We start from the raw sequence: 71,027 nt of genomic DNA, 5'->3' as shown, positions 1-71,027 counted from the left end.
ACAGATGATTGACGGGGGGGACAGAAGATGGACGGGGGACAGAGGAGAATGGGGGCAGCGGAGACAAGATGGACGGGGGACAGAGGAGAATGGGGGCAGCGGGGACAGAAGATGGACGGGGGACAGAGGATGGGGGCAGTGGACAGATGATTGACGGGGGGACAGAAGATGGACGGGGGACAGGAGAATGGGGGCAGCGGAGACAGAAGATGGACAGGGGACAGAGGAGAATGGGGGCAGCGGGGACAGAAGATGGACGGGGGACAGAGGATGGGGGCAGTGGACAGATGATTGACAGGGGGGGACAGAAGATGGATGGGGGACAGGAGAATGGGGGCAGCGGAGACGGAAGATGGACAGAGGACAGAGGAGAATGGGGGCAGCGGAGACAGAAGATGGACGGGGACAGAGGATGGGGGGTGGTGGACAGATGATTGACGGGGGGGACAGAAGGTGGACGGGGGACAGAGGAGAATGGGGGCAGCGGAGACAGAAGACGGATGAAGGACACGGGGGGGGTGTGGTGGACAGAAGATTGACGAGGGGGGACAGAAGATGGATGGGGGACAGAGGAGAATGGGGGCAGCGGGGACAGAAGATGGACGGGGGACAGAGGATGGGGGGTGGTGGACAGATGATTGACGGGGGGGACAGAAGGTGGACGGGGGACAGAGGAGAATGGGGGCAGCGGGGACAGAAGTTGGTCAGGGGACAGAGGATGGGGGGCGGTGGACAGATGATTGACGGGGGGACAGAAGATGGACGGGGGACAGGAGAATGGGGGCAGCGGAGACAAGATGGACGGGGGACAGAGGAGAATGGGGGCAGCGGGGACAGAAGATGGACGGGGGACAGAGGATGGGGGCGGTGGACAGATGATTGACAGGGGGGGACAGAAGATGGACGGGGGGCAGGAGAATGGGGGCAGCGGAGACAGAAGATGGACAGGGGACAGAGGAGAATGGGGGCAGCAGGGACAGAAGATGGACGGGGGACAGAGGATGGGGGGCGGTGGACAGATGATTGACGGGGGGACAGAAGATGGACGGGGGACAGAGGATGGGGGCGGTGGACAGATGATTGACGGGGGGACAGAAGATGGACGGGGGACAGAGGATGGGGGCGGTGGACAGATGATTGACAGGGGGGGACAGAAGATGGACGGGGGGCAGGAGAATGGGGGCAGCGGAGACAGAAGATGGACAGGGGACAGAGGATGGGGGGCAGTGGACAGAAAATTGATGGGGGGGACAGAAGGTGGATGGGGGACAGAAGATGGGGGGGGGCGGTGGACAGAAGATTGACCGGGGGGACAGAAGATGGGTGGCGGTGGACAGAAGATTGATGGGGGGACAGGAAATGGACAGAGAATGGGGGGCGGTGGACAGAAGACTGACGGGGCGGGACAGAAGATGGACAGGGGACAGCGGAGGACGAAGGTCGGGGGACAGAGAAGGGTCAGAGGAGATGGAGGCGGTCGGGGGGAACAGAGGGTCCTGAGGGGACAGGGCGCCCAGAGGTCGGAGGGAAGGGAGCGACGGGAGGGACGGGAGGGACGGGAGGGACGGAGCTGAGGACGAAGGAGAGGAGCAGCGCGGTCCCGAGGTCGGAAGATGGTGCACAGAGGGGACAGGGGGCCCGCCTGGCTGCGCTCGGCCCCGCCGCGGCGCCGGAGCCGCTTGGCCGGGGAGCAGGGGACGGGGACCCGGTGACGGGGCCCAGGTGACCGGCCCGGGAGGCGGGACGGGAACGAGGACGCCGGTCTGGTGACCGGGACGGGGCCTGAGTGACGACTGACGAGGACCGGGGGCCGGGGGGCACGGCGATGGGACTGCCGGCCCGAGCGCCGGGACCGGGCGACCCGGACGGGGACCGACCCGGGCACCGGGGCGCGGGGACCGGGGGATGGGACGCGGGCCGGGGACAGGAGGAGCGGCTCCCTCGGCCGGCCGCGGGCGCACTGAGCCGCTCGGCCCGCACCTCCCAGCGCCGACTCCTCCGGCGCGCGGCAGCCCGCGCCTTATATACCCTGCTAAAAATAGCCTGCGAGGACGCCTCCCAATCAGAGCCGCCTGAAGTTCGAATTGAGCCAATGGCGAGGGCTGTGATGGAGAGGCTCGGTCACGCCAGGCGGGGCCGCTGTGAGTCACCGCCTGCCATTGGCCGCAGCTGACATCACCGGCGCGCAGCCCCCGGGCCGGGCGCAGCGTGATTGGGCGGTGCACGGGGCGGGCGCGGGCGAGTCACGTGGGGGGGAGGGAGTGGGGGGAGCCAGGCGGGGAAGAGGGGGAGGCTGGCAGGGAGCTTTGAATAGGGAAGTTTTGCAGGGGTTACGTTTGCAGTCAGTCCGGTGTTTGCAAATATTGTGTGGGCTCGCGAGCGCGTCTCTGGGCTCCGGCAGGATCCGAACCCGCGGCGCCTAATTGCTGTGCACTGAGTTTGCATGAAACTTTCCCCGGCGCTGCAGGCACGGCTGCTGCGCTCTCGACTCCAGACCGCACACCTCCCTGTTTTCACAACAGCAGTGACTGTCTTTTCCAACCCGACATGGATGTACTCCCAATGTGCAGCATCTTCCAGGAACTCCAGATTGTGCACGAGACTGGTTACTTCTCGGCGCTGCCCTCCCTGGAGGAATATTGGCAACAGGTAAATTGGAATTTTCGTGTGCCAGGTGCCCGGTGCACCGAGGAGGGAGTGCATGCACGCACGGCCAGGATGGTGTGTGGTTGGAGGTGCATTTATTTTTCCTCTTCTTCTTCTTCTTTTTTTTTTTTTTCTTGCTCAATGGTTTGGGTACATTAAAAACAAAAATTTGAAATAATTAGTCCTAAAACGTACTTCTGCTGCCTGCGTGCGGAAGGCACTTAAAAGGGGCCTTTCACGGCGTGGAGCGGAGTTGTCATATGAGTGGGGCGCAGCGGCGCGTCGCCTCTCGGACTGTTTTCGCCCGTTTCTGGGGCTCCTGGACTGCATCCTCCGGAGGGCAGTCCCAGCCCCGCGGCCTGATCCCGGCCCGAGCCCTTGGCGGAAGTTTGGTGTTTGTACCAGCTCCAGACTCCACAGCTGGATCTTGTCATATGAACTTGCATGGACTGCCAAGGGTATTTTTTTTTTAATGGGGAATTTGTTTTTGTTTTTGGATTTGCTTTTTGTTTTTGTTTTTTGGGTTTTTTTTTTTTTTTTTTTTTTTGGTGTCTGTACATAGACTCTCTTTTTTTTTTTTTTTTTAATTAAAAATGTCACCAGGGACACATCCACCGGCTCCTTTTCTCTACTGGGCCATTTCCAGTGTCTTTTTCCTCTTTGGAATCCTTAAGATGTGTTTGGATCTGTCTTGTTTTTCTTACCTGCTTCTTTTGTTGACCAGGAAAAAAAAAAAAAAAAAAGAGCCAACAATGTTTGCACAACCAGTGACTTATCAGTCATATGACAATGAGCCCGTCCAAATTGCTTCAAGTCTGAGTTTGAGAAGAAGAGTCCCAGTTTCCGGCATATTTTTTTTTTTTTTTTTTTTTTTTTTTTTTTAGTGGAACTGGAATTTTTGACATTGGACATTTAAGAAAGTTATTACCCGCCCCCCCCTCCCCAATTGTTAGGATTGCCTGAAGGGAGAGAGGAGGCTCTGACACTCGTCCCATTGTCTTTAAAAAGATAGAAGGAGGGGTCAGGGCTGTCTCTGCCCCTGCTAGGCTGTTCGCTTTTTGTCACTAAGTGAATTAGCAGATCAAATATATTCTGTGGGTTTCAAAGCCTAGAAAGCTTTTAAAGGGGATGAAATGCAAAGTGTTGCAACCTTCACATGCCTGCTTAATCGTTCCCAGCCCTGTCCTGCCTTCCTCTCCCCTCCCCCCTTTTCCTCCTAAAGTAGCTGCTCCCCAGGACGTGATTGAAATTGATCTAAGTAGTTTCCTTCGGGCATTTGGGATTTGGGCCCCAAGCCAGGCTGAGCTCCCGGTGGCCTTCAGAGGCTTTTAAACTCTCGGAGAGCTGCGTTTCGGTCCCTGGGGCTGATCGGCATAATGGAGATTTTTAAATTAGCCAGATTATGAAAGTTTAGCACGACCTCAGTAAATGTGCTTTCCTTTTTCTCTGGAACATCAGTTGGAGCCCTTGGTGTCTGTCCTTAGAGCACCTAGTATGCCCTGTAACTCAGACGTCTGATTTTAGGGGTAAAGAGAAAACAATGATGTTTTTTTTTTTCCCCTTTGCTTGCTCATGCTGGCTATGTGACGAATCCGTGGGGAGGGGGAAGGGTATGTGCTATATTCTAGCAGGCACATTTGCTCAGTAAGCAAGCACGAGCCCTTTGGGTAGGCTTTGCGGGTCCTGAACGTGATTTGCAGAGTTTGCTGTAGAAACTGAAATCTGTAGAAATGCAGTTGTATGGACAGCCTTATATGGGCACCCAGGCAGTTGATCCTAGTAGAGATAAGGGCGGACACAATGTAATCCTAAAATGTTTCCTACCGTTTTTCTTTTCCAGTGGCTAGGAAGTTTGAGATGGTGGGGAGAGGGGATGCTGCTCTCTCGGCAGTTGTAGCTTCTTGAAAGGTTGGTTGTGGGGCTGGGGAGGGGCACTGTCCGTGACACCTGCATGTATGTTTGAACCGGGTCCTTTTCTGGCCGCTGATCAGAATTTCAAAAGGAAGTCTCCTTTGGCATTGCGTGAAAGAAACAGAGTGATGACTCATACAGTTGTACTCTTGGCCAGTAGATAAAGTTCTTGTCCATTGTGGGACTCCCAGCAGGGCTGGGGAGGAATTTCCCCTCCTGCATTCTTTACAATAGCAGATGGCCATTCTGGAACTACTTCTCCACTCCTGTTGTCGAAGCTCTTGTTTTTCTCGGACCACTGTGGAAGTCATTAAAGTTGTGGGTGAGCACGGCCCCTGCACTTGGGAATGGCATTCTTTGAGAGCCTCCTGGGTCGGGGCTGTGCAGGAAATGGGGTGGTTTGTCTGCAGCTCCACTGATGCCCCCGAACACAGACCGTCAGCGGGCTGCGCCTGCTGGCTGAGCGTGGCCCTGTGCTCTCAGCTGTGTCTCTAAAGACAGACACACGCAATGTCAGAACACATTGCCTTGCGGGCTGGGCAGCCTTTCTGTCTTGTGCGTGAGAAGGGAGGGCGGCCGGGGCATTCCTTCATGCACATGGTGCTCCACACTGTCAGATAATCTGGTTAAACCTGTCGGGCGGGGAGGGGGGACTGTCTCAGGCCGGTTTTCTTTGTGTGGCTCACGGAAACTCATTAGTAACGTCAACACCGGTAACTGTAACCAAAATGGCTTCGTGACCATCAGTCCTTGTGGCCACAGGTCCGACCTGGGAAGGCCAGGAGAGGCTCCACCTCTGGTCTTTCTTCCGAGTGCATATCCATTCCTAGAAACAGCCTCCCCCTCGCTCTCCTAGAGACGAGATTCGTACAGCGCCACGGCCACGGCCACGGCCACGGTCTACCTGCCCTTGATTCCTGCATGTTTTTTGGCAACTTGCTTTCGGTTCCATTTTCAGCCGTCACAATCACGTGCCTTCTTGTGGTTCCTTTCGCACAGACCTGCCTGGAGCTGGAGCGTTACCTCCAGAGCGAGCCCTGCTATGTGTCGGCCTCCGAAATCAAGTTCGACAGCCAGGAAGATCTGTGGACCAAAATCATCCTGGCTCGGGAGAAAAAGGAGGATCTGGACCCGAAGCTTTCCTCCACTCCCCCCGAGGATGCTCTGAACAGCCCCGGCTGTGCTTACAACGTGGAGACCCACAGCCTCAACTCGGACGTGAGCAGCGAGTCTTCCGACAGCTCCGAGGAACTGTCCCCCACCACCAAGTTTTCCTCCGACCCCATCGGCGAAGTCTTGGTCGGCTCGGGGACCCTGAGCTCCTCCGTCACCTCCACACCCCCTTCTTCTCCAGAACTGAGCAGGGAGGCTTCTCACCTGTGGGGCTGCGTGCCAGGCGAGCCGCACCCTCCCGGGAAGGTGCGCAGTGGGACTGCGGGGAAGCCGGGTGACAAGGGCAGCGGGGACGCATCCCCAGATGGCCGCAGGAGGGTGCATCGGTGCCACTTTAACGGCTGCAGGAAAGTTTACACCAAAAGCTCGCACTTGAAAGCTCATCAGCGCACTCACACAGGTCAGTCCCTCCTGCCACGCGGGAGGTGGGCCGCTGGTGGGCGCCGCTGAATCGCACCAGCCCTGGGAGGGGGCCGGGGCCCCGGCGAGCGGACGCGCCCTCACCTCATGCCTCCCCCAAAAGAGTTGGGTCTCTGGGGAGGACAGAGTAGGAGCGGAAGGACTGGACATGTGTGCCCGATGAACGGTTGACACTTTGAGATTACCCGGATGAGGTAAATCCCATTCTCTGCCTACACCCCACACCCCTCACTCGCTCCAACCTCCCCGCCCATCCAGGCCCGCGGTGCCGGGTCTGCGGCATCCGTGCAGACCGTCACGTGGAGCGGCCCGTGATTTTCTCCTGGGGTGGGGACAAAGGGTGGCCGGGCAGCGGGGAGCACGCCGGTGTCAGCCGTGCTGCGAGACGGGAGCTTGGCCAGTGCGCAACGTGGGAGGCAGTACTGATGTGTGGGTACTTCCTGAGAATTTCTCTGTGTATCACGTGGCCTTTGTTTTCTGAAACCAGTTGGGGAAAAAAAAAAAAAGACTTTGTCACAGAAGACCACAACTTAGATGACAGTCGCATGTGAAATTACCGTGATAGTCTGGGGTGACCGGGGGCAGAATCACACAGGCTCCAGAGGCGGGAGGGATGTTGTGGATGGAGTCGCGTAAACCGGCCCACCCTGTGACGAGGCAGGGACCTTGGAGCCCCCAAGTCAGGGTCCCCGAGTCCCCGTCTGTCCTGACCGGCGTCACACTTGAGGACAGGCCATGGCAGAACCTTCACTACCCTCAGGTAGTGCTCGTAGTGAATTCGTGTTTACTGTCCGACCAACGGGTGAAGACAGCTTGGCCGTCCGGATGGCCATTTAGAAAGTGCTTTGAAGGCCTGAGGATGGGGTTTCCCAGAAACTCATGACCTCAGTTTTGGAGAAATGTCGCTTCCCGGAGGAAACTACAAAGCCTCATTCCACCGGGAAGTGAGTAAGGAACAAAATAAGCACTTGAGAGAAACCGTTTCCATGGAGAGAGCTATAAAAGCCTGCCCCCGCCAGGGCTGTGGGTCCAGCGGGCTGACACGTCAGCTCAGAACTATTTCGCCAGTCTGAGTAATTGTCATTCTTACACGTTAGCCCTGATTACGGTCACATGGCCCAAGGCTAGGTCAGGAGGGGGCTCCTGGGTGTCCCCTGGAGTGCGGGCTCCGGGCTCCGTCCCTAAGTCCTTAATTGAAGGGGGACTGAATTCCCGAGGAGGCCGGCCCCTGGGCTTGCCCCGGAGCTGACTTTCCTCCAGCCCCTTCCTTGTGCACGGTCACAGCACACCTCCTCCTGCTCAGTGAAATCACGGTGTGCCTGTCGTGTGCTCTCTTCCCAGGAGAAAAGCCTTACAGATGCTCATGGGAAGGGTGTGAGTGGCGTTTTGCAAGAAGCGATGAGTTAACCAGACACTTCAGAAAGCACACTGGTGCCAAGCCTTTTAAATGTTCTCACTGTGACAGGTATGTGTTCCCAAAGTGCAGGGGCGCGGAGTGCCAGCGAGGAACAGGCGTGCGGTGCAGAAGGCAGGCATTTTCCTGTCCCGAGATGGCATTTGTCATTTCAGCCTGGGACTTTTTTAAAGCGTCTGTAAGATGCCAGTTGCCCAAATTAGGAAGAACTGTGTTCTGTGCGCGTGAGACTAGAGTGATTTCATTCATACTTTGTGACCCTTGGAACTTGAAGGCTCGGTAGTGAGGTCGGGTGAAGTGCTCCCCAGAGCTGGGTGGAGGCCCTCATTCACGTCCCGGGAATGAGTCTCCCTGACTCCGTGGATCCCCACTTCCCTTCGGGAGTGGTGGGGGGGCGGGGCAGGCCCGGAGGGGGGCGGGGCGGGGCCAGGCCCGGAGGGGGCGGGGCCAGGCCCGGAGGGGCGGGGCGGAGGCCAGACTCGGAGGGGGGCGAGGCCAGGCCAGGCCCGGAGGGGGCGGGGCCAGGCCCGGAGGGGCGGGGCGAAGGCCAGGCCGCAGGTCTGTAGCCTCAGCGCAGGCGGACCCCTAACGTGTTGGATGCCGATTTGCTCTGCAGGTGTTTCTCCAGGTCCGACCACCTGGCCCTGCACATGAAGAGGCACCTGTGAGGGGGCAGAGCGGCGAATCCTGCGGGCTAAAAGGCTTCCAGGCTGAGAGACAGCCGTGGAAGGAGGGTGCGTGTTCCAGCCAAAGCATGCCATTTTGCACCCCACCCAGCTGCCTCCAGGACCTCTACTGGGAAGGTCTCTCGAGGGCGAACCACGTCACGTCAGAGGCGGCAGGGCACCCGCGGTGTGTGGTGTTTGGGTGGCCCCGACTCACCACCGGTACCTGCCTTCCGAGTGGTCCCCAAGCCCTTGCCGTGAGCATGTGCACTGAGAATGTTACTGGTTGGGTTGCCTGTCTGTGGAGGATCTATTTCTGACTGTGTGATGAGGCCGAGGCTTCTCCCTCGCGGTGGCAAGGCCGCGAGAGGCAGCAAACGCGTAGTTTGAATGTTTTGTGTGTGCGGAGTATATACCACGAGAGGAGATGACCACCAAACTTTTCCTAGGGGGTGGGGTCTGCGCCTTAGAATAAAAACTAAAAAAAAAAAAAAAAAAAAAAAAAGAAGGGAACATATGGAGGGCGGGAGTGGGTGGTCTTGACCCCCGAGTGGCGAGTGGGTGTGGGGAGGGGAGCCCCTTCCCGTGTGAGAGAACGTTCGGTGTCTGGTGCAGCTATGAAACGTGCAATGTGTCAAGTAGCTTGTTTACCGGCTACAGGAGCTCATTTGTTACCCGTCGTATAAGCTGTGTATTTACAAATATAACACATCGATAACTTTTCCTTATAAGACAAAAAGTAATGCATGGTCTGGGGAACTATCTGCTTTCCATTCTTCAATCAGGACTGCAACGTCGATCCCAGTTACTGAGCAGCTAACGTGTGGTTGGTCAACTTCAGCGATCCCTAGCCGTCTGGGCCTGGCAATACACAATCCTCCCCCCCCCCTCCCCCTTGGATTTTGTAACACTCCCTTTCAGAAAGGCAGTTGTGCAGCATAGGATTATTTTTTAAATGATTCTGAATTTGAATTCCCTTTTTGGAGACTTTCGTGATGCCCTGTGAAGGCATTGGGCCTGCGTTGGGTATCGAGTGCTAGGGCTGGGAATTGCCAGTCTAATGTTCCATGAGACTCAGAACCTAAAGTTTTTCTCAGTTGGGTGGATAAAACCACTAAAGCTTCGAAACTGTTTTCTCATGCAGCTAAGTTTCTCTTATTTATGCCTTGAGGACTAATTTCTGGTTTTCTAGCTGTTAATGCACTGTAGATCTTAATAATGGTGCCTTATGCAAGTGGCCCTTCTGCGGGGGGGTCTCATACAGGGGTATGGGTGATGCATGCTTTATTAAGGCTCTTTTTTTCACCTGGCATTGTACTGTATCAATATATAATACAGAAAATCGAATCTCGTACAAAAGTCCTCCTTCACCAAGACAAACGGAGAGATAAAACTCCCCAAACAAGTCAGTATTTACGCGATATGTTTTGACGACTTGACTGTCAGTGTTAAAGTGAAAACAGGATCATTGGAAAATCAGACCATTTCTGCCACCATGAGACTTTCATATAGACTTTGCACAACCATTGTGTATAGATCACACACCGGCTGTATTTAATATGTAACGTTGTCACGCATATTAAAGACACAGAAGTATAAAAAAACCATGTTAATGTATTTGCTTAAAAGGCACAAGTTCCACACATGTATCTGTTGGTAATACAGAAAGTATATTACTTTTTTTAAAAAGTGGGCGGAATTCTTGTGTATGTATATTTGTGTGTAACGTATGTGTATGTGTGTGTGTGTGTGTGTATGTGTGTGCGTGTGTGTGTGTGTATATATATATATACATACATATATATAGATAATATATAAATATTTTTTTAAGGAGAACTGAGAATGTTTAGCTAGAAAATTCCACAGCCTGTGAAGAGATATTTCAGAATGGCCATAAAGGAGGTAAAAATGAAAACTATAACTTTTATAAAGGCTTTATCTGTAATGTAATGATTTGCTACAGATTCTTGGCATCAGATCTCTCCCAGACTGCTGACTTCGCTCGTCATTATTGGCAGGTCCAGAATAGGAGACCTTCGGCCATTCAAAAGTGGCTCGGAGGGGAATGCTAGCCCACTAATTGGTCTCAGACACACCAAGGTTTTGATTTTGAATTTCAGCCTTATTAGAACATCTAACCTAAGAGTAAAGCTAGTCACAGGGATTCTTTTTTAGAATACTTTTTATGCAGATGAAGCTATTTTTTCCAGCAAATAGATTCTTCCAGTTTTTCCAACGAGTCATTTCCCCGAATTGGCATACCACAGCATGGCTGATATTTCATCCAGCTGCTGGCTTGTGGGTGTGGATCTTGTCTTTATATATATGTATATATATATGTATACATATGAGTCTGGCTGGCCTGGTATTTTGTTTGATCTTCCTGGAAATGAGCAGTGATGAAAGCTCACATAACTGGTTTTTTGTTTCGTTCTGTTTTGTTTTGAAATCTGGGCTGATGAATACACATACCTGAAGAACTCATTTCATTTTGCTGAGGGGAAAAATGCACTTTTCTTTTGCCAATTCCAAATCCAGGCGCTTGATTTGCTGGGTTTTGGGAAACTCCTCTTTTGGCCCTGCTCTGTTGCTTAGCCATAACAATTCCATTAAGCAAGAAGGTTAACGAAAGACAAAAAAGGCAAGAAGAAGAAGGAAAAAAAAAAAAACAACAAAAAAACGCAACGGCTTGCGCTGGCTTGTCTCGCTTACGAAACACCATGGAGTTGTTTGATTGGGTGGGGCTCAATGCCATATGTGTTGATGCCTGTCATTTTCATAATAAGCAAGTACGGAAAGGATTACATTCTGTTCAGGTGATAACTGAGCCTCAATCAAGCAGAAACTTTTTGCTTGACGTTAAAAAAATTTCTATTAGTGAAATTTCTTTCTTTTTTTTTTTTTTTGAAGCACCCTGTTATCTAAAGAATCTTTGTAAGATTTTTGTAAAATTTTGTTTTACAAGATTTTATTTGAAATTGTTTTTTGCAAGATTGTTATATTTCTGTATGAATGTATTTTTTATTGGAATAACATAAAAGAATTCTTATCAGCATCTCGCGTCTGGTGGTTTTTTTGGGGGGGGGCGGGGCGGGGCTGTGAGGGTGTCGAAACAGATTCCTGTTCTATTAATCACCCTGACCCTCCTTGGGAAATCTCCCTTGTGCAACCTTGAAGGCCACCCCCGCCCCCCGCTGACTTGTGGCTTCTTCCTGTCCTGGGAGCTGAGAGGCATCTGATACAGAAATGGTAGGAGGAGGAAGGTAGAAATGACAGGAGAGGCAGCTGGCCCAAGAGTCACACCCTCGCCTTCAACTCACTCTTTTATATAAAACGTATATTTACCGGGGCACCTGGGGGCACAGTCGGTTAAGCACCCGACTTCGACTCGGGTCATGATCTTGCAGTTCTGGTTTCGAGCCCCGCGTCGGGCTCTGTGCCGACAGCTCAAGAGCCTGGATCCTGCTTCAGATTCTGTGTCTTCCTCTCTCTGCCCCTCCCCCGCTCATGCTCTCTCTCTCTCTCTCTCTCTCTTTCTCTAAGAATAAATAAACATTTTTTAAAAATTAAAAAATACATATAATATTCACTGATTAGCCCAGTAAAACGGGGCAAAAAGTAAGATTGTTTACATGATCGTCACCTGATTTTATGTGTTTGTTTTTTAGGGCCAGCAGGATGTCCTAAACGTAGCTTGTGCGAAAATACAACAGCTTTTAGTTTTCAGAAGTGTTTTGTGTGAGTACCTTCAGATCTCAGTCTCAGTCTTACTGAGATTCGTAGCAACTGGTCCACGTGCAAGCCCATTTTCCAGATCGTATTAAGAGTCAGTAGAGACGGGGTGAGATCAACGTGCTGTCCAGAGAACTAGGGGCTCTGGGATTATGGAAATTTCCGGAGGAATGAGCTCCTTAACGTCCTTCCTAGTTTAAGGAAGTTCTTGGTTTCCAGTTGCTCGCTGAGGATCTTCATAGCGGATCTTCATCTTGCTAGACGTACGGGGTTTACACTAGTTGGCTTTTAATTTTATAATTAAGGAGGGAAGTTTAAATGCCTCCCCAGATGAGGCATGTTAAGTAACTTTCTAGAACTGCAGTAAAAATACCAGCGATTTGCAGAGAGTTGCAGTGTGGGAGGCGGCAGGAAGCAGATGGGATCCCTGCCAGGACTCATGGGTGTGCGGCCCTCCGGAGCACATGTCAGGATGACTAATACTTGGGTTGCCCTGACTGTACGGCTAAATAAAGGCTTGATCGTACATTCTCGGCTCCGAGTGAGACTCGACCACTCTGTCATGCGGAGACTATGCCGAACAGCTCAGTTATGTTCAAATAAGGCTGTTCGGAGGACTGTCATGTAAGGAATCAGCTGTAAACCAAGGGTATTTATAGAAGGAAAGAAAATTTCACTGCGCTTAACGAATTTGCCGAAACCCAGCTAAAAAGAAAGGATATGCTTGCTCCTGTTTGAACCGGCTGTGTGCTTTGGGACGATTTGCTGTGTGGCACCAGACCTCCATCTTCTTATTGCTGAAATATTTGGGGGCAGGTCACATGTGTCCGGCATTTTATACAGCACTACAATTCTGTGGTCTGTGAGTATAGGGTGGATTTCAAATTACACGCTCACCATTTTCAGAATGCTCGGCTCAGATCTAGAAAACGTCCTCTTGTGCTACAGTAGAAACTATTGTTGAGAAAATTGCCCTGCCTTAGAATGGAAAACGGAACGTTCTCAAATTGCCCTTTGCCCCTTTAATTATAGTTAAGTTATTCAGGCATTTGGTGCTTTATGGCATACCATTTATTTATTAAAAAAAAAAAAAAAAAAAAAAAACAACCTCTTTGAAAAGCGCCATTGTAACCATGGCCGACCCAATGTGTCAACTCCTCCCAAGGCACCAATCCTGTTCTGGGCATCCCAGCTGACCTGGGCGCTCGAGGGGCAGTGGGAGTGATTGGAGTCAAGTTGTTTATCTTCATATTTTAATTGCCGTGGAGAAAGATCATCGCTTTTCTGTGTAGCTCCTTTCTTAGGATTTAACTTCATGCTCCTCTGAGCTATTTTTTTTTTTTTCCACCACAGTCCTTCTCAAACTGAATTACTCCCCTGCCCAAGTCGGATGATGACAAAGATGATTACTACTTGTCACCCTTTACGGGGGAGTCGGGTAGGAAGTATGTTCCCTCTCTGTGTCTGTCTCTCTGTGCGTGTGTATCTCTTATATTTCCCAGAGCTCGCCACACAATGGTGTCATCCCCGTTTCACAGCTGGAGATACTGAGGCTACGCGAGGTTAAAGGTCCTTTCCCAAGAGGCTCCACCAGAACACAGCAGGCCAAGCATTCAGTCACGTCCTCTCAAATGCCAAAGACCAAGGTTTCCATCACCCCCCAGCCCTGCTTTCTATCTGGTCCAAGCTCTCACGAGAGCTTTCTGCTTGTTCTATAGGATGCACTTTAAGATGAAGTTACATTTATGAGACGGAGACAGAACTTTCTTACAATTCAGAGGCACTAAAGCTATAAACTGTGCTGTAATCCTGAGCAAACAAAAGTAACCATTTTGAATTGCTTTCAAGATATGAGACAGATGGCATGTATTTATTTTTAATGTTTAAGAAGATAGAGAAAGCAATTGGGGATGTGACATCCTGCATTAATTGGCAAGCATCACCTAATGTACATAGTTAAAGACACAAAGAGAGGAAAATTAGGTCCATGCATCACACAAATGAGGCAATACAACAAAGTGTATTTAACTAGGTTTATTTTATAACATGGTCTCTCTGTTTCACTCTAAGTAATTTTAATGAGGATTCTCTAAACGTCTGTGACTAAAATGAGTCTAAGAGGAAGAGTCTGGGTACCACATGTCCTTATGGGAGCCATGCTGGGCTGAGCGGTCACCGCAGAATTTTCAATAAAAGCAGATTTAACAAGAATGTCCACTGTCGCTGTCAGTTCCTCCAAACTTCGGTTTTCAGGCCTTGCACTGACTTCCCTTTACATAATCCGTACCAAAAAAAAAAAAAAAAAAAACCACACACACACACACACACACACACACACAACCCCAAAGATATCATATGATCTGGAAGAGTTCCTTAAATTAAGAGCCCCCAATTCAAAGCTGCCATAAACAATTATTAACTTTCTAAAAGGCTCAGCGACTTAGATAATGGGTAAGTGTTCCCCATGCTGCAGATCAGCACTTTCTGGAGCTCTGTGCAGGGCTGGACGCCCCAGCACGTTTAGGGGTAATTTCCCTGTACCGACTAAGCATAGTTCTGTGCTCATCCATTTCTTGAGTTTCACATTACCACACTTCGTTTGGGTTGGGCGAGATTTCCTTCCAGACGTGCAATCTACGGGATGGCGTGTGCTGGCTTTTCCAGTGAACTCTCTGTGGAAGCAGGCAGCGTTGTTGGGGGTGGCTTTTCCGCTTGTGCGGGTGAGGAGATGGAAAGTGAAACAGCCCTGAAGGGATTGCTTCCTTTCTCCGCTTTGAGATGGGAATGTAAAACGCTCTTTACTATCGCCCCCGTCCTGACTCGTACCGTTCACCATCCTCCCCCAAACAGCTCATTTCTGCACAGCTCCAAAGCTGGAGCGAGCCGGCTCTCCATGAGACATATTCTATGTGCCTATATGTTAACTATACAAATGCAACTCCTTATGGTAAAACTGTTTTGGGGGGGGAATTCTGGTCTATACATCGTTTAGTTAAGGTAATTGAAAGAGAACGTTCCCGTTCACTCCAGATTTAAAATACCCTGAACCACGCATGGCCTTCCTGTGTTAATAACCTATCTGGCATCATGCTCCAGGTGGGGACGGGCAGCTGGAGGTACCGCAGGACTGCTGGGCAACAGGCCACTGAACATCCAGCTTTTCCGGAGTTGCTCCTGCAACATCCTCGAGCCCCAGATGATCTACATAAGGGAGCAGTGAGAGTGGTGAGGGGCTCTTCACCGAGTGGAACAGCAGCAGGCTGTGCTTGTGCTTCTCTCATCATGGGCTGCAGCAGTCAGACCTTGAGTATGTCAGGAGCGGTTGGCGGGGGGGGGACAGGAACCACTTCCAGGCCCACTGTGACCAGGAAAGTTTAGGGGGTTTGAGAGAGGAAGGCAACCAGCAGCTTCTGGTTCCCCGGGAATCAATCACACCCCTCCCACGGACTTTCCTGTGCTTAGATAATCAGTAGTCTTGCCTTTTAAGGACCTATGTATTCCAGTGACAGCTGGAGGGCACCTGCCAGTCAGGCACCTGCACAGGAATGTGGGAAAGCTGTTGTCCAAATGCCCCAGAGCCCTTTCTTCAAGCTGTGAGTTTCCTTGGAAGCTTTTAACAGTGACCCAAGCTAGGAGTCACTGTTTTTTAAGGGAATTCCAGCAGTTGTGTTTACTCTCCTATGTTCTGGGGACTCCGTGGTGAGCCTTCCAACACAGAACTTTACAAATAACAAGATTCATTAGTTCCCAGCTTTTTGTGATGCTTTCTTAAACCCTTTAAACTTTGTTTTTCTCATCCCCAAAATGGGAATCATGGAAATCCTCTTGGGATTGTTGACGGACGTTGACGGATGTTGGGGAACCCAGCGCGTGGTCTGGGACATGGCATTATCATTGTGTGGTGGGTATTTATTTCTCAATCAGAAGAATAACTCTTGTTTTCCCCGCTGAATTTCTTTAAAAAGAGATTTTTGTAGGTCAGTATTAGGCAAATTCCACTCATGTTTATTTTCCACAGCGTTTTCCAGGGACTCCAGTGAAGGACAGGCTTGGGCTTTATGGGTTGTTTTTATGATCGATAACATAGCTTCCTCTTGGAAGGCTCGCCGTGCTACTGAAATCTTCAAGTCAAACACTTTCCTGGTAGAAGCCGTGAACGTGCTGACCCACGGCAGAATGGAAGTGACCAACAGCTTCAGTGAGCTGTTCAGTGAGCTGTTCACAGTGTTTTGAACAAACGACCAGGAACCAAGAAGTCCCAAACGTTACCGCCGTTTACAGGAGCGGCTATAAATCCCAAGTCTCGTCCGGTTGTTCTGAATCAGATGGGCTGTGCTGCAGTTACCATTACACGGATGTCTCATCAAAGTCCAGTGGAATCATTGCGTTATTCAACTTATTACCTTTGTCCTTGATTCCATGGATTGGGTGCGTGGAAAACCTCATCCGTCACCAGGTATCAGCCTCCATGCTAGAACCTTCTTTAATCTGGCACATGCTCTATCCAATTAAAATTCCTATGCTTACATTCAGACACACATGCTGGTTTGTTTTCTTCCTTTTTTGGTTTCAGTTAAACTGATGTTTGCTCGTTTGCTTGTTTTTTATCTTCACCCCCGGTTTCTACGACTCCATTAGTTTTAGTGAAAATAAAATACCATATGTTTGCAGAGGTTTAGGGGTTTTTTCTCATTGTTTCTTGTTTTTGTTTGTTTGTTTTGTTTGGATGTTGTTGTTGCTGTTGTTATTTGGTGGTGGTGGTGTTGTTTGTAAAATAGTCTCACTGGCCATTATCTTTTGACAAATGAGATCCCGGTGGATTCTGATGCAGGCGACCCCTCTGCGTAACAAAATTGACCAGCAAGAATGTGAGAATGGCTCTCCTCTGCTCCTCAAACCAAACCCCCTCCCCGTGGGGAGCCGCGGCTGTGAGCGTTCTCATTTTGCAGACTGGACCTGAGGCGCAGTCAGTTGACCAACACGACTCGGCCCGGGGGAGGCGGAGCCAGAGACACAGGCCAGCCCATCTCGTCCTACTGTCATGATAGGTCCTGTTTCGCTGTCTTATTAATGTCAGGGATTAGACTCCATAGAAAGTAGCAGGTGCTCCTGTGTGAAGTGTGTGGGCTCCTGATCAGACCCATGTTTACCTTCTCAGCCTACATATAGCTGAAGTCCACATGAGCCAGTGACAGAGCATCTGAGGGCAAAGCCCATATTTCATTCATTCATTCATTCATTCATTCATTCATTCTCTCAACAGTCAGTGAGTGGCAGTGAGGTGATGGTCACAGCCCCCCTCCCCCCAGGCGCCCAGACGTTACAGAGAATCATAAGACTGAGTCCAGACCCTTTCCTACAAGACTTAGGGTAGAAGCTGACCCCTTCTGCCAGCATCCCAGGCCACGCCGGTCCACAGGTGTCTCCTTCTCTGAGTTTCTGTACTTTGCTTTTTATTTGCCTTATTTGATACTCAGTGCGAGACACCTTTGTGCGCATTTGTCCTTTGTAATTCGTGGCCAGAAAGGTAGGGCTTTCAAAGCAGCCCTTGTGTATTTGTGGTCCCCTCCCACCCCCCAAATCACATTACTGCCTGTCAAGTCGGCGCTCAATAAACACTTGCTAGCCTGGCAGGGACGACGAATGTGCATGTGCCTACGTGTGCCCACGACTCCTTCACCAGCTCCCTCAAAGCCCCTGTAACTCATGTTGGATCAGATCTGAAAACAAGTTGCCACGACCACTGCTCCTGGCCACACAGCATCCCCTGCTGTCAGGAATTACACCCACGGGGAGAACTGGCACGCGCACGCCCTCGTTTTTGGGCCTGTGCGGCACATACTACCACCAGACACCGAGGACGGACCCGAACAAACGCATAAGTGGCATTTGTCTTCATTTCTACCATGAGGCGGTTGAATCGTAGTAAGAGAATGTCTTGCCCGTCCTTCCCAAGGTGTGATGGCACTTCGGGAATCGCGTCCTGGGAGAGTCACCTCAGAAGTCCCTCCCGGGGCGTGTTGTCTGCTCTCCCGAACCCCTGTCACCTGCCTCTTCTCTGGGCTTCTTCACTTTCTCTCTCACTCCCCACAGTAGGACGCCCTGTGGGCCGTGAGCGGTGTGCTCCCTCTGACGGCCCGGCCCCTGGCGTGGGGGCGCTCGCTGCACCTGCCTGCCCAGTGGATGGGTGACCACACGAATGAAGGAATGTATGAATGCTGTGTCACTGCTTTGCTCCTTTTGTCAGCAGGATGCATGCCTGAATTCAATCTTTTTTTAATATTTTTAATGTTTATGTTTGAGAGAGAGACAGAGACAGAGCGTGAGCGGGGGGGGGGGGCAGAAAGAGAGGGAGACACAGAATCGGAAGCAGGTTCCAGGCTCTGAGCTGTCAGCACAGAGCCCGACGCGGGGCTGGAACCCACGAACTGTTGAGATCATGCATGGCCTGAGCCGAAGGTGGAAGCTCAACCGACTGAGCCACCCAGGTGCCCTCATACCTTAATTCTAAATAAAACCCAAACGCTCATTTGATCCAAAATGTTAGATGCCTCTGGTAAGCCTCCTGCCCAGTTTGTGCTCATTCTTCCCCCCCATCACCGTAGCTACAAAAGCGATTGCAGGGGCTCCCGGGTGGTTCAGACCATTGAACGTCCAACTCTTGATGTCAGCTCAGGTCATGATCTCACGGTTCGTGGGCTCGAGCCCTGCATCAGGCTCTGTGCTGACAGCTGAGAGCCTAGAGCCTGCTTTGGATTCTGTGTCTCCCTCTCTCTCTGCCCCTCTCCCACTCTATCTCTCTCAAAAATGAATAAACATAAAAAAAAAAAAGCTTTTTCAGAAGATGACACTGTTGAAGATCAGAGGAAAATAATTGGGGAAATACACAAACCCACCGAAACTCAGTTCCCAATAACACAGCAGGGGCAACATCACCTACCCACCTGAGTTCCCTTTTTTCACCTTTACATGAATTAAAAGGACTTGCCCCTCCTACAAAGGCACTGAATGCTCCAGAAAGAGCCACAAGCCTCTGAGTAGAGCTGCTGGGGGGAAATGAAAGTGAAACTTTTTGAGAGTGAGTTCTGTGCTTGCCAGTCAAATTTAAATAAATAATCACGTGTTTTGACATATCACTTCTTTTTTAAAAAGTTTTTTAATGTTTATTTATTTTTGAGAGAGAGACACAGAGCATGAGTGGAGGAGGGGCAGAGAGAGAGGGAGACACAGAATCGGAAACAGGCTCCAGGCTCTGAGCTGTCAGCACAGAGCCCGACCTGGGGCTCGAACTCATGAACCGTGAGATCACGACCTGCGTCGAAGTCAGATGCTCAACCGACTGAGCCACCCAGGCGCCCCTGGACGTAGCACTTCTAAATTAAACGCAACACCTTTTAAACTCCGGAATGAGCTGGGTGCTCCCAGGTGGCTAGTTTACACGTCTACAAACCCCAAACCTCCTTTCGCACAGCCTGCTGCCTTTCCCCGCTTCCTATCTGCAAGCCGTCTGATGTTGATTTTCCTCCACGCCGTCAGAGTGCCCTCTTTTTCTTCAAGGTCAGTAGATGATTGAGCTGCCCCTGCGAATCACGCACTCGGTCCAGGCTGGCCCCCGCAGAGTGCACGCTGCCTCTTTCCAGGCGTAGGTGACAGGACTCAGTGACCGAGGCGGGAACGATGAGTTCGAATCCCTCCCTCGAGCATCTGCCTAGCCGTGGGCCGGGCCGCAGCTGTGAGTCTGCTCGGTCTCAGGTGCGCCTGCAAGTATTGAGCGCGAGGCTTGTGCCCGCGTCCCCTGTGCAGTCCCCGGCGCTAAGAGGCGGCAGGAAGTGAAACCCCAATCCGGTTTTCTCCAAATGGCTCACTCCGGGGCACGCTGCTTTTGTCCCAAGTCCTTGGATGGAACCTTTCCGAGCCATCGTTCCGTTTCAGGATTCTTCTTCATGCCATCGATCTCTGTGAACAGTCCCTGGGAAACATCCTTTCAGGACATCTCAGGAGCATAGAAAACACACCAGAGCCTGAAAGCCTGGCGCTCTTCTGGCATCCGCCACCGGCTGGGTGGCCTCGGCCAAGACGCCGCACTCCTCTGCAGTGACAACACCTGTCCCCCAGAGCCCTAACGCAGGTGTGCGGCACTCGGGGGCTAACGCGCGGACAGACACCCTGGGCGCGTGGGACTGTGCCCCTGCCCCACGCTGCTGCGGCCTCTCCACCTCCCTGCAGCTTCGGCTCGTACCGGTGGGGCCCATAAGGGCCAAGGTGGGGACTCGTGGGGACCACAAAGCACGTCTGCCTCCCGCCTCACCGCGGGCGCACACCGCCAAGATAAGGCTCATCTGTGCTTAACGGTCAGTCAAGTTTTTACCATCTGGGAGCTCTTTTCTCATGAAGACGACAGGTGTCCCGGGCGGACTGACACCACTAAGATGATGACGTTACTAGGCACTGGGGGAACTCACCGGCGGCCGCCTTGTTAGGACACGGCAGCTCGGGAGCACGGAGTTCAGTGTCCGCACGCAGCACCGTCATCCCGAAGGCTCGCGCTCACGGCGGTCCCGGGATGGGGAGAACGTCAGTGCAAAGCAGCCTCAGAACAGCGGCCACAGGACACACGCAGCGATAATTGTCAGCGTGCCCCCATCACCAACAGTGCTTGTCTCTACAAAAGGAACAGGAGGGCACGGCTCAGGTCATGACCTCACGGTTCGTAGGTTCGAGGCCCGCGTCGGGCTCTGTGCTGACAACTCAGCCTGGAGCCTGCTTCGGGTTCTGCGTCTCCCTCTCTCTCTGTCCCTCCCTTGCTCGTGCTCTGTCTCTCCGTCTCTCTGTCTCTCTCTCAAAAATGAGTAAACATTAGGGGCGCCTGGGTGGCGCAGTCGGTTAAGCGTCCGACTTCAGCCAGGTCACGATCTCGCGGTCCGTGAGTTCGAGCCCCGCGTCGGGCTCTGGGCTGATGGCTCGGAGCCTGGAGCCTGTTTCCGATTCTGTGTCTCCTTCTCTCTCTGCCCCTCCCCCGTTCATGCTCTGTCTCTCTCTGTCCCAAAAATAAATAAAAACGTTGGAAAAAAAATTTTTTTAAAAAATGAGTAAACATTAAAAAAATGAACAGGAGGGTCATTACCTTGGTGAAATGTCCCTTTTGCATTCTAGATGCGTCCCTTCCCGGCTCAGTGGCCCACACTGGCTGCCCATCCTTCCATCCCATTCCTACAAGTGCAATAAAAGGAGTGACAGGACGAGGCCAGCGCCCTTGGGGACAAGTCTCTGAACAGGCCGTAGGTTACAAGAAGGAATCCATCAGAGCTGGAGTCGATCACCAGCTCTGGGAGTTGTGAAGTCACTTAAACCCTGGGAGCCTCCACCTGTGATGTCTAAACTGGGGACATGGGACGTGCGCCTCTCGGAACCCGGGAGCCCAGAATGGCTCCCAGACAGACATGGGAGGGGACAAGTTCACTTCCCGGCCGGCACTCAACACCCAGCGAGCATTTTCTGCTTCAGTTCCTGGCTCGGTCCTGAGTGGTAATATCGTGTACATAGGGACCAGAACAACTTGGGTGTTTGTGAGGCTCGGGGGGAGCAGGTGGGTGGATGTCCCTTCATCAAGAGGCAGCAACCTCTGCAGGACAGCGGAGGAAGCGACGGTGATTCAGTTTTCCCGGGCTTGCACCCCACGGACCGCCCGTGACTCAGAACTTGGGCACCTGGGGTGAGGCAGTCGAGCGAAAGTCTGCACTTTCCCGCCCATCCTTACCGTGCTGGGAAAATCCGTCAAGCCTGACACACTTCACCGGACTTAATCTCCTAGGCATGTGCACACAGAGGAGCTGCACCCTTAGCCTGACAGACAGAGGCCCGGGCGAGACTCCCCGAAGAAATGTGAGGTGTGCCTTTGAAAAACTGGCTCGTCGGCCATGACTTATCCCGTGGGAGGCTGCGTGGAGTCATAGCGTGCGGTGGGGTTGGGCACCGAGTCTGAGTCCTGCCTGGCACATCTGCTCTGGCCGGCTGTGGCCAAGTCACCCGACGTCTCTGAGCCTTTGGGACAATAGCTGTGTAAAAAGGACTGTGTCTTCTTCTCAAACCTTCATGGGGACAACAAAACAAAACAACAAAAAACCTAACGGGGATTGTATAAAATATGTATTTGGCAAATACTGATTCCATTCTGTCCAAATGTAGGGAATTTACTTTTCTGGGGGTACAGAAAGGGATGGCCAGGGGACCACCATGGGGGACAGCGTCCGTCAGGTGCCGCACTGTCCTAGATTCGGTACTGTGAGGCGCAGAAGTGACAGGGACTGTGCTTTCGCCTTGCTGAGGACTATTGGCCAGAATAATTTATTCTCAGAATAATTATTTTGGGGGTAATTTTATATTAGCTTAAGTAGTATTCTCTAATGTTATTTTATCCCGCAGAGTTAATCCAATAAAGAAACTACGATCCTCATTTTCAAGACAGTTTATGACGTGCCTACGAATTCTCAGGCTTCAATCTAACCGGCTGCCACACACACAAGCCTTGGCTAAGTCCTGAGTGACAGGTAGCTTGCTTCAAGTACTCCCCATTAAAAACAATAAAATCCACAAACAAATGTAAAGGAGTATTGCGTAAGCTCTCCCAGGCTTAATAAGTAACGAATGCTTCTTAAAATATGTTGACATGGTAACATTGTACACAGCACCGTTCACAACATAAAAGCCTGGGTTTGCAAATTTCTCCTCATTTGAAATCTACCTACTGGTCGTGACCTCAATGGAAAGAAAAACAAACCTGTCAGCCCCAACTGGCAGGTCGCTGGGAAGGTTACGTACAAGTCCAGGGATGAGCTCTCCAAATGTTTTCCAAGAACCAGTGCTGGAGCATGGTGTTACCTCGTAAGGAATTTGAGCTTAATTATTAGCATTAAAGAGAATTCTGAAGGCTGGTAACAATGGTCCGTTCCCTTTTTTTCCCCAAAGTGCGAAAAACCATACACATCGGGCCTTCTAATGTTTTGGGGGGAGGGGTACGGATCAAAAGCTAGACTCCCAAGGAGGTGCAAAAAGTTGTGTGTGTGTGGGTGTGTGTGTACGTCCTGTTTTCTAACTTTGGGGAATTCGGCAAATCAAAAGCAAAAATCCAAGGGGTGAAAGGCGTGCACAGCTGGAGCAAAAACCTTGCGCAGATCACCTTGGCTTGCAATCTTTTGTGCAGCCCATTTGGTCTTTAGCAAATTAAATAACATTTAATGCATATGTATAACTTATTTTCTGCCTAGCCTTCCTTTCCGCAGTTGATGACGGGTTTATCTCAATTTACTTTGTTAGAAAGCCCCGAATGTGTAGTCCAGAAAGAAAACCAAAGGTCAGGGTCACAGGACTTTCTCTGCTTTCCCAAACATCCAGGAGAGAAGGTCAAGCTGAGCACAGGTGGGTCGGGTCTGGCGGAGCATCCCAGAGCAGGAGAAATGCCTTTCCAGGGCTTCACGTGCAGAGCAGGGAAATGCGGTGTTTTTACGATTTTGTTTTATCGTTTTCCAAGTCGAATCTAAATCAGGAGACAGAAACCAAGATGACTCGCGAGCTCTTGAAAAAAGGCAAGAATCGCCATGTTTCCGTGCAGCTTGTGCGGGGGGGGGGTGGGGGTGGGGGGGGGGGAATGTGAGGAAGGATCCGTAATTTTTATTTGCAGACTTTCGGTTCTGCTCTAACTTGGTGGAAAACATCGGTTCCCTCTTTCATTTCCTGTGTCGAGGGCCCCACGAGAGAACAGCCTCTCGCATCTCTGCGTGCCCACCTCTGCCCTCCGTCCGGATGGAGGATTCTAATCTGTTCTGAGGAGCCCTCTCCAAGGTAGAGGCGAGCTTCGCACAGTGTAGCCCTTGCAAAGAGCGCCATGATCATCCATCCCCACGCCCGCGCACGTAGCCCAGAACTTGGCACCAAATGCAGAAGTCATGGACGGGGGAAGATGCCATTTCAACTGTGCATGGAACTGTGGTTTTGAACCAGTGTAAAAATCACAAGAATCAGGGGGAACTTGAAAGTCACCCAAGGCCTTTGGCTCAGAGATTAAAACTTGAGGCCAGAGCAATCATCGCCAGCCTTCAGTGTTCTCCTTAATGCTAATAATAATCTAGCCCCAATTCCTTAGTTAAGCGTGAAAGTGTTTTGGAAGAAAGGTGTCCTGGGCACAGAGGTGGCAGGTAGGAGTCTTGCCGGCCTCCCCTGCCCGAGCTGGACACACTCCCTCGAGCCCTCGTCATGACTAGCCACGTCCCCTGGCCGTGCACATGTCAAAAGTGTGAGAGGACATTTGTGGCCACTCAGGGGCGTTCTGAGAATTATCTAGAACATACTCGTCTCGATTATGGATAAGGACCAGGAGAAAAAAATCATGAAATGTTAGCTCTGTCATCTGGCCACAGAGCCTTGCCCTGCTTGATATTTGCATCTCAAAACCATGTTGAGGCTGCAGGGTGCATCCTGGGTCTGATGCCTGGGGAACGAGCCAGGGGAGGGCATGGGCCCCGGCACCCAGGAGACTGCGCAGCAACCCAGCGCCCGGACCTTCCCCACCTCGGATGGGTGGGGGTGCGATGCACGCAGCATCTCAGCCCCAGAAAGAGTAGGGGCCCAGGGGCGGGGGCCGAAGGAGGAACAGGCTTGCATGGATTGTACCCGCTTCCTTCCAAGTCTCACCGGGAGGTTCTTGATGTCTTTGAGGCAATGTCCATGTCTGTGCTGCTCCGAGCCTGGAAGCTGGCTGTGTCGGGACCTGGGCTTGGGTCCTGGCCCTGGGCAAGGCATTTTGACCTCGCTTTTCATCCGGAAATAGTTGTACTTCTCTCGTAAATGAACCTCAGTTGCGATAATATAAATACGTCATGGAGGCCCCAGTGAGCACGGTTTGCTGTTTTAAGCACACCACGCGGGCTGCAGGAGGCCTGACCTGGTGCCAGGCCCGGGTGGGGACAGGGAAGGCCTCCTGGAATGGGACACCATTTTGTTGCCTAACTTCTGAGAAGAGATTCTCGGGATGAGTTATTACTGTGCTTTTTAGAGTCTCCACTTACTGCTAAGGATGAGAAACCACAAGCTTCAGAAGTGACTGTGAGGTTTTCCCCTCATTCCAAAATCAAACACAAGATTCAGGGGTGCAGGGACCCACCGTGCTCTCCTGTGGAACCCCTCGAGGACCTCAAACCATCGTTAATTAAGATTGTGTCAGTAAGGCCTTAAAATTTTCTCTCTGTCCCTCCCAGTGGCTGTAAAAAACACCACAGACCGGGCAGCTTATCAACCACAGACATTCATTCCCCGCAGTTCTGGAGGCCGGACGTCCAAGTTCAAGGCACTTGTACATTTGGTGTGTGGTGAGACCCCACTTCCGGGTCCCCAGATGTCTTCTCGCTGTGTCTTCACCTGCGGGAGGGGCGAGGGGCCTCCCCGGGGTCTCTTTCATAAGGACGCTGATCCCATCATGGGGGCCACCCCCTCAGGACCGAATGACCTCCCACAGAGCCCACCTGCTGACACCGTCGCCTCGGGGGTCAGGCTTTCAACACAAAGGGGACACAACCTCCCGTCCTCACGCGGCTGCCCGGCCTGGCCGTGCAGGGTGCCGCTAGGATCCGTTTGCTCTCGGGGACCCTTCCTCCCACCTCCCCGCACAAAAGCAGCTGCTTAGCCGGAGGAGCGTGCGTGGATGTGTGTAACACAGGTGTGGTGTGCAAGACTTGGCCGCGGCCCCACAGCAGTCCTGAGCGCCCAGAAAGAGCCCGTGCAGGGAGGGGTTTACCTGCGAGGTGGAAGGACGCAGCGGAGACCGGTCCTGAGAGGACGCCTGGCCGTTCCTGTGCCTGAAGGCCAGCGGCTTCTCTCTCCCACCTCAGCGTTCTTACCCGTCACGCTTTCCAGATGATTCCGTTTGCTCAAAGGTTCAGAGACCATGTGGGACAGCCCTGTTGGCTGAAATAAAGAAAACAAATAGCTTCAGTAAAGGCCGGGCACCAGTGTTTCTTTTCCGTCCTCCCGGGGTGCTGGCTCAAAACCTGGCCTCCCCTCTGCATTTCTTGACTCCGCTTCCCCCGGTGGGAGCTGATCTGCAGGGATAGAGAAGGAGTGAGGGGGTCGGGGGCCAGCGCTTCTGGTCAGACCCAGAGACGGAGCGGGCTGCCGGGCCAGGCCTGCCCCTGTGACGGCAGAAAAACGCAGGGATGTATCCCTTTCCTGCGTGCAATGGGGCTGCCTCCGAGCGGACACGGGGACACAGGGCTCCAGGGCCCCAGAGCGAGGACGCCTCGGATTTAGGTCCCTTTCAGCAAAACGATGTCCACCGGCCATGGGACAGACCCAGGCCCCCGTTAACACTGGAAGACATTCCCTGTTTTCAGAGTGTATGTGACATTCTTTAATTCTCCACTCTTTGCTGGCGATGTCTGCTCGGCTGTAAGCAGGAACCTATGCAAGATGCTCCCTTACAAAACCTTGAGGTCGTAGCCGTCCTTCGTTATCTGCTTTTGAGTAAGCGGGACACTTTCTTCTCACACGTCCCTACTTCCCCAAACAGCACCAGCACTTTATTATTATTGTTTTAAGTTTATTTATGTATTTTAAGACAGAGAGAGAGAGGGAAAGAGAGAGAGCACAGGCAGAGGAGGAACAGAGAGAGGGGGAGAAAAAGAATGCCAAACAGGTTCCACACTGTCAGCAGAGCCCGACGTGGGGCTCAAACCCACAAACCACGAGATTGTGACCTGAGCTGAAATCAAGAGTGGGATGCTTAACCGACCGAGCCACCCAGGTGCCTCAGTACTTTATTGTTTTTTTAATGTTTATTTATTTGGGGGTGCCTGGGTGGCTCGGGCTGTTAAGTGTCCGACTTCGGCTCAGGTCATGATCTCGAGGTTCATGGATTCTAGTCCCACATCAGGCTCTGTGCTGACAGCTCAGAGCCTGGAGCCTGCTTCTGATTCTGTGTCTTCCTCTCTCTCTGTTTCTTCCCCGCTTTCACTCTGTCTGTCTGTCTCCCTCTCAAAAATAAATAAACATTAAAATAAATAAATAAATAAATAAATAAATAAATAAACGTTTATTCATCATTGAGAGAGAAAGAGAGAGAGAGGAAGTGCGCACAAACCGGGGAAGGGCAGAGAAAGAGAGGGAGACACAGAATCGGAAGCAGGCTCCAGGCTCTGAGCTGTCAGCCCAGAGCCCAATGCGGGACTCGAACCCACGAACCATGAGATCATGACCTGAGCTGAAGTCAAGAGTCGGATGTTCCACTGACTGACCAGTCAGGTGCCTCCAGCATCATATGTTAAATCCAAAATGCCAGAAGCCTGAAGGACTGTTGTTACAGAAGGAAATGGTGGTTGTCCGGGAACTGCGGATCCCCTGAGTTGTTGGCAACGGCCATGGGTGAAGGCCCTGCGGCTGCAGCCTAGACCAGGGTTCCATCCGTCCGTTTGTCCTTGTGTCTGTCTGTCTGTCTAAAGAGCAGGACTTAGACATCATCCAGGTAAACAGAACCCAGGGAGCTTCCATCACTAGGCTTTCCGAGGATCTTCGGGAGCTCAGCTATACCGTTTGATCCGTGACCCTTCAGGAAAGATCTGTGTCCTTTCTGTTAAATTAGTGACCTCATCACACGGCTGTTGGTTTGGGGGCAACCCCAGTGGGCAGCTGTCCAAGGTCCTAGGGAAAATAAAACTTCACCCCACCCCTGAGTGTTTCCACAGTGATGACTGCAGATGAGCGACCCCATTGTGTGTATAGTGGGGATGTCCCCTTTCCACGCACCAGACGGGGACCACCCCCCCCACCCCCCCCCCCCCGCATGTGAGAATTCAGACAGTGATGGTTGCCAACGGCCTGACTGAATCACCCAGCAGCCCAGGTGTCTGAGCTCACACAATGCTGTTGGGCAAATCTCAGTTGAGTCAGCCTCAGTGGGTCCTTCTCCAGACAGAAGGTGATGGGAAGGCTGGTGGTTCCTTTTCACCTGCAGGCAGGAAGGTAACATCTGACTCAACCGGCCAGGACGATTGGTTAGCTTCTGGGAGTGTCCTTGCATGAATCACAGACAAGAAGGCTTGGCGAGGCCATTTTTAAATTTCGAATTCTACGAGAAAGTAAGACTGTTCATACAAGCGAGTGCCCTGGCCTCAGAAACACTCACGAAGGCACTTAGGTTTCATGGCGAACGTGGGTTAGTGGTTGTTGGCTGGCTCACAGGCCGTCCTTCCTGAAGATCTCAGTCTGCTCGATGTGAAGTGGGTTCTTCCCCAAGATGAAGGATAATTTTCAGACCCTCCCCTGCCCCTCCAGGTGGAGTTCTATCCACAGATGCCGCCTTCACTCACTTCGCGGCTGGGGACCAGGGTTAGAAAAAAATAACTCTAATCATGAATTTATTTGACTTCACTTCTTTATATTAACCAACTCCAAAGATCCTACGTTGACGTATTACTTTTGTTAGTCACTCTGAATTTAAATTTGTCTCCACGCAATAACTCAGGTACAATGCCCCAAACGGTGAAATCATAGCAAGTATTTATTCAGGGTTTATTGTGCACAAGACACTAAGATGACTGTTTTATACTGTTTCACACTCTGGGAAACTCTGAAGTAGGTGCTGTTTTTATCACACTGTTACGGACGGGGAAACTGAGGCTTAGAGAGGCTCTCACGGAGCCGGGACACTGACTGCATTGGTATGGTCTTTCTCTGCAAATCGGAAGGTCAGCTTTATATCACAGCATTGCCTTCCTTGTCATTTTTAAGGAAAAACAGGGGCACTTGGGTGGCTCAGTCGGTTGAGCGTCGGATTCTTGGTTTTGACTCAGGTCATGATCTCAAAGTTTGTGACTTTGAGCCCGGCATCAGGCTCTATGCTGGCAGTGTGGAGGCTGTTTGGGATTCTCTCTCTCTCGCTCTCTCTCTCCCCTTCCCCTGTTCACGCTCTCTCTCTCTTTTTCTTTCAAAGTAAATAAACATTAATAGAAATTAAGGAAAAACAGCTTTTTAACTTAGTCAAGAAAATACTGCTTTATAAGATCTGACTTAACTCCAGAGCAGTGAGTAAGTTCATACAATGGTAAGATTCATTTAAGACCCTATGACTAGGGTTATAGATACGGATACAGATAGAGATAGAGATACATAGATATAGATAAACATTTCTTATATGCATGAAAGAATTCACGGATAACATACATAAATATCAGACCCCTTTCACTGTGAATAGTTTAGACTGTTTTCTATGGACACTTCAGCCCAGATAATTCTCTGTCGTGGGGGGCTAACCCGGGCACTGTTCAGGTTCACACTCATCCCGGGCCCGTGCTCACTAGATGCCAGTAGCACGCCACCCCCCGGGGTTGTGACAACCCGAATGTCTCCAGAGGCTGTGCAGTGTCCCCCGGTGGGGGCAGCGAGAGGGGCCCCCATCACCCCCCGCTGGGAACCACTGGTTTGGGCGGTGAGGACAGAGGCCCCATCTGAAACACAGAATGCGTTGGTGGCAAATATTCCGACAGTCGTTTGCGCGGCAGGAGGAGACTGGACAGTCCTCTCTCCTCACATGCCACCGCCATGTAGCCCGAGCACACGGCTCACCGCAGAAAGTTTTCTTTCCTCTGCTCCGAGACTGTGCAAGAGTCTTCAACTGCCCACGAGGCTCTCAGGACTCTGCCCACGAAAGCTCTGGTCTTTCCCGGGATCTGATCATGTTGTGTGACCCTTTGCCCTAAGTCTTCTCCTTTTCTTCTTCTCTCTTAAGGTTTTTCTTCTTCTCTTAAAACAATACAAAACAACCCAAGAGCCCCATTGTTGGCTTGCCTCTCACCCCTGGGCTGTTTTATGGGCTAACTTCTTCTTTCTTCAGAATACCTGGAAGAAAACCCTCACAAGAAATTGACTTTAAAATGGTTGGTTCTCTTGAGTCCTCGGAATGGTTTTTGTCATCCAGACCACCTGGTGATGAGAACTTTCGCGTAAATGACACAAGTACCGTCTAAAAGTACCCGCTGGTGCATCTCACAGGACACTTGCATTGTGGCTGCAGGTAGACGGTCTTGCATCAGGGCCACTGGGTACCAGGTGCTGAGATGACGATGCCTGGCCCCAGGAGCTGCCCCATCCTTTCCGAGGCCCAGGGTGGTGGACAGGAATTTCTCCAAGAAACTAGTCCCCCTTTCGCTACAATTTTGTCTTCACCTGCAGCCCTGGTTCCCATATAATATCGATACATGGGGATTTCTCTCCTGAGTCCTGCCTTAAAGTCAGTTTTCTGGGTCACTTTCTGCCTCTTTCCAGTCGCATGTATGTCTCAGACCACAGTGAGGTATTCTTGAGAAAACTGGTCGATTCAAACCCCTGAAACCGAAACTTAGCCTAAGAGCTCTGGTTCTTAAATTGTTGTTGTCCGTTGTATGGTTCAGAATGAGTTTCTATTCAGATGGAGGGTAAAAAGGAGAGATCAAATTCAAGAAGATGTAAGACTTATTTTTAAGAGATTTACATATTCTAAGATTTCTGAAATCTTTCACAAGGGAGACGAATCTTAAGGAAGAAATTCTGTGTTATTTTTAACTGAGGTGAGAAACATTTCCTGATATTAGTTTCTTACAATGGAAAATAATTTTTTTACTGCTTATTTATTTTTGAGAGAGAGAGAGAAAGACAGACAGAGACTGAGTGTGAGTAGGGGAGGGACAGGGAGAGAGAGAGAGAGAGAGAGAGAGAGAGAGAGAGAGAGAACCTGAAGCAGGCTCCAGGCTCCAAGCTGTCAGCACAGAGCCTGATGCGAAGCTTGAACCCATGAGCCGTGAGATCGTGACTTGAGCCAAAGTCGGATGCTCAACCAACTGAGCCACCCAGGTGCCCCTGGAAAGTACTATTTTTTTATGAAAAAGACTTATGTGAAGGAATTTAATGAAAAAAAGCATATTCTAAAATAACACCTAAAATTGTCTTACCCTGCACAAAATTTATTAATGATTAATAGAAATCAGGGAATAACGGGACTGGAATATACTACAATGGAGAAATTTGTCCTCGTACAAGAAAATCAATAGTTATCAGTCGTCTTCCTCCACAATAGCTGATTACTATTATCTTTTCAAGCTCTCCCACTCAGAACTATTTTAAATATTATATGACTCACAGTACCTATTTTCCTTAGTCCCCTACATGGTGTTAACTCAAATATGGTATTTGCAGTCCTAAAACAGACCTGATAAAGCACTTGGCCCCCAGCTTAGTTTCAATGTAAGACTCGTGCAGGGTTTTCTTATAAAATCGAGCAATATGACATCACATTCTTTGCTCCAAAATGGCCTGATAACACTGATTTGTGTCCCCAGTTTTCTCCGTGTGAATGAAAACCCACAGAAATGCTTGAAACAGCATTGGATTCCGTGAGCTTCTTATCTGAAAGCTTTGCAGCCTGGCTATTATGACTTATCTCAGATATCGAAAGGAACCCAGCTCCAGGAAGTAAACTTCAGCCGAGCAGCATAACAAACCAGGCCAGCCTGTGCCCCAGTCACCCTCTCCTTCTGGGTCAAGGTTCCCACAACACTGGATTCCAACCAGAGGCCTCAGTTTCACCCCTGGGTGGTGGGAGTTGGTCCCCGTGTGTGTGTGTGTGTGTGTGTGTGTGTGTGTGTGAGAGAGAGAGAGAGAGAGAGCGAGAAGTATGTTTTCTTTATCAGAAACCATTGCCTCTATGGGATTGTGATTTCTATAGGTACCTGCAGCCTGAGCTAAGTTTGAGGCAGAGAAAATAAGACGCACAGAAAGCTTTCTCTCTCATGTTTAGGGATAAAGACTTTGTCTAGCTGTGTCAATTCAACCACCCATGTTTTTTTTTTTTTTTTCTCTCTCTCTCTTTCTCTCCATCCATACCCTCCTTTTAATATCTTGCTACAAGGATTGGACATTCACTGCATGTTTAGGTTAACTACTCTATTTCACGTAGCTGAGAATTTAAAGTATCTTAATAGGAATGTGAGTGAAGCAATCCACTTGCAGCTTGAGAACTCCCTATTTAATTTTTCAATCTTAACACAGACAGACAGAAGGGGAGATAGGCGGTCAGATGTATTGATACAGAAGCATAATAATGTGACCAAAAATTAGCCCGAAAGAAGCCAAAGAAACAGTAGCAAAAATAGAAAAGAAACGTTGAGCTTGAACTCCCCTATTAGAACTACTTCTCCTGTATTAATCATAGGAAGTTCTCAGCATACAGACATTAGTCAAATATTCCTTAAAAATTCAAGCCCAGGGGTGCCTGAATGGCTCAGCCCGTTGAGTGTCCGACTTCAGCTCAGGCCATGATCTCGTGGTCCGTGAGTTTGAGCCCCACACTGGACTCTGTGCTGACAGCTCAGAGCCTGGAGCCTGCTTCGGATTCTGTGTCTCCCTCTCTCTCTGCCCCTCCCCTGCTTGTGCTCTGTCTCTCTCACAAAAATAAATAAACATTAAAAAAGAAGAAGGAGAAGAAGAAGAAGAAGAAGAAGAAGAAGAAGAAGAAGAGAGTCTGAAAAAAAAAATTCAAGCCCAAACACACAAAGAAATTTTAGTTCCTTTGTTAAATACCAGCTATCAAAAAAGTACTTGGAGAGAGCTGTTTTCAGTCCTTGGACAAGGGCCAAACAATCTATGATTTGCACTGGGGACAAAGAAAGGCCAGTCTTTCTGTTTCCTTCCGCACCATTCCATCGGTAGAGTGTCCGGCACTCGGAGAAACCCAAATTTCAAGACGGCTTGTGGCTGAGCCGGTCCCTTGGGGGGCCCCGACCCCATCTCGGGACTGCCGGCTGGGCCGAGGGTCAGCTGTCAGCCCTAAGTGGGCCATTGGCTTTAATAGGCTCTCTGACGTCGCTGAACCGCGGCGAAGAGGTGAGGTAACACAATTTTAGACTCAGTGTTAAGCCCAGAGGATGTGTCCAGTTGGCTACTACTTTATTTATATCCTTAAAACATCTTTACAAATCTAATTAATGGGAAATCAACTGTCACATCCGTCTTTTAGAAATCAAATCTCGGGTGTCTGGATTCAATTTAGTCGTGCGTTTCCTGATGGTTCAGGTTTTACTCGGTGCGGCTCTCCGGCTGTCCACCGTGTTCCCCTGGCCCTGTCCACAAGCTCGGGAACAACTATTTTTAGAGCCAGGCGAGCCCCAGGGCGTCAGACGGTAAATTATTAGCTGTGACTTTAAAAATAGTCATGGAGCCACTTTGGGCACATTTCTTCCTCCATAGCATGTGGACTTGAACGTACATCCTACCTGATGGGCAGTCCGATCCCTGCAAATAGAAGGAAACCAACCAGAAACGCTCCCCACAGCTGCCGCCTCTGAGCCGGTCTGAGCTGTAAACTCCTCTCTGGGTCTTACTGGGGCCTCACAGTGTTTAGCAAACAGACACTCTGGGCAGGGGAGGAGGCCGCATGCCTCTGACAGGTTCTTTATTCTGTAGGAACACACAGCGGCGGGCAGCCGGCCCCCCATCAGCAAGGGCTCGCTCTGGACTGTTTTCTATGTTGTATTTCTTGCTCCGTATTTGTTTCCATAAGGTGATGTCAGCTGAAGACAGAGCATTAGCTCCTGGAACCAGCCTGGGCATTCTGTATCTCGGCTAACACTTCTGCTGCCAACTGTTGCCTCCTATCTTCTGTGAGTCGTCGACCGTCAAAATCGTATCATTCAGGGGCACCCGGGGTGGCTCTGTTGGTTGAGCGTCCGACTTCGGCTCAGGTCAGGATCTCGCGGTTCGTGGGTTCGAGCCCCGCATCGGGCTCTGTGCTGACAGCTCGGAGCCTGGAGCCTGCTTCGGATTCTGTGTCTCCCTCTCTGTCTGCCCCTCCCCTGCTTACGCTCTCTCTCTCTTTCTCTCTCTCTCTCTCAATAATAAACATTTTAAACAATTAAAAAATAATAACTTTTAAAAATGGGGAAGATTCCATAGTCACCATACCATCTCATCTTCTCCCTTAAAAAAGAAAAGAGTGTTATTCCAGATTCCTCTTTTTACACCCAGGAAACTGAGGCCGGGAGAAGGGATGTGACCAGGAGCACACTGTGGGGCATCTCATGGCGCCTGAGGCCTCCTGCCTCGCCAGCGATCCCCCGATCCCCCAGATGCGGCTGTGACACAGCAGTTTTCACTCATCAGAGTGTCCCTTCCAGAGGAATTGTTTGGGAAGGAAAGGAGAAGAGACAGTGCGGGAAAGGTGGGGAATTCAGATCGCCCGTGACGGCGTGTCACATACTCCTGCAGGGTCACAAATCCTGTCTGCACTCACGCCCGAGGGAGAGGACAGCATCCTACTCATTTCAGAAAAGGAAGAAAAGAGAGTATTAGTCAGAAGCTTTCATTTGGGTATGCTTTTTATTTTTTTCCGGGGGAGCGCTGGGGGGATGGGTAGAGGAAACGCTTTCATTCCAGATTTAAAAAAGGAAGGCGTCCTAGAAGTGACAGGTGAGAATATCATCCACCACTGTTTGTTCAGCTTTCGCCAAGTTAGAGGTCAACCTCCAGTTGTCGATGGGGGAAAAGTCTAGTGAACAAAATATCCTTATCGTTAAATATTATCTTGCAAAAATATTTACTGGGGGGTAAACGTAGAACATTGTGCTGATAATGAGACGCACAAAATTCGAAACTGCGGCCAATCCCACGAAACAATACCCAGGAAGAGGCCTTGTTTCCATCAGCCCTGGTGGGCCCGAGCCGGTATTTAGAAGTTTGCCTGCGGCTCTGGTCCTTGTCGTGAGCTTCCGGCTTCACGGGCCACCATGCTTCTTGGCCACATGGATTATTTTTTATTACTCTCCCAGGGTGAATGTAAAAAAGCTTTTAGTTTACATAATAACCTAAGCGTCACTCCTGAAAATCAAACTGGGTTAAAGCCGTATTCCTGTTTGGGAGAACATTCTCACTCCCCCCATGTTTGTTCATCTCATTTCCTGAAAGCCTGGGTGTCTCCCAGACCCTTCGTTCCCAGTGAGGAGAGTGAAAACAGACGCGTGCAGCAAGGATCAGGACAACTCGGGGTGGAGGATGAAGTAACCTCTGTGCGCCCCAGGAGCTCAGAAGCAGCAGTCTGGATGGATTCCCCACTTGCACACCGCCCCCCCCCCCCCGAGCGTCGTATCCAGGGGCCTGGGGTCACCATCCCGCCTGGTGCTGTGGACGCATCCTGTGCTCAGTCCTTCGTGCCCAGATTGCTGCTGTGGCCTCCTGGCTGAGTCCGCGTCCCGGTTCATTCCGCCCACCTGCACCTGCTGAGCCTCCCCAAACCCGCCCTCCTCCAGGGAAGCTGGTCTCCAGGACGCCCTCTCTGAAAGAGGACTTCAGCTGCCTCCACTTTGGCCACAGACTGTCTAGTTGGGGTCTTTCCAGCTGGTCCCTGGGCTCAGAAGGAAGATACTGCAGGCAAAGCAGCCCCTGATGGAACTAAAGTGCCCGCTCACGCGGCAAGGACTGTCCCCAGCCAGTAAGATCCCGCCCGTGACTGACCCCAAGACAGCGGTCTGTTTGACCTTCACTGTCCACCAGCAGGTGCCCACCCACCTTTGCCCCACATTTTCCGTATGTAAACCTGGAAGTGTGTGCAGTACCTTGGAGATAGTCAAAAATATTTAAACACCTCTAGTTTACGCAATGAAATGCAGAGGCATCGGGGGTTGGGGGGGGGGAGCCCTGGCTGCCAAGAAGTCGCCAATGGCACCTTCCGGGCAGACATGCTGTGCAAGGTGCATTTGAGCCTTTGACAATGTGTTTGGACAGTGTGGTCTAGGTGGGTAGATAATAGAATGAGAAACAGAGGTTTAAAGCATCCATCAATCCAAATTTTACAGCCATTACTGAACTTTAAAACGCATTTCTTTTGAAGGCGGAGAAACTCAGGCTCACGTGGTTGAATGATTTCCGTGAACATCTAGGCAGCTGAGTTAGAAGTAGGACCCAAGCATCCAAGTCCCATCCAGGGCTGTGCCCCGAGCCCCCAGGCCTCTGCATTTTATCTTGTAAACTATAGATGTTTACATATTTTTGACTAGCTACAAGATACATGCTCATTTTCGTATCAGTGAAAAAAATAAAAGGAAAAAAACAGAGAACAACTCACCATGCGGTGTTAACCATAGTCACAGATCCTACCAGGCTTTCCATTGTTTTCCCCCTTACCTGGTTTTACCACACAATCTTATTTTGCTGTTTGGAACCTGACTCTTTCTTATAAAAGATCATGAATATCCTTTCAATTCAATGCGTCGGACTCTACAAGACCATGTATCCAAAATCCCTCGGAATTTCCTAAGGGATCAGAGCAATCAAGGTGTCTTTTGTTAGGTTAATGAAGTGACTTTTGGACCCCTTCCGAGGTTGGGGCTGGTTGCCAGGGGAACGGACCAGGTGATTGGAACTTTCAGTCCCACCCCCTCAGACCTCGGTGGAGGTTGAATCCATCACCAAGGTCAATGATGTAATCAAGCATGGAGGTAATGAGGCCTCCATAAAACACCAAAGGAAGGGCTTAGGGGAGCTTCCAGTTTGGTGAACACGTGGAGTTTGGGGGAGAGACAGGTCCCCTGAAAAGGATGTGAGTTCCATGTGCTCTGGCCATACCTCATCCCACGCATTTCTTCCATCTGGCCCGTTCCCAAGCTGTATCCTTTCAGGATAAACCGGTGATCTGGTAAGTGAAACGTTTCTTTGGGCTTGTGAGCCACTATCGAATTAAATGAACCCAAGGAGGGGGTCGTGGGAGCCTCCGGTCCACAGTCCCGTCGGTCAGAAGCACAGGTGACAACCTGGACCTTTGACCAGCGTCTGAAGTGTGTGTGTCGGGCAGATAAATCTAGTGTATTTTATAGTCTCCATGTTGATGGGTGTTTATACTGTTTCCAACTTCATTATGCTTTCAAGGTAAACATTTCCCTCACAGTTTTATATCGGTGTTCCTTCCGCTTGTGAGTGAATTCCTGAGACGTGGGTACACGGCTGAGAGCAATAGAGCTGTACTATTTATTTCATAGGCTGGTTTCCGAGTCTAACAGACTTTTAAGCAAAAGTCTGCTGTGGCACGCTTTTGAGTTTGATAGTAAGGTCTTACTTCATTATATATTATATATTATATAATATTATGTTATATAATACTTTAATACTTCTGTATTCTTGTACATTAGATGCGTGTCTTTTTGCCCAGTGTTCCCTCTGTTTCATGGGGACCTTCTGAGGGTGGAAGGGGGTGGTCTTCTTTTCTGTCATGCCCATCACCTGTTTGAGAATGCAGCTAAAGTAAAAAGCGGGAAGAAAACCACAGGCCCAACATGGAGTCACTCGTGCTAGCTCAAGTAACCAGACTGGGCCTTTCTGCCTACTCTAAGTGCAGTTTCAACCTCCTCCAGGAATGTAGACTTAACTGGTCATGTGGGAACTTGGCGGTCTGTACCTTGAGGTACTCTGTCGTCGTCTGGGCCCTCACCATCCTCCCCAACCCCCACCAAAGGAGGATGAGGTCACTGGCCCTGTAGACCTCCTGCCTCTCCCCCTCCCCGAAACCTTACTTTTCTTTGGCTAATAATAACTTCTTGCCCCACCCTCTTTCCTATGAAAAACTTGAGTTTTATGCACCTCTTCTGCTCGCTAGCTGGGAGGCTGCCCTACTCACGACTCACTTAATAAAGCCAACCACATCTTCAAATGAATTTTTGTTCTTAACAGTGACAAGACTGTTATGAGAAATGAAGGATTTGGGAAAATAATTTAACTCTGAAGATTAAGAACATTGCGGTTCATGGAGTCCCCAATTAACAGAGATTATTGGTTCTAATGAGTGACGACTGGAAAAGGGACAGCTACATTCAATGTATGGCAAGAATGACGTGGTCTGCCAGCTCTCGGGTGTGTGAATGCCCAGTGCTTGTAGATCTCTGTGCATGAGGTCTCATGCACCAGGAGCAAATGAAGGGACACAGTCCTTTATCACCTGACTGGCTGGCAATAAATATTCTGGGGGATTATAGGGATGGGTAGTGACTGTAAGATTTTTAGGAATAAAACAATGTTTTTACATTATAATTTAATGAAGAGCTCTTTTGAAAGCCTGGGATTGTTTTAATATGACAGAAGATGGCAGGGTAAAATAAATGTTTCTCACTTTCAGTGCTGGAGGTCAAGGGCAAAGCCTTATTCATCCCGGATCAGCAACACCTCTATTGGTGAGTGCCCAATCAATGTTCACTGGTGTCGCTGGGATGGATAATTAATTGTCCTTCCTCCCTATTCATTGAAGCTCCTTTATGACTCTCCTTCCTGCACATTTAATCCAATCAGCATTATTGATAAAGATATTATGCGAGGCATTGTCATTGTTTCAACCTTCCTTCTCCTCCCATAAATCCTACTTCCTGTATGATATTGATGGTACAATTTCAAAATGTCAAGACAGTTTTTTACAGGAGTCTGAAAGTTAATTGAGAAAAATAGGAAGATGAAGAAAATGACAGGCATAGATAAAATAGACGAGTCCAGGAAAGATAAAACAAACAAATAATAAAATAAATCATTTTAACCAAAGAAAAGTAAATACTAGAAGTTATAAAAACAAAACAATATTTTTCTTTTTTTAAATTTATTCTTATTTTTTGAGAGAGAGGGAGTGCAAGTGGGGGAGGGGCGCAGAGAGAGAGAGAGAGAGAGAGAGAGAGAGAAAGAGAATCTTAAGTAGGGTCCACACTTGATGAGGGGCTCAACACGGGACTCGACCTCATGACCGGAAGATCATGACCCGAGCCGAAATCAAGAGTTGGGATGCTTAATCAACTAAGCCGCCCAGGTGCCCCAACAGTATTTTTCAAGCTTAAAGAACACGAGCTTGTAGACCAGGAGACCCACAAAAATACCAAACTATTCAATTAAAAGACCCACATCTAGGCACGTGCTTGCCTTTCACATAACCTAGATTAAAAGGAGTTACTAAAATATTCAAGACCGAAAAAAAAATCACTAAAATAAATAAGTACATACACACATACATACATTGCATCAGCAGTATTGGATGCAAAATGCAATAAAGCAAAGCTGTCAAATTATGGACAGAAAATTATTGAAGTATTTGTTGGATATGGCTACTCTGTCTTTTGTGCCTACACTAAGGATATTTATTCTACGTAATAGTAATGTATTAAGCAACACAGTTCGACACGATCACTCCTCTGCCCATTTCAGGTATTTTGAGCTATTAGAGGAGAAATCCTAAGCAAATGATTATGTTGGTTTTCTCTTAAAACTTCATCATCAACAGGAGTTAATGTGGGTAAAGAGGACACACTGATTTTTTTTTTTCCCTCTGCCAAATTTCCACTCATCTGTTGACATAGATAGCCAATAACAGTCTTCCTTTAAAGCTTTACAGACTTTCAGGTTTCTTTCCTGAAGGTTAAAATATTTTTACTCATTCATTCATGCATTTACTGAACAAGCATTTATGGAAGGCACACCATACACCGTCCCCTGTGATAGGGCAGCTGGTGCATAAGTCAAATAAAATGCTTGTCTTGTCTTGACAGACCCTACCATCTGTAACCTGAGTGGGGGTAGTCGCTCCAATAGCCACGCAAGAAAATGGGTGATGAAAATCCAACTTGATTAGCACTATGGTCTAGTATGAAAAGTGGGCTGAAAAGCTCATGGGCTGGATGGCTGTTTCAAATAGGAAATAGGGACAGCAGAGAGATCTTCCTGGAGGTGATGACATTGTACAGCAGTCTGGAATTTTAAAAAAGGAGGTATCTAGTTAAAACAAACCTAAGAAGCTGGAAGAACTTTTCTGCACAGAGGAAGTCTTAAATTCACAGTGTAGATGCTAGAGGCTTGTGGTGCATAAAGGACCCCCTCTTGGGTGAGGGCTTAGAGACGGGGGAGAGGCGAGCTCAGCAGGGCCTAGATCAGTAACACCTTGACTAACTTGCTAAGTAATTTGGACTTTCTTTCTTCATGCCCAGCATGGAGCCCAACGTGGGGTTTGAACTCATGACCCTGAGATCAAGACCTGAGCTGAGATCAACAGTCGGATGCTTAACCGACTGAGCCACCCAGGCGCCCCATAAGTAATTTGGATTTTATCTTGAAGAAATATCCTGGAAGCATTGAAATGTTTGAATGGAGGAGAGACGTAATCAAATGCATGGTTGATTAGAAAGACGCTCTGGTGAGTATAATATTTAACCTTGGGCAAAGAGGTCAGTTAGGCTGGTTCCACGGAACGGACAAGAATGATGGAAGAATAAACCATAATATGAAATCAGCAAAGAGAGAAATAGAGGATTCAAGAGATATAGCCATGGTCATTTTGAGAGGATTTCATGGTCAATTGTTATATGGAGCTTGAGGGGAGAAAGAGGGCAAGAATAATTCTGGGGTCTCTGGACTAAGCAGTTGGGTAGATGGTAGGCGATTTTGAAAAAAAATAGACACGGGTATGGGATAAATTTCAAGATAAATTTCACTGGGCACTAGAGGGAGGAGTTCATTTTCTTTTTCAAACAAAAGGTCTCATATTTATTACTGAACCAACAGAAGCAGAAACATGGAAACAGAAAAATCATTTTCCCCATAAAACATCCAGTTGTTTGGGCGACGTTTGCAGAGTGCTACTAGAAGAGCAAAGGACCTCGACACAGCATAAATCTGTGTGCTATCTCCTGTGTGACTCCTTACGGACCAGCCTGTTCTCGAGTGTTTCCATGGAAACAGTTGGTGACAAAAGTATAGCGTTGGGACAGATTCACCTGGGAAAATGTGTGAGGAGATCATCTAGGGAGCTCTAACACTCTGGGGGGAGCAGGGGAAAAGGATTCCAAGGATGACCGAAACTGTGGAATACCAGAGAGGGAGCAGAGTTCCAGAGTATGGGAACAGACAAAGTTTCAGAACAGAGACTGGCTAGCAGTCTTTCATTTTGCAGAGACAACTAGGAAAGATAACTATAGAGTTTGTTGCTGTGTTTATCAGCGAAGAAACCATCGATGCCCTTAAGCAAGACTTTAGTCATACAGAGAAAGACAGATGCCATATGTTTTCACTCTTATGTGGATCCGGAGAAACTTAACAGAAGACCATTGGGGAGGGGAAGGAAAAAAAGAAAAAAAAAACAGTTAGAGAGGGAGGGAGCCAAATCATAAGAGATTCTTAAAAACTGAGAACAAACAGGGTTGATGGGGGGTGAGGGGAGGGGGGAAAGTGGGTGATGGGCATCGAGGAGGGCACCTGTTGGGATGAGCACTGGGGGTTGTATGGAAACGAATTTGGCAATAAATTTCATATTAAAAAAAAAAAAAGAAAAGCCACCATCAAAAAAAAAGATACATTTACCATAAATAATTCTGTGTCTGAAAACATGTTGTAAAAGGTTTTAGGATACAGCTTTTGTCACTTTTTACTTTTGGAATATCCATTTCCATATTAGAGAACATCTCGGTGTCTGTGCTTCACGAGATCTTCCCCATCCTCATCTAAGACACCGGCCATTTTTTTTTTCAACTCTTTTATTGTGCTGAGTTTTCTTTCTCTCTTCTTCCAGTTCTGTTATGTTCTACTGTTCCCAGCCATTTGCTGGGATAAAAAATACAATCCTTTCGTTTGAATGCTCATTTTGTGGCTCTTTTGGCCTTTCTTCCTCCTCCCTCCTCTCTCCTCCTTCCCTCCCTCCTTCCTTCCTTTTTCTTATCTGAGTTTTTTTTCTGACGTCTTACTGTTTACAGTTCCATTATTGACTTGGTGAATTTTAGATTCTTCTAAATTTATTCTAGTATCTCCAAATTTGTTCTGCCTTTTTAGTATCCATCTCTTGATTTTACCAATTTCAAAACTCACAGAAAGGCTCAAGATAATGGTTGCTAAAGCAAGCCATTCTCCACGGAAAGCCTTGCCTGGAACAGCGGATTTAGTCGGTCATGTATTTTGCTGAATGCTTACCGGGTGCTTTTCATTCTGGTAGACTGAGGAGGGTTGATATTAAAAAATGATGTGGGGCGCCTGGGTGGCGCAGTCGGTTAAGCGTCCGACTTCAGCCAGGTCACGATCTCGCGGTCCGTGAGTTCGAGCCCCGCGTCGGGCTCTGGGCTGATGGCTCAGAGCCTGGAGCCTGTTTCCGATTCTGTGTCTCCCTCTCTCTCTGCCCCTCCCCTGTTCATGCTCTGTCTCTCTCTGTCCCAAAAATAAATAAATGTTGAAAAAAAAATTAAAAAAAAAAATGATGTGGAATTCTCCAATTTAATGGAACAAATACCACTACTAAAATTTGTCAGATAATTAGCAAGCATTATTCAGTTTAGCATAAGAGTATATTTTATATATTAAAAATATATTAACATATTATTAATATATTTATATTTTTGTATTATATTACATGTAAATATATGTAATTATAACATATAAATATTAAAAAATACAATATTTAAATCATTACGTTTACATAATTTATTAATTTGTATAACATATAAATGACAATATATATAATATGTTAGTATATATTTAGAATACATAAAATGTATTTCTATGCTACATATATTTGTAACATACACTTGTTTACTCTGGTTTTCCTTCATTAGGAATGAGTTCTTGGAACAAGAGAACACGTTATTTAATTATTAGATTGTGTCACCATGTATTAAATTTTACTCATTCTGGTGAGACGGAAAATTCTTTGGGAAGGATCCAAAGCTCTTAATATCCAAATTGCTTCTCCCATAGGCTCGGCCACAGTGGTTGGTTCTCAATGGAGGACTAACGAAGTCAGAGGACGCTCCTTAGAAATACACAATCTTATTGCCAGCCGGTGTTCCGACCTGGAATTGTGACCTATTCCCATGGAGATCTGGATTTGACCTCCTGTGAGACGGAAGGGGATTTTGTGAGAGACCGATCTGGCCTGAGTGGCTTGCGGACTGTTGCCTTCCTTGGAGTAACTGTACTTTGGTTTTCTAAGGGAAGTGGGATCCCTTAGAATCCCTCCCCAGTGGGATGCGTTCCTAGTTCACAATAAAGTGTCGAGGAGAAAGAGATTCCTAAGGGTGAACCTCGAGACTCCAAGCCAGGCAGAAAGCCAGAGCCTTTAGATCATGGTGTGAACACAGAAATCTGCTCCTTAGTTGTGCAAGGCGTCTTTGACCCATCAGAAGACACTTCACAATCCTTTTCTCATCTCTGGTCTAGAATTAAATGATTACTGCAGCTCAGGAGCTCCGCACCTGCATGGCATTTAATAAAGTTATATAAAGTGGTATTGTTATCAAGCTATTCTTGACTTTAGGAGGCTTCCCCATTGAGACGGTGCCGGAACGTGCCCAACTATGGGCGTTTCCCCCACCTCACACTGTGCCGTCATTGGGACCCCACACACGTCACTCCTGGATCCATCTGCAGTCTGAATTGTAGGAACTGGGTGATTCCAGGATGATAGGAAACAGACGTTTTCGACAACCGTGAGGTTGCTTCCCAAGTGGTGTAGAGTACGTTCTACCCCCACTCAAACATTTATTTCTCTACTCTGTCTGGTAATGTCTCAGGTCACTGAACCCCCGTAGGAAGGTTGGAGGGAACTGTATTTCTAAAAGTTGAGAAATTTGGTTTGAAGAAATCCAAAAGGTGGGAGAGGCACTCTGCCTGGGTACAGTTTGGAATGGGAAATAGCCATAAGTTCCTTGAGTGCAAAGACCATCTGTTCACAACAATGTGTGCAATGCTTATCATAACCCTTAATGCGTAAGAGATGGTCCTTAATGACTGTGGAATGAACAAAGACATAAATTTTATAAAGGGAAAACGTACCGGGGGTTGGGGTTTGAGGGAGTTTCTTGAGCATGTATTTATTACAATATCTAGTTGCAAGGCTAGGTTTTTTGAATATGTCTGATGACTTCTTAAGGTTGCCGAGGGCTGAACTTCAACTTGGCATCAAATATAGAGCCGCTCTTCTAATGGCGTTGAGTGAGCCAAAGGCTTGGGCTCAACACAGAAGGAAACTCTCCTACTGAGCCCTTCCCCTGAGTTTTTTTATTTAAGTTGCCCTATTTTTCAGGTCTGTAATTTCCGTTTGGTTCTTTTCTATTCATCTGCTAAATTTTTTCTGTTTTGAGATTAATTGGTAATTAATTCTTGGATCACGTTTATGGTGTCTACTGTCAAATTCTTGTCGATAATTCCAACGTCTGGTTCATGTTGGCATCAGTTGTTTGTCTTTACTCATCTGAGTTGTGATTTTCCTGGTTCTGGCTATGACGGGTGATTCATTCTTTCCTTCCTTCCTTTTCTTTCTTTCTTTCTTTCTTTCTTTCTTTCTTTCTTTCTTTCTTTCCTTCTTTCGTTCTTTCTTTCCTTCCTTCTTTCTTGCTTTCTTGCTTTCGTGCTTTCTTTCTTTTTCACTTGCTTCCTGGAATTCTACCAGAGATCCCACCTCATTGCATTTTTGCATGCAGTCTGCCTGTTTCGGTTCAACCCATGGGTCCTGGCTTACTTTTGTGAGCTGTGGTTCCAGGGCCATTTAAGTCTCAGAGCCTGTGTCCGCTGGGTTTGTCTGGTGCCTCCAGAACTCCCACTGATCCCTGCTGGGGCTACCAGGTGGAAGGAGCTACCTGAGGTGGGGAAAAGAGGTGCTTTCTGGGGCTGGCGCTTATGTGGGATCCCCCTTGGGTGGGGGGAGACATCCACCCATGTCTCCAGGGGTTCCCTTGCTCTCCAGATTATTAGCAACCTGCCTCTGTGTTGCACCGCCTTTCCTGGGCTCCCTAAACAACCCACATTTTCTCTGTCCACATTTCACTTTCGCTGTTCCTCAATTATCTCTAGATTTTTCCTTGGGAATGAATGAGCAGGGAGAGACGGGTCTACACTCCCTTGTCTGGACTGGAACCGGACTGTAATGGTCCTCTGTGGATCTCCTTCCTGGAAGAGAAGGCCACAGTCCCCAGGAAACCACTGATCTGGCTCTTCAGGTGGAGAGAAGGAAAACCAACTCTAGGGCTGTGTTGGCTGGACAAGCTCACAACTGGGAGGGGCATTTCAACCACCACCCTTTCTCCTCTCCTTGGTCAGGAAGAGCGCCCCGGTTCCCGGTTCAAGGTGTCCTTATCAGGAGGTGGACTGATAGGAGGGGCATAAATGACTTCATTAGGAGCAAACACTTTATCTTCCACGTGCTTTCTTTCCCCCTTTGTGCTGGCTTTTGTACTCCGGGGCGGCCCAGGGTGTGTGCGGAGGGGCTGAGCAGACAGGGTGGCCAGCCCTGCTGGAGTCTGGCCCTTGCCGATTGGGCGGCCACGATTCTAAATTCTGCAGGACTCTATTGGTTTCTGTGCATAAGCTGAAGCAACCCCTCTCTCAGTCAGGAAGGAGTGGCTTCCTGGAGGAGGCAAACCCTACTGGTCAACCTTGCTTCAGCTCCTGGTTGCCTCTCAAAGCTTGTCCTTCTCCACTAAAGGCTATTTTTTTTTTTTTTCTTTTAAAGGGAGATAGTGAACCGGAGCAGGCAGAGGGAGAGAGAGAATGTCAAGCAGGCTCCTTGCTGGGCTGCAGCTAGGAGCCTCAGGCAGGGCTGGATCTCACACCCTGGACCTGAGCCAAGTCAAGACTTGGGCACTTAACAGACTGAGCCGCCCAGGCGCCCCTAAGCCTATTTTATGTATTTTCTCTTTTTTATTCGGGAAAAATTTTTTTAGTACGTCTTCCTTTTTGAGAGAGAGAGAGAGAGAGAGAGAGAGAGGCAGAAAAACAGGGAGACACAATCTGAAGCAGGCTCTGAGCTGTCAGCACAGAGCCGGAGGCAGAGTGGGGCACTTACAACCAACTGAGCCACCCAGGGCCCCCAAGCCTATTTTATTTTTATTTTTTTAACGTAATTAATTGTCACATTGGCTTCCATACAACACCCAGTGCTCACCCCAAGAAGTGCCCTCCTCAGTGTCCATCACCCACCTTCTCCTCTCCCCCACCCCCAAGCCTCTTTTATGTTTAATGCCCCTAGTACTTGAGGGTGTGCCGACACCTGTCTGTCCCCAAGGGGCCGACGTCAGGGAGCGCCTGAAGTCGGCTGGCTTTGGACCACACGGGGCCGCGGCCCCCTCCCCCAGGCGGCCAGGGAGGGGCGGCTCCGCGGCTGCGCAGACACCCGCTGCAGGTGCGGGAGGCCCCGGGGTCAGTGCGCGCGCAGACCCGAACCCAGGCCCCGGCGCCCCCCTGCCCCCTGGGAAACCAGAGCTTCTGGAACAGAACCTGCGGCAGGGCGCGGACCGTGGCTGCGGCCAAGCCCGAAGCCCGGCCCGACGTGAACCGGGGTCCGCGACGGGAGCCCTTCTGGTGACTCGGCCCTTGAGCGGGGACCGCGCGGGGGACTCCGTGACTCGGCCTTCAGCCACTGCTCCTCCGGCCGACAGAGCCTGGTGAGTCTTCCTGCGGCCGTGGGGTTTCCGGCTGCGGGGTCTCCGGCTGTGGGGTGTGGGCTGGGGTCTCCGGGTACGGCCATGGGGTCTCTGGACGGGGGTCTGGCCTCCGCGCAGGCCCAGGGTTGAAGACAGGGGTCTGGGGGGGGACCTGGGTCTGGGGGGACTCAGGGGCGGCTGTGAACAGCCGGGGGCCCTATGTGTGCACAGAGCCGCGCCCTCAGGTCCCTCGGGTCCCTCGCCCCTGGCCGGCTCATGGTCACACCTGGTGGCTGCTCCCCCTTGCTTCTGGGTCCCCCCTGGTGCGCGGCCCCCCTGCGTGGCCATCCCGAGCCTCAGGGCGAGGCGGGTCGCAGCCCCTGGTCCGGTGACGGGTGGCCCGTCTGCACCCCAACCGCCCTCGGGAGGGACAGGTGGCGGGCCCCCTCCAGTCCGGCTGTCCTCACAGCCTCGGAGCTTGGCCTTGGTTCCTGAATGTCAGGTTGCGCGTCCCCGTTTGGTGCAGATGAGTTCGCGACCCTGGAAGCGGTCAGGCGGCTGAGGTCGAGTGCAGGGGTGGCCTCAGGTGTCCAGCCCCGAGAAGCCAGTATTGAAGTATTGGGTATTGAAGACGTAATCCCCAGAGAGGACAGTGTCTTTGAAAAGTTGATGATATGGTGGTTGAATCGAGTGCAAACCTGTGTTGCCGTAGATGATCCTGTTATGAATCTTTTTCTGAAGGCTTTTGATTTTTCCAAAGAATATTAAAAACTTTTTTTATTATTATTTATTGTGTTATTTTTGAGAGAGACAGAGCACTAGTGGGAGAGGAGCAGAGAGAGAGAGGGAGACCCAGAATCCAAAACAGGCTCCAGGCTCTGAGCTGTCAGCCCAGAACCAGATGCAGGGCTTGAACTCATGACCTGAGTTGAACTCAGTGGCCTAACCAACTGAGCCACCCAGGCGCCCCTCCAAAGAATGTTTTTGATCCAGATTTCTTGCAACAGGAAAGTCTACTTGTGCATATTGGTACTGGAGAAATCCCTGGGTAAGGACCAGGGGAATCTTAGGGATGGAGACAGGGGTTCGACTGCTCCGTCACAGCTGTGTCTCTAGCAGGAACACTGTCCATAAAGCAAAGGGTGACTGGCTGAATTGGGTATGAACCACTGCGCCAGGTCTGAGTCGGACACACAATCCCCCTGTCCATCCACACGGCTACCGGAGGGAGTAAATGCTGGGCCTGCGTTCAGTTACCGAGGGCCTGACGTCACCCAGTCAGTTAGAGCTCCTGTGAATTTTCACCTAAGTGCCTCCCGTCCGGGCCACTGGGAGCAGGTTCCCCCTGGCTCAGTTTGCAAGCCTCCCTCTCTCCTGCTGGGACTTCGGCCTTGTGACTCAGTTTTTAGCCTCCCTCTCTCCTGCTGGGACTTTGGCCTTGTGACTCTGTGTATGGATCATGTTCCATTGGGTCTGTTCTGTAGTGATGCATCACGGACCGTCTCTGTTCCGGAGGTATATCTTTGCTGGAGAGTTGGGAATCTTTTAAACAGTCGTAACCTGGGGGATTTGAAGATGGCAAGTTGGGAATGAAACAGCTTAGCTGCACTTCCTTCCTGCTCCAGGGGGAACTCTGTTCTTTCCGAAGGCTCAGGTTGGTGAGGGTGGGGCAAAACCTTTATCTCTCAACACCCTGCCCCGGTGAAGGGCAAATTCACTCCCATCTTTATCTTATCGGAGATTTCGGTGTGTGTTCCTGTTTATCCAGGGAGGAGGTCTTACACCAAAGTGTTTGTCAAACACCTAACTGGGGAAAAAGTACATTGGCATCCCTGCTCTTAAGTGACGTCTTTGATGCCACTTTCCGTGGAATTATTACAAAGCAGCGTGTGTCAAGTCAGTGGACGCATTATGCCAAGGCTGTTTGGTGTTTATGTGAAGCATGCCCACTATAAGAATAACTGAAAACTTTTTTTGTCACTTGGGGCTACATTACAAGTTTTCTCACATGATAAACTACAATTTTTGTAGTGAATTTGGGAAAGACAGAAAGGAAAAAAAAGTAAAGAAAACATAAACTACTTGAAACCCACTATCCGCAGGTGGTTTTTAGGACTATTTCATATATTACTATTTCATATTTTACTTGGATGCAGTTTAGGGGATGATTTTTTTCCCCCTTAACATTAGATCATGGGATAGTCCGTGGTTTTATTTTAACACTTTCTGAAACCTATTCGGTGTACTTGTAAAATGCATAGGACCTGGATTGAAGACCTGTTTTCATTGACATTCTTTTAATTTGTTTTTAATGTTTATTTTTGAGAGCGAGACAGAGACAGAGCACAAGCAGGGGAGGGGCAGAGAGAGCGGGAGACACAGAATCCGAAGCAAGGCTCCAGGCTCTGAGCTGTCAGCACGGAGCCCGACGCGGGGCTCGAACCCACGAACCGTGGGACCATGACCTGAGCCGCAGTCGCTTAACTGAGCCACTCAGGTGTCCCAGTATTGACATTCTTATAGAGAAATTAGGCAGCGAAGACAAGAAGGAAGAAAATAAACAGGTCCTATCATTCTGTCACTTGGACAGTAGGACTATTGTTTTCGTTACTTTATATGCATTCTCCATTCCTTCCATGCAAATGAGTATTTTTGTTCTTTAATGGCATTGTGTTATTACAAGTTAATATATCATGGAACATCTTTCCATACCAAATAATTATATCGCTTCCACTAATTTCCCCTAAGAACTTTTATTTTTAATCACAATGGAAGGAAAACATGTGTCTTTTCATTTACGAAAAAAAAATCTGATGGCATAACACATGATTATTAAAAAAAATAATAATCCCGTAGGTTATCAGAGAAAAAAAAATACACTGACATAAAGTTGCACCATTCTGGAATTCTCTCTTCGCTGTGTATACTCTCAGTTTTACAAATGTTTTTTTCTCACAAAAATGAGACTATATACTGTTCTGTTACTAGATTATTCAAGTATTTGATCATATGTCAAAAATAAACATACTTGAGGTTAAAGCTCTGAGTATATGCATAATGACTTTATTGTAGTAAATCCTTTAAAGGGAAATTATTGGGCCAAAGGATTTATTGTCATTAAGGTTTTCTGTAGGAATGAACAAATTTGTTTGTGCAAAGGTTGTGCCCATCCGTTTTCTCACTGGTGGTATTTGAGATAGTTCACTTCTGTGTGTCTGGGACAACATTGCATGGTATAAAATTTATTTGACCATTTGATGGGTGAAAACAGTGCATGATATTTCCTATTTCTTTGAACACCATATATGTTGGAAACATTGCCTCCAACTTTCCGTCTGCCTTTTAAATAGTTCATGAGATCGTGAGGTTACTGGTAGTCTTAATTGTGATATGTTCCTATCACTTCTGATAAGTCAACTTGAAAAATCAACTTGGGAAGGAGGTAAGTTTGTTTCAGTCTTTCAAAAACAGGGAAAAAAGCTCATTGGCAAATAACGTATCTCCAGCTGGGGGTGTTATTGTTGTTGTTTTACTTTTTAATGCTGTTCACACATTTTTAAGTGAAAAAAAAATTAGAAAAACTTCTCTGACGTGGGAATGGCACAGGGGTTTCCTGACTGTGTGAACAGAAGCCTCGCCTCTGTTGTCGCCAGGATACTTTGCTTCTCCATGGCTCGCCCTGAATCAGTTACATCTCCAGGAGGGGAGGGTCTGTGTCAAACTTTTCACAGGATGAGTTTCCTTGTTCCGAATGGATAACTTCCAGTGGGCACGGACTGTGACACTGTGTGTGTGTGTGTGTGTGTGTGTGTGTGTGTGTGTGTGTAAGTCAGCACAATGTTTGTGAAAGATCAGGACACAATCCCAGGTTAATGGGATGTTTAAATGTGCGTGCTTGGTGAAAATGATTTTAATCATAATTTTTGTGTCACTATATCAGTATTATTATGAACACAATTATTTTAGAATTTTGTTTTTAAGTAGTCTCTACACCCAGCGTGGGACTTGAACTCACAGCTCTGAGATCAAGAGTCACATGCTCCACCAGCTGAGCCAGCCAGGCGTCCCAAGATTACTTTAAAGATTTGGGGTGCCTGGGTGGCTCAGTCGGTTAAGCGTCTGACTCTTGATTTTGGCTCAGGTCATGATCTCACAGTGCATGGGTTCGAGCCCCACTTCGGGCTCTGTGCTTACAGTGTGGAGGCTGCTTGGGATTCTCTCTCCCCCCTCTCTCTGCCCCTACCCTTCTCTCTCTCAAAATTAATAAGTAAATAAAAAATTTAAAAAGAAGATTACTCTGCCATCAGATACATCAAGGCAGAAGGGGTTCTTTTGGTTTAAGCCAATTTGGGATTGGTTGTTGATACAGGCTGGCCCACCCTTCCTCATCATAAAGACTTCAGAACCAGGGCCACCAGGAATGGATTTGAGCCACGGTTGGCAAGTCTAAGAGTGGGTCAAAATGAGGCCCTTCAGTCCAGTTCCATTTCTGTAGACTAGTTTTGTTCCATGGTGTTCTAATACCTTTGAATGTAATTCTTTCAGTTTGCAAATCATCTTGCCAGAGGCCCGACCACTCCCTGTTGCCTGGTGCCCAGATACTTCTCTGAATGTTACCTAGTTGGCTGGTCCCTTACTGCATTTGAATTTGGTCTCCTGGTCTATAGGGCAGGTGTTCAAAGAGGAGTTGAAGCCCAAAAGATGAGTGGACAGGTCAGAGCAGGTCATTAGATAGGATGAGAGGGGCAGAAAGACGGGCAGGAAGCCCGTTGCTAGAACAGACAGATAGACTGGAGCCGCTCCCCGAACCAGGGAGTGGAGACCGTGGAAAGAAACATCTTTGACAGAACAAGGTGGGAACAGGGACCAGGAGAGGCAGGTGAAGCAGAGCTGGGCTGCGGCGTGGAGCGGTGGTGGGGATGATTCCTGGTGCGTCCTCAGTGGCTCCCCACCAGCAGGTGTGAGCTTCCCTGCACCCCCAAGCTGGGACAGACCATCTGTGCCTTGCAAGCCCTAGGCTGTGTATCCAGGGTCAGTGTGCTGTCTCCTGGCCCCCGCCCGCCATCTGCGGCTGGCGCAGCCTGGGGCCATGAAGGCAGAGTTCCTGGTAGCGTCGGGGTGGCGCTCCAAGTTGTAAATTCCCAGCTCTTCTCAATGGGCCTGGGGTCACTTCCTCTGTGTTCTCTTTGTCCTTCTCAGACCCCAGAGTCCAGATGAGGAGACCAAAGCCTGTCTCGCGATGGGCCAAGGGACAGAGAAGTTTGGAGCCACTTTTTATACTACCGCTGTGGGCTGGAAAACCTGGTTTCTTGGAAAAATATAAACACGAATTGTAGTTAGCTCATAAGGTCACCGGGAGAATTGAACAAGGTCCTCTCGCAAATGTGCTTGGGATAGTACCCGACCCTCTGCGAGCATTCAGTAAATCTTGGCTATTCCAGTGCTCTCCCGAGACTGGCAATTTGGTGAGTGTTTATTAGGGATGATAAACCACTGCGCCATGAACATTCCTATAGCACCAGGGCGAGGCTCCATGCGCGGGATTTAGGTGAGGCAACTGACATGTGCAATTTCTCTTTCCTAAGCTGGGTGTAAAAAAACGTTGTGACGCATAAGCTCCTTTGACAAATATGTGTTCGAGTGAAATGAATTACCTCGAGACTCCATATCATCCAACTCGAACATGTTTAGCTGTGTCATAAAATTCTCAGAATGTTGGCTGGGATAATTCTTTGTGCATGAAGCTGAAAAATGATAGATAATATTTCACTTCACACAACATAAAATTGCTGTATGTTTTGTAGATTCTCTTATCTGAAACTTTGGGTAGCACCATCTAGGAAAAAAAATTGTATTTCTAACTAAAATAGTCGTCATAAAGAACAATCCCAAACCTGTCATTCTAAGTGCACACTTCTCTGGAAGGCTAATGAGTGGTCAGATTTAGTACATAACAAGGTGTCCCATTATGACCTGGTCTTAGGACAGCTGGTGGAAACTGTGGTGTGAGAGACTCCAAAGATATTGACGAGATTTCCTGTAATTTACAAGATCATTTAAATAAGACTCCCTATTTTCATTCGAAACCTCCAGTGAATTTCTAGATGGAAATTATCCCAAAAGGAAAAGAAGAAAGTGAAGGATGACCCTGGTTCTTTACATGAAAACCTAAACAATGCCGTGTTGTGCTGGAGCAGCAATTCTGTTTTGTGTTTTATTTTCTAAAAAGGCCAATGCTATTTATTCACTCTTAAGAAATACAAGATACAGGGGTGCTTGGGTAGATGGATCAGTGGGTTAAGCTTTCGACTCTTGATTTTGGCTCAAGTTGCGATCTCATGAGTTCGAGCCCCGTGACCCCCTGTTTAAGATTCTCTCTCCCTTTTGCTCTGCCCCCTCCCTGGCTTGCATGCTCACTCTCTCTCTCGCTCTTTCTCTCAAAAAAAAAAAAAAAAAAAGAAAAGAAAAGAAAAGAAATACAAGATAAAAGTGTCCACAGAAAATCTTTGTTGATTTTACTATCAAATTTTTGTTTCAAATAAAATTTATACTGTGCAGTTACATAGAAATGATTGCACTGTTTTTCTTGTTTGTCTTGTGATAATATGTAGTCTGTGAAATTTATGAGAACTTCTGCTATACCATCTGCTGGATAATGAGGTGGTCTTAAATACATAGAAGGCTTCTTCATCAATGACCATTCCAACGTTTGGGAAAGTTATATTGACCAACCTGCCATCCCCTTATGTAGTGATGTAGAAGTGATACAGAATACAGACTCCCGTTCTGTCTCTGACTTCATAGCTTACCTAACGTTACACGTAATTCAACAAGAAGTGTTAAGTAAACTAGATGAAGGAAATCTAAAATTTATAGAGGATTTTTTTTATTAAGTAAATGACAAATAAAATAATTCTAGGATGGAGACTGGATATTATAAAAATATTTCTTTCCATATTAATTTATAATTCTGGTGTCATTCCAAACAAAATCTAAATGAAATTTTTTGTGGAAGTTCATACATTTATTTTATTACATTTATTTTTTTAATGCTTGTTTATTTTTGAGAGAACGCACGTTCTCTCAAAAATAAACAAGCACACACACACACACACACACACACACACGAGTGGGGGAGGAGCAGAGAGAGGGAGACACAGAATCCTAAGCAGGCTCCAGGCTCCAAGCTCTCAGCACAGAACCTGGTGTGGGGCTGGAACTCATGAACTGAGAGATCATGACCTGAGCCGAAGTCAGACGCTTAACTGACTGAGCCACCCCGGCACCCCTTTTTTTCTTTTTATATGTGGATGTCCAGTTTTTCCAATACCATTTATTGGAAAGACTGAACTTTCTCCATTGAATTGCCTTAGCTCCTTTGCCAAAGATGGGGTCTATTTCTGGGATCTCTATTCTATACCACTGATTTGTCTATTCTTTCATCAAAACCACACTGTCTTTTTTTTTTTTTTTTTTTTTTTTTTTTTTTTTAATTTTTTTTTTCAACGTTTATTTATTTTTGGGACAGAGAGAGACAGAGCATGAACGGGGGAGGGGCAGAGAGAGAGGGAGACACAGAATTGGAAACAGGCTCCAGGCTCTGAGCCATCAGCCCAGAGCCTGACGCGGGGCTCGAACTCACGGACCGCGAGATCGTGACCTGGCTGAAGTCGGACGCTTAACCGACTGCGCCACCCAGGCGCCCCAAAACCACACTGTCTTAATCAATGTAGCTTTATAGTACGTCTTAAAGTCAAGAGTGTTAAGTCTTCCAACTTCGTTCTTCTTCAATATTGTGTTGGCTAGTTTGGGTCTTTTGCCTTTCCATATAAACTTCAGAATCAATTTGTTGATATTCACAAAATAATCTTGATGGAATCTAGGTTGGGTTTGTATTGAATCTACAGATCAGTCTGGGAGAAACAGACATTGTAACAATATTGAAACTTCCTATCCATGAATGTGGACTATCTCTCTATTTATTCAGTTTTTTATTTCATTTATTAGAAATTTGAAGTCTTCCTCATCTTGTTCCTATATCTGTTAGGATTATACTTAAGGATGGATCATTTTTTTTGTTGCTAATATAAATGGTATTATATTTTAAATTTCAAATTCTAATTGTGCATGGTTGGGATATAGAAAACTTAGGTTCCCAAGAGCTGGTCATGGAAAAACAGTTACAGTTTTATTTTCTTTTCCTTAATGTTTATTTATTTTTGAGAGAGAGAGACAGAGCACGCAAGCAGGGGAAGGACAGAGAGAGAGGGAGACACGGAATCCGAAGCAGGCTCCAGGCTCTGAACTGTCAGCACAGAGCCCAACACGGGGCTCGAACCCACAAACCGTGAGATCGTGACCTGAGCCGAAGTCGGACTTTGCTTACCTGACTGAGCCACCCAGGCACTCCTCATAAATTTATTTCAAAATTATAGGTTAAAGATAACTGGGCAGGAATAGCAAAGCAAATCTGTGAATTTTGAAAAAGAAAAGCAATACAGAGAATTTAACCTACCAGAACACACATAAATACACATGCATTTCATTCCCACCCCACAAAATGTTGTTTTGTAAGGCTGTTTAGACAAAAATGTAATGTGATGCATATAATTTCTCTGTTTTAATGTAATTCATAGTCCCCAAATCAACCCTTGCACATGTAAGCAATATCTCGTTCCTTTTAAAGTTGTTCTGGTAACAAGTCCAGATGTACGTTTCCTGTGAATAGGCTTAATCTTTGATTAAATGTACCCTAATGCTAACACATTCATAGCGGGGCTATTTGGTATAAAAGTACAGTTTTCAGTTGTGTGAGTAATTAGCAACGTGTAAACACACTTTTGAGGATGGGAGCTTAACAATAAAGTATTTAAAATCACCACTAAGCCTTTCCCAAATAAAATGAGTCAGTGAGTAAACTGCTTATTCCTACCATGTTAGGTAAGCTGGGTTGCTAACTGTGGGATGTACCGCACATTCTAGAGAATGTGTTGTAATCAGGGGGAGCCTGTGTAATCACTCCGGCCTTGAAGCTCCTCTGGTTTCTTCCCAATCGTTTGAATAAATGTATACAATACAGTAATAACATGTAAGTGCTATAAAATTATTCATTCATAGGCCTCCGTTTCCTTATTTTAGTATATCAAGGTGTTTGATGCAGAGTTCTTGACCACGATCTCTAAAGTGAATTCTCAGGGAACGTGGAGTGTGTGCTGAACGTATTGAACTATATTTTAATATTACATAAGGCTGTTTGGGGCCCAAGAAGACATTGAAAGGGCCAAGGCACTGAGGCAGTGGTTCACTAATTGGCCATCCCGGCAGTGGGAAAACCCGTCCGGAATTGCTACTCTACCCCCAGGCCGGGGTTTAAGTGCAAGAAATACGTGGCTCATTATGGGCGGCAACCAGCTGACACCGTCTAAGTCCTGCTTCTCTTATTATGGAAGGGAACCTCCCCTTCAGCCATACCGCGTGAGCAACATCGCAGACGGGACCATTCCGCACGTGACGTATATGCCATCGGATGATGTGGGCTGTAACTATTAATTGACCTAATGGTGGATGATGGAGATTATAATTGTTTTCTTCCATCCACTTACTCACCTTGGCAGCAACCATTTCTAAAGGCTGAATCTCTTGCAGCTAAGAGCTGAAGAGGCAGAGGCCAGTATGACTGTCCTTCTCCTGGACCACCGACAGCAGTCACGAAGGACTGTTCTAGGGCAGGGACGCCTGGAGAGTGGTTGAAGGTGTGGAAGGGGGTGGCTGGGGAGGCTTACAAAGGAGCGAATGAACACAGAACTGATTCAGGACGGGTGACAGGAAAATCAGGCGGTCCAGGGAAGAGGGTGGGGGACAGCATCGCAGGGGGGAACCCAGCCATTGCGTGTGACGGGACCTCGGGTGCCTGGTTTGAGAGGCTGTGCCATAACCAGGCTTGTCTGTCCGTTGCCCCAGCCCCGCCACGTGTCCTGCCTTCCGACGTGGCAGGGGCTCTTTCCTCTTGCAGTGAGCCTGCTCAGGACATCCACACGGGAGCTCTTTCCCTCCATCAAGCATCCTTTCAAATCGCACCTGCCCCGTGAGCACAGGCCAAGCCCTTGCTTACAGTTACAGCCCTCACCCCACTTTGCCGCGCTTGATTCCTCTTCCTGGCTCTGTCATTTATTTTTCTGGAGCACTTTCTACCTTCTCCTGTACTCTCACAATTATTTATTCATCCTGTTGTGTCTTCCCCTGCTAAAACGTAAGTCCCTGAGAGCAGGGTCTCTCGGTTTCATCTACCGAGGTATTCCAAGCACGTAAGTGGTACTGTGCACATAGTAGGTGCATTGCGACTATGAGCTGAATGAACAAAAACATTAGATAGGTCAGGCAGTCTTCTGAAGAGGTAGAAAGCATGGTTTTAAAGGTACTCAGCTTGGACTCAGAGGGGAGATCCCCATACCCACTGTTGTCACAGGACTGCTGCCACGGTCACTGTCATTTGGACTAGGAACTGGATCTTTCTGTCCCGCTGAGAAGGTACCTTCACCACCGTCCACGCAAGGAGACCCTTAGCTCTTAGCTCTGTCACTCACTTCTTGATGGATTTTGCCTGATCAGCAGAAACCAGGTGGCCTAAGTATTTTTAGTGGCAGGAAAACGTGTAAATGTGGTTTTGGAGTCACTGAAAGTCAAGACCGGAGGGGATCGGAATGGCAGTGAGTGGGCCAGTTTGTGGTATCTGCCCTAGAGGACCCCATTCTATTTAGTTAGCAGAGTCCTTGCTCTGGACAGGGGGTGTGTGTACCAGGCATGTTTCATCTGTTTTCCCGGTTAGATTTTCTACCAACTCTCGAAGCTTGAATGCATTATTGTTAGCACTTTAAGAACTTACAAGCACGCCTGGGAGGCTCAGTTGGTTAAACGTCCAGCCTGGACTCGGGTCATAATCTCACGGTTTGTGACTTTGAGCCCTACGTCAGGCTCACTGGTGACAGTGCAGAGCCTGCTTCAGATTTTTTGTCTCCCCCGCTCCTCTCCCTCTCTCTCTCTCTCTCTCTTTCTCAAAAGTAAATAAATAGGGCGCCTGGGTGGCTCAGTCGGTTAAGCGGCCGACTTCAGCTCAGGTCACGATCTCGCGGTCCGTGAGTTCGAGCCCCACGTCGGGCTCTGTGCTGACGGCTCAGAGCCTGGAGCCTGTTTCCGATTCTGTGTCTCCCTCTCTCTGACCCTCCCCCGTTCATGCTCTGTCTCTCTCTGTCTCAAAAATAAATAAATGTTAATAAATAAATAAAAAAAATTAAAAAAAATAAATAAATAAACATTAAAAAATATAAAATAAAAATAGAAACTTGAAGCTGAAAGACGTCAAGTAATTTCCCAAGGGCAAGTCATTGAAGTTAGTAAGTTGTGAAATCAAGTTTTGAACTCAGACCATTTCAGTTTAGGGCCCACGCTGACTATGCAAGCTCCCTACATCTCTGCTTCTGCTTATTTGTAACAGGAGAATGAAAGCTTTTACCTTGTGTCTCCCAGTCAGGCTCTAAGGTGCGTTGAGGTTCTTGACCACACAATGCCATGCAGGACCAGTCAACTCTAGGCAAAGTCCCAAAGGTGGCAGAGTTTATTTTGTAAGCATTCGGGTGTCCACGGGCCTCTGATCAGTTAGGATTGAGCTCAGCTGTAGGCTGTGGTATTGACAAAGGATAGACAAATAGACCATTAGAAATTGACTTGCCCACTTGTAGACCGCCAGACATGGAGTTGACACAGCGGGCCAGTGGGAGAAAGACTGACTTTTGAAGTAAATGATAACATTTGACTTTTGGTTATCTGTTCAGAAAACCAAAACCAAAACCCAATCTAATTTGATCCCACCTCACATCGCATGTAAAAATCCATTCCAGATCGATAAAAGCCTTAGATGCAAAAAAAAAAAAAACAAAAAACAACAACCTTAAACTTTTAGAATAATGCAAAGGAGAATATCGACATAATGATGAGATTGGGGAAGTATTTTTTTAAAAGAAAAAAAACCACAAAAAAAAACCCAAAACACACCCTCAGGTAAAATATTGACACATTTGACTATATTCAACTTGGAAATATTCTGCTCTCCATACAAAAATTAAAAGACAAGTGGTAAGTTAGAAGAAAATTTTTGAAACACAAGAAATCAACAAATGGTTAGAGTCCAGAATATCTATGTATTGTTGATATATACAAGTATTGTGTGTGTGTGTGTGTGTGTGTGTGTGTGTGTATGTAAGAAGATGACAAAGGGGTAAGGGCATAAAAGACACAAAGAAGCATTGCATAGAAGATTTCTTTAGGGTTTTCTGTGAACCTCAAACTCAGTAATAATACCTAATACCTGACAAGATTTTAAAAACTACTATGTGAGGCCTCTGGGGACTAGACATGAGGTTTTGGAAAGGAGTTGGATATGAGGCAAATAATGGGTACAGGACTCTTTTCCATTCACTTATCAGTCTTTACAATGAGGGAAGCTTCTGTTGAGGCATTGGGCACCCTGAATGAGTAAAACTCTGGCTTGAGGAACCAGGAGAGAAGCCTAAGGCAGCCCGAACAGCTGGAGGACAGACAACCCCAGGAAAGAGGAGGACGAGAAGGGGACATCCGATTCTGAGCAAGAGTGCAGGCCAGGCTTGAGCACAACTTTGAAGCCCATGTGCATGGGACAGACTGACAGAAGTTGTCACAGAGGCTGAAGGAAAATCTATGTGTCTTGGGGGACACCAGAGTGATGCTCTACACGCAGAGTCTGGTGAGATCATTGCTTTGCAAAGACGAGAACATCCACACACTTCTGAGCAGCGAGAAAGTACTTGGGATATACACAACATAGTGGGTACATTCTCAAACTATTTGACCTACAAAGATCCAGGAAAACGTGACCTGCTGTCAAAGGAGAGGAAAAGTAGTTGATGTCAGCCCTGAGACGAGAACTTTAAAGCAGTATTGAAACTACACTTGGTGTGGTGAGGGAAAGTATTCTCATAGCAAATAAAAGTACAGAAGATGCCACTAGGGAAATGGAGAATATGCAAATGACCAAATGGAAAAGGTAAAACTGGTAAATAAAGTACCTGTAATAATAAATTCGCCAGAAGAACTTAATTGCAGAATAGTGTTCACTGACAAAAGAGCTGGGAACTTGAAGATATATCTGTAGAAGATATCAAAGTGGAAGATGCCAGGGAAGAAAATTGATGGCATCTTAGGGACAGTGCAGTAGGAGTCTTAGAGGGAAAGGTGACGGAACAAGAGGAATCTTAGAACAAAAGGAGAGTGAGAACGAGACAAAAAATATTTGAGGAGATGGCGGTCAGAGCCTTTCCAAGTTTGGTGGAAGACGTAATTGACAGATTCAGGAATCTCCGTGAACCCCAGATGGGATCAAATCAAAGAGAACCATGCTGAGGCACATCATGGACGGATGTTGCCATCCGACGATAAGGGAAAAACCTTGATATCACAAGAGAAAGGACGGCTCCCGCACAGGGGATGATCTCCATCAGCACAGGTTTATCATCGGGAGCTTTGGAGGCCACGGAAAGGCGGGAGAAAGTTTTAAATTGATAAAAGCAGAAACACCACCTGCGTCAACCCAGAATTCAATGCCCAGTAAAAGTATCCTTTTAAATTGAAGAACAAATGAAGACAATTTTCAGAAAAAGTCCAACTCAAGGAATTCATTTCCATGAGATCTGCACTGTAAGAAATGCTAAACAGAGCAGCTCAAACTGAAGGGAAGTCATGCTGGAGGAAAGCTGCGTCTTCAGGAATAATTGAAAAGCACTGGAAGTGAGGGGTTTGAGGGCAACCATGAAAGGCATTATTTCTCAATTTCTTTAAAAGCATATGATTTTAGATTTTTTGCAAATGGTTTTTAAAAATTTTTTTTTTCATGTTTATTTAGTTTTTGAGAGAGAGAGAAACAGAGCTTGAGCAGGGGAGGGGCAGAAAGAGAGAGAAAGAGAGAGAGAGAGAGGGAGACCCAGAATCCGAAGCAGGCTCCAGGCTCCAAGCTGTCAGCACACAGCCCGACGCGGGGCTCGAACTCACGGACCGTGAGATCATGACCTGAGCTGAAGTCGGACGCTTAACCGACTGAGCCACCCAGGCGCCCCTGCAAATGATTTTTTAAAGTAAATATAATACTGTCTTGTGGGATTTAGAAATATGTACGTGATATATATGATAAGTAGAGCATAAAAAGCATCTGGAAAGGGTAAAAAGTAGCTGGAAAGGGTAAATGGGTTAATACAGTTGCAGATTTCTGTTTTTTATGTGAAGGGTACAAATCAACTCTTAAGTAGTATGAAAAGTTAAGGATATGTGCTGTAATCCCTAGAGTATCCATTTAAAAATGCAAATCTGTACAGCTAAAAAGCCATTTTTTTTCAAAATAGGATTTAAAAACATATGATCTAAAAGAAGGTGAGGAAGGAGGGAAGAGAGAAACAAAACAGAGGGGATGACAAATCACTAATAACATAGTGTACTTAATCTAACCATATCAATAATTACATGAAATGGTAGTGGATTAAACACTCCATTTAAAAGGCAGAGATTAGGGGCGCGTGGGTGGCTCAGCCGGTTGGACGTCTGACTTCGGCTCAGGTTACGACCTCATGGTTCGTGGGCTCAAGCCCCACATCGGGCTCTGTGCTGACAGCTCAGAGCCTGGAACCTGCTTCCAATTCCGTGTTTCCCTCTCTCTGCCCTTCCCCACCCCCTCTCAAAAATGAATAAGCATTAAAAAAAATTTTTTTGTAAGGTAGAGATTATTGGCATGCATAATGAAGGATGAACTGTTTACTGTAAAAGATTATTTACTTTAAATATACGTAAGAGTTGAAAGGAAATGGATGGAAAAATGTATGCCATCTGAATGATAAATGTAAGAGGGCTGGAGTCTTTGTATTAACAGCAAACACGTGCAATTTCAAAAACCAACATTTTTATCAGACATAAGCCATAGCAAACACATACCTATTTATGTGCCTACTAAGGACAACCTCTAAATACATGAAGGGGAAATACCACTAGCATTGAAGGGAGAAATTGAGAATTCCATAAACAGTAGGATATTAAAAAAAATTGTAAGCATCTGATAGAACAACTACCCCAAAATTAATAAAGACATAGAAGATGTAAGTCTGTTACTCACCACGATCTAATTGATTCAGACCACTGTGTCCTGAAACTATAAAATATATGTTCAGCTGCACGTGGTATGTTTATCAAGGTAAACTGCATATAATGGGCCATCAAACAAGGCTCAATACATTTGAAACGTGTGAAACTATATCCAGTTCAGTCTCTGACCATAAGAGAATTAAAGTAGACATCAGTAACAGTAAGTTCTGTTGAAAACCCCCCAATACTTGGAAAATATAAACACCGCACTTCTAAATAATCCACAAGTCAAAGGAAAAATCACAAAGGAAATTAGAAAATAATGAACCGAATGATAAGAAAAGTAGAAGACATTAATATTCGTGGGATACATGCAGTGTTTATAGGGAAGTTTATAGCTTTCAATGTTTATTTAAGAAAAGAAGAAAGTTCTAGAATTCGTGGCCCATGAACAAAAACATTAGATAGGTCAGGCAGTCTTCTGAAGAAACAGGAACAAGATAGGAACAACAACAACAACAACAAAAACCCCCAAAAAACCAAAAACCAAAAAACACGTGAGAATATTGTTACCCACCAGAGAAATACCAGATTCAAAGTACGATGGGCCACGACCACACACCCATTCGAATGGGTAAAATTTAGAACATAGACCCGACCCAGTGTTGTCCAGGTAGTAGAGGAAATGGAATTCATTCTCTCTTGGTTCAAACTCAAAATGGCACAATCACTTTGGAAAATTATTTGGCAGTTTCTTAAAAGTCAGATGTGCATCTGCACGTGGGGAATCCAGAAGTGTCACCCACCGTTAGTGGAAACGTAAAGTGGTGCGGCTGCCTTTGAACCCGATCTTGTCATTTCCTCAAAATGTTAAACGCAAGGCTGCAACATAATCCTCCCGTGCCACTCCTAGGTGAATACTCGAGAAAAATGAAAACAATCCCACCAAAAAAATTTGTGCATGAAGATTCACATAGCTTCGTAGAAAATAGCCAAGAGTGGAAACGACTCAATGTCTACCAGCTAAAGGGTGGAGAAATAGTATGTGGGATAGCCGTTATGATGGAATATTATTAGGCAATAAAAAGGGATGAGAAATGGTACGTCCTACAATGTGGATGAGCCTTGCAAATGTTCTCCTAGATGAAGGAAGCCGGCCACAAAACATCACAGGTTGGTCACGTATGATTCTATTTATAGGAGATGTCCACGATAGGCAAATTGTCTACAGAAACAGAGAGTAAACGAGTGGTTTCACAGAGCAGGGAGGACCGGCGGAAATGGGTAGTGCCTTCTGTTGGGTACAGCATTTCTTATTTGGAGTGGTGAAATACTATAAAATTAACTGTGCTGATACTTGCCCATCTCTGTGTATAAGGAAAATAATTGAACCATATACTTTAAATGGGCGACTTACGTGTTGTGTGAATTATACCTCCGTAAAGCTGTTGTGATGCTGTGATTTATGGCAAAAAACTATCTTTTTGGTCTTGTTCTCCCATCCCACTCCTTGGTCCCCCGGGGAACCAGCCACGTGCTTAGAGAGTTGGGAGGGCCAGCCCCATTATCCAAACTCCAGGGAGGGGAGAGGGGCTGGAGGTTGAGGTAACCATCAACAGCCAGTAATTTAATCAGTTGTGCTTGGGCAACGCATCATCCATAAAATACCAAAAGGATGTGGTTTGGGGAGCTTCTAGGTTGGTGAACACATGGAGGTGCTGGGGTGGGATGTTGTGCCCTCAAGGGACAGGGAAACTCCGTGCCCTGTCCCCATTCCTTGTTCAGGGCATCTTTTCCAACTGGCTGTTCCTGAGTTGTATCCTTCATAGGAAGCTAGTGATATAGTCAGTGAACTTCCTGAGTTCTGTGACAATTCCTAACAAATCATCCAACCTGAGGGAGGGGGTCGTGGGAGCCTCCAGTCTGTAGCAGGTCAGTCAGAAGCACACAGGTGACAACCTAGACTTGCATTGGTGTCTGAAGTGGGGCCGTCCTGTGAGACTGAGCCCTTCACCTGTGGGGTCTGGTGCTGTTTCTAGGTAGACCGTGTCAGAATGAAGTTAATTGTTAATTGAGTTAACGGAGTTAATCCAGTTAGTGCTTACAGAGAACTGTGGAATTGCTTGGTGTGGGAAAACGTGTGTGGAATATAGAAGTATTCTGAGTATGGAGAAACAGATTTTCCTTTCAGCTGTATTAAAAACCATGTCCATCTACCATAACCCAGCCCTTCCACATTTAGGTATTTCCTGAAGAAAGATGTGGCCACACGAAAGCTTACATTCACAGTAGCCAAAAATTGGAAATGACCAATGCCCATCAGTGTATGAGTGGATGTACAAAAAGTGGTAAATTCATAAAATGGAGTACTACCCCCATGAAATGGGCTGGGTCGTGGGTAGCCCACACTTGAAATCATTTTCAGAATGATTATTCCGAGTCAAAGAAGCCAGACACCAAAACGTATGTAGTGTTTGGTTCCACTTCTGTAAAACACAAACCCATCTACAGTGACTGTTGAAGGAACAGCCTCCTCTTCCAGAGTGAGGAACCTTTTGGGAGAGACGAGATGTTCTGTATCTTAATGTGATGGTGGCTTCGTGGCTGTAAATACGCATCATAGGTCATTGAAATGTACACTTTAAGCGAGTGCCAAGAAGTCACGGGGGAAAATGTGTCCCTCATCGGTAACTGGTGAGGTACGATGTAAATGAAAAGAGAATCGCTTTTTCTTCCGACCAGATTGGCAAGAAGAACGAGTTTGCCAATAAAGGTCCTAGAAAAAAACAGGGGCCCCCAGAGGGGTGTATACAAATATTTATAGCTCCAATGCTCATAATAGCAAAAGGATAGAAACAAGTAGGTTCAAATGTCCACTTTTAGGCAAATGTAAACTAATCTGTGGCTCATTTAAACTGTAAATATATACTGAAGGAAAGTTAATGAGACACCTGTTTTTGTATCCACACAGATGATTCTCCAACACCTGATGTTAGGCAAAAACCCAAATTACATAGACTGGAATCCCATTTACATAAATTTCAATAACCTCCAAATGAAGCAACATATTGTTTAGGGGTATATACGGCATCTGGAAAAACTTTAAGTACAAATCCTAGAATGATAAACACCAAGTTTGTTTGGGGTGGTGGTCACTTGTGAGTATATGGAGTATGTGTGTTGGCGAGTGAGAAGGGTCTTTCAAAATTCCTTGGTGATGTTTCCCTGATGACTATGGGTGGAGTACACTTGGGTGTTCTTTTACCATTAGTTTTTAAACCACGCAGATATGAAGTATATCAAATTAGGTTTTCTTTTTTTAGTTTATGGAAAGATAGAGATAAGAAATAAAATTTATCAATCTTAAAGTGTCATAAGAAAATGCACTATACCCAATGAAAATAATATGTGAATAAAATTTAATATCAAATATAGGAAACATGAGAAAAATGATAAATATAAATATTAATATAATTTTGATTATAATACATGTATTTGTGTCAAATTCAATAAAATTATAGACTTACAGATTTGATCTAGCAATACATGACCTATAACTGATACATAAAAATATTCAGATAGGTTGAAAATTACTGTATAGAAACGTTCGGGTACATTGGGCAAAAATTAAGCACGGGTCTCGAACTCACGAACTGCGACATCATGACCTGAGCTGAAGTCGGATGTTTAACCCACTGAGCCACCCAGGCACCGTGAAAAAACAGTTTTAAAGGGAAATACAGTTTAATTCAAGACAATCACAAAAGACAAAGAAAAATATACTGGAAAAGTGAATCAAAAGATACGGTACTTATGAATGATATAGCCTAAAAATTCAAAAAGCAACAATTGATATAATTTTAGGGAGAACAGATTTTATGCAGAGAGTTTAACACATTGGTTGGGAAATTTTCAACACGAATGTATAAAAGTACAAAAGATACTAATCACCCAAAACATAGCAGTTCCATGTTTGTATATGTGTGTGTATATGTGCACTGTATATAACTTTACACATAAAACCAGAAATTCGTACTTCTGCAGCCCATCTGGAACATTGACCAAAAAAGAGGATTCTGTAGTAGGCTACTATGCATATCTTAATACATTTACAGGAGAAAAAGAGTAGTCTAAGTTTACTACAAATATTATCAGATTAGACCTAATTAATAAATGAATCTAAAAAGGACCCCACCTTTGTTTCAAAAAGCTAACCTCCTACTACGAAAACACTCCTTGGATTCAAAGGGAAACCATAAGAGCATTACTGGATGTTGAATGACGGAGGTAGTATTACATGTCCGAACGTGAGCGGCCGTGCGAAAGCAACGTCCAGATGGAACGTTACACATTTAACGACCCATACAGAGAAGACCAAAAACCAGCTGAGTTTTGAAGCCACCACCACCACCACCACCACCACCACCACCACCACCAAAATGATTATCAGAGTCAAATCAAACAAGGAAGAAAGGAATTGTGAGGAGAGAAATCAATAAAATACAGAGGTAGGACAAAAGCCGAGTCTTTGCAAAGATTAATAATTAAATCTCCAGTACAGGTGATGAGAGAGAGAGAGAGAAAGTACAAGCAAAAGGCTAGAGTGAGGGGGGACTGTAGTCACAAGGGTATTCAGTCAAGAATGCAAGGAAAGTTCAAAAATTTCAACATCAGCAAGTCTGTGAAATTATGTCTCTCGAAAATTACAGGACAAGAGCCTCAGTATAATCTCCACAGATGAAGAAAGAATGTTCAAGTCTATTTCTCATCTAAAAATCCTCAGAGGGGCTCCTGGGTGGCTCATTCAGTTAAGTGGCCAACTGTAGGTTTCGGCTCAGGTCACGATCTCGTGGTTCGTAGGATCAAGTCCCGCATCTGGTTCTGCGCTGACAGCGTGGAGTCCACTTGGGATTCTCTCTAGCCCGCTCTTCTCTGCCCCTTCCTGCTCGTGTGCACACTCTGACTCTCTCTCTCTCTCTCTCTCTCTCTCTCTCTCTCTCTCTCCCCAAAATAAATTAAAAAAAAAAACTTTAAAAAATCCTCATAAAACTAGAGAAGGTTCTTAATTCATGCAATTGATATTTATTGAGGTTCCTGCTATGTTCTAGGCTTTCTTTGTGTGCTGAAATATAACTTGGGATTTCATCCTTTTATTTCCATGTCCATATCCATGCAGAGAGACCTATTCCTTCATGGGGAAGATAGTGTACCCACTCACAACTATCATGTAAACCTCTTACGAATTGGCAAGTTGCGTAACCTCCTGTCATTCCTTCACATAATGGTTTCTTGTTTTTCCTACTTGCCTTTGTGGATGTCAGCAGTGTTAGCACATACATTGAATGTTGTCTTGGGATCCTAAAGCAAAGACCCACAGTTGTCAGATGAACTGTAGGAGCCACGCAAGTATAGACTTCAAAGGGTAGACCGCTTGTGTGTATGTGTGTAGGTAGCAGCTGGCCTTTCCTTTCCTTGAAGACCCGGCAGGCATTCCTGGACAGGTTCTTTGTATTTCCGTAGATCAAAAGTGGCTCAACTCTAATTTTTTTGCAGGTGCTAAGTAAAATCAGGATGAAGTTAAACAGATGGTTGCACCTCCCTCTTCTCGTCTCAGTCAGCCTGATTAAAATGGTCATTCTTCCAAAACTTGTGTATCTCGTGCAAATGCATCAAATATTTCCACAAACCATATGGCCACTATCCTAACTTAAGCATGAGTAGATTTATGTGAAGAGTCGTTATTGGCCCCCGCTCTAAGAATGTGCTCTCGGAAGGTCTCAGAGGAGTTCTGATGAGTTGCTTTTGTTTGATACACACCTATAACGTGTAGAAGCTTTTATTCAAGGTAATAAAAATATTGTCATAATACCGTAAAGTATTAGTGGGAAGCCATCTGTAATCTGCACGCCCAAGAGTAATTCACTGTGCACTTGGCAAAAATGAGAAGACTTCTGGTATGTGTGACAAATTTGTAGTTCAGCCTTAACTAAAATTTTTAAATGTCCTAATAGCTTAAAAATAATCACAATTCTTTTCCTTTGCTTATTTAATCTGAATTTAGCCAAACCCCATTCTTCGCAGGGATCTGTGTTCAGCAAGTGGGTGTAGAGTTTTGAATGAATGGGTTGTCAGTTTATAGTTTCTGCTTCTGTGGCTGACATCTACTTGAAAGGAATTGAGCTGTGAAGGTTTGGGAATAAAATCACCGCTAACCCCTTCCTTCTGTGTATATATATATATATATATATATATATATATATATATATATCTTTCACAGACACTTATCTGTGTGATGATTATGCACGCCCAGGGAAGAGTATTTCACAACTTCACAACTGGTCTCATCACATTAGCCTATTTTAATATTCTAGATCGTTTTAAACCTAAAGATCTTTGGGAGACTACCGAGAGCTCGTAATGTGTTCCAGTGTGGAACGTAAATTTATTCAGCACCTGTGAAAATAGTTCGAATTGCTTGCTGTTGTTTAAAAAAAGTCCATTCTGTGAAATCTGTTTGGGACTACTTTGAAGTAATTTTGGGGTACAAAACAGGGACTAACTGAATCAGTCAGTGAATTAGTAAATTAGTAAATCAGTGAATTTTTGCTCAGCCCTTTCAAACAGGCTGGGGGGAGGAGCCAAGCTGTGGTTTCAGGCTGCAGGAGTCCTGGCCTCCCTAGGCATTCTGGAGGATTTGGGGTCCGGGTTCCATGAAGTGAGGGACATAATAAGATCTCACTTTAGGGAGAGTTTGTGAGGGTTCAACTAGACAACCTACATTTGTAAAGATCTTGTCCCAACAAGTGCGTTAGGCGCCCAGTAAATTCCCCCTGTCTGTAGGATTATTGGTAAAATACTTTGATAATTGACCATTTATGACCATTTACTCCACCCATGAGAGATATGAAAATGGTTAACATGTCTAGGGGGTGGATATTGTCCCTGAGTCCATTGCCTTACATATCTGGACATCTTTTCAAGAGGTTGATTAAAGAGGCTGCCCACATTTGGAAAATTCTTAAGTGAGATCTCTGTTGTATGGGGATTCTTGATTATCAGGTTAATTGAGACTGTCAAATTCTCCCTTAATTGCTCTGAAATTAAATTACCAATGAATCCCCAGGCAAAGCAAATGTTTCATTATTCACACAAACATAGGTCACAGGCTCAGTGTCCTCCTGGCACTCTGGCCCATATCCCTTATTTGATGAAATTATAAATATGCTCCTACTTAAAGTATTTACAGGCTAATTACTGGCCCTTCTTAATTTAAAATGTATGATTTGAAAACAAATTGACATTTAATGAAATATTTTATTGAAGTAATTGAAAGACGTTTTGTAAAATATACAACTAATGTATTAGAGATGTTACATAATGTCCAGGCTTTTAAAAACCATTTATTTATTTATTTTTATTTTATTTTTATTTTATTTTATTTTTTATTCTATTTTTTATTATTTTTATTTTTTATTTATTATTTTATTATTATTTATTTATTTTTAAAAACATTTATTTATTATTTTGAGAGAGAGAGAGAGACAGAGACAGAGAGTGTGAGCACAAGCAAGGGAGGGGCAGAGAGACAGAATTTCAAGCAGCCTCCATGCTGTCAGTGCAGAGCTCAACATGGGGTTCAATCTCATGAACCTCAAGATCATGACCTGAGCCAAAAGCAAGAGTCAGATGCTCAACCGACTGAGCCACCCAGGTACCCTTCTGAGGATTTTCAAATGCTAAATAGACTTGAATATATTTTCTTCAGCTGGCCTGGAGCTTGATCTCACAACGTGAGATCATGACCTGAGCCAAAATCAAGAATTGGATGCTTAACCGACTGAACCGCCCAGGCACCCCTGATGTCCAGTTTTATTAACTAATCAAGTAGTCCAAGTTCACTGCCACTGTGGCCACTTTCCAAGTATTCCAAAATAGAGCATTTTAAGACCTTCAAAAGTCAGTGGTGCAGGAAAGAACGTAGAGAAACTGCCCTTTTCAATGTACCCATTTTATTTTCTATCTTCCTCATGTCTCACTAAGGTTCTACGGTGTCATTTTGGTCATGGGAACTACCAACTGAATAAGAGAATATTCTTCTGGTGCTTGTATGTTGAGTCGTTTATTCCTGCTATCATATAGATCCTATATCAGGCCAAAATCTCTGGAGTCACTCCTGGTTTAAAGGTTATCATCTGCGGCGTCTGCCGGGGCGGCTCAGTCGGCTAAGCATCCCACTCTTGATTTCGGCTCAGGTCACGATCTCACAGCTGTGAGATCGAGCCCTGCATTGGGCTCTGCGCCGAGGGTGGAGCCTGCTTGAGATTGTCTCCCTCTGCCCCTCTCCCCCATGTGTGTGTTCTCTCTCTCTAAAAACCATGGATAAATAAACCAAGATTATGATCAGTGTTTCCTCCCGGGACTGAGCCTGATGGCTCGCCCTATGCACACTGTTACCGTGTACCTGATGCACTAGATGTAATTAGCCTGTTTCCTCCGAGGGCTCAGAGGTGGAGCACTGTAGCTAGGGCTGCTGTAGCAAAAATACCACAAGCCGGGCAGCTTGTAATGGCAGACATTTATTTTCCGTGGTTCTAGAGGCTGCAAAGTCCTAGGTCAGGGTGCCAGCATGGTGGGATTCCCGTGAGAGCTCTCTGGCAAACGGCAGGAGGTCATCTCATTTCACATGGTGGAGAACAGGGAGAGGAAGCGAGCCCTCTCCGGACTCTTGCAGGGGCACTAATACCATCATGAGGCTCCGTCCGCCTGACCTTTTCTCTAATCCTCATTACTTCCCAAAGTCTCCACCTCCCAGTACCATCGCATCGGTGTTTTTGACATAGGAATGCGGGGGGCACCCAAACATTCAGTCCAAAGCAAACAAACACCTTTCAAACCATTTGGACAGTGTTCTGTCACACCATCGAGCCGTGGTCCCTTTACATGACTCACAGTCCGTGGAGATCGACCCTTTGAGTCATTCAAACCCACTAGTTGGATAGGAGCCATGAGCCAGAATAGGTGAATTGAAAATATCCTCAGTCGTGTGGGATACTGCTGGGGTACCCAAGTTGCAGGTTTCAGGAACTGACCGTGTTCTAGAAAATACAAAAGCGGCGTGATGAAGGCAGTGTGTGCTGATGACTTTATCCTCCAGGAAAAGCGGAGACCGTCTTTAGGACCTCAAGGGGATGCTGTCGCGAGGGAATCTTAGCTGCAGTTTAGTTGAGGACTATTTGGCTTATCTGAGGCTCGGGGACTGAGTATTCCTTCTGTATCAGGAGACCAGAGCTTCTCCAGAGCGTATGAACTATCTCCATCAACAATCTACTCAGATGGATTTGGCTGTCCTGAGAGTGCCCGATTGCATCTGGCTCCCATCCAAGTGGAAAGTTGACTCACTCTACCAGGCCCCCCGTCCGTCTCCCACATGCTTTCCGTGTTTCCATCAACGTGACCCAGTCTCTCAGACGTTGGATGTTCCAACATCCACCC

The 71,027-nt window shown here is 47.1% G+C and overlaps 1 protein-coding gene and 3 long non-coding RNA genes across 5 annotated transcripts; 3 read left to right on the top strand and 1 right to left on the bottom strand.

Moving 5' to 3' along the window:
• Positions 1-2,301: 2,301 nt before the first annotated feature.
• On the top strand, positions 2,302-11,284 carry KLF6 (Kruppel like factor 6). The gene is made up of 4 exons (XM_003988067.6): positions 2,302-2,649; positions 5,557-6,130; positions 7,492-7,615; positions 8,181-11,284. The coding sequence occupies exons 1-4, from the start codon at positions 2,548-2,550 to the stop codon at positions 8,230-8,232; spliced, it is 852 nt and encodes a 283-aa protein (XP_003988116.2). The 5' UTR covers positions 2,302-2,547; the 3' UTR covers positions 8,233-11,284.
• A 405-nt stretch (positions 11,285-11,689) lies between these two features.
• LOC111561471 lies at positions 11,690-16,501 on the top strand. Its single transcript, XR_002744101.2, has 2 exons — positions 11,690-15,862; positions 15,980-16,501. It is a non-coding gene; the product is annotated as an uncharacterized LOC111561471 (long non-coding RNA).
• Positions 16,502-22,410: 5,909 nt separating this feature from the next.
• Positions 22,411-36,226, bottom strand: LOC109501273. Of its 2 annotated transcripts, XR_006600241.1 has the most exons (4): positions 36,092-36,226; positions 25,748-25,917; positions 24,649-24,807; positions 22,411-23,494 (listed from the first exon to the last, which is right to left on the bottom strand). It is a non-coding gene; the product is annotated as an uncharacterized LOC109501273 (long non-coding RNA). The 2 variants fall into 2 exon arrangements; XR_006600240.1 differs by having other exon boundaries at positions 24,649-25,917.
• A 3,364-nt stretch (positions 36,227-39,590) lies between these two features.
• On the top strand, positions 39,591-43,250 carry LOC123386808. Its single transcript, XR_006601252.1, has 2 exons — positions 39,591-40,177; positions 42,721-43,250. It is a non-coding gene; the product is annotated as an uncharacterized LOC123386808 (long non-coding RNA).
• The last annotated feature ends 27,777 nt before the right edge of the window (positions 43,251-71,027 follow it).

The sequence above is a fragment of the Felis catus genome, chromosome B4 (assembly GCF_018350175.1).
Source record: "Felis catus isolate Fca126 chromosome B4, F.catus_Fca126_mat1.0, whole genome shotgun sequence".
NCBI classification, from domain to species: Eukaryota; Metazoa; Chordata; class Mammalia; order Carnivora; family Felidae; genus Felis; species Felis catus.
The sequence above is the reverse complement of the archived record's forward strand: the minus strand, read 5'-3'. Positions and strand labels throughout refer to the sequence as shown.

Excerpts from the sequence above, each read along its gene's own strand:
- KLF6 (XM_003988067.6), top strand. The coding sequence starts at position 2,548 with ATGGATGTACTCCCAATGTGCAGCATCTTCCAGGAACTCCAGATTGTG. Across the intron at positions 2,650-5,556 it reads TGGAGGAATATTGGCAACAG|ACCTGCCTGGAGCTGGAGCG; the intron begins GTAAATTGGAAT and ends CCTTTCGCACAG. Across the intron at positions 6,131-7,491 it reads TCATCAGCGCACTCACACAG|GAGAAAAGCCTTACAGATGC; the intron begins GTCAGTCCCTCC and ends CTCTCTTCCCAG.